Source organism: Bactrocera neohumeralis, chromosome 6 (assembly GCF_024586455.1).
Source record: "Bactrocera neohumeralis isolate Rockhampton chromosome 6, APGP_CSIRO_Bneo_wtdbg2-racon-allhic-juicebox.fasta_v2, whole genome shotgun sequence".
In the NCBI taxonomy this organism is placed as follows: Eukaryota; Metazoa; Arthropoda; class Insecta; order Diptera; family Tephritidae; genus Bactrocera; species Bactrocera neohumeralis.
The window spans coordinates 59,308,897-59,380,985 of NC_065923.1; the positions used below are offsets into that span (position 1 = coordinate 59,308,897).

The following is a 72,089-nucleotide window of genomic DNA, read 5'->3' on the forward strand; positions in this document are numbered from 1 at the left end:
TGAAAATATTAATTTTTTTTTTTGTTTTTTTAACAGTCCTGTTTCTTTTGCGACAGACCTTGTAGATTGATGATGGTATATAAGGTACATCAGTGGAACACGGAGAGCATTTAATTAGAATAAAGCATGCTAAAAGTGTGTGCACTGAGCGGAAAATACTACATAGAATTGTTAAGATTGTCTCCATGAACAGGTTTTAGGCTGAGAGGTGGACCGGACGTAAGAAATGAAAAAAATATATGTATAAAGAATTCCCTTAGGTTTTCCTCAGAAATTCTTTTATACAATTCATAATTATTTCTTCTTATTTCAAAAGGATTCATGTTCAAATAAATTATTTATACGAAATTCCTATAATTTTTATACTCTCGCAACAATGTTGCTAAGGAGAGTATTATAGTTTTGTTCACATAACGGTTGTTTGTAAGTCCTAAATCTAAAAGAGTCAGATATAGGGTTATATATACCAAAGTGATCACGGTGACGAGTAGAGTCGAAATCCGGATGTCTGTCTGTCCGTCCGTCTGTCCGTCCGTCTGTTCGTCCGTCTGTCCGTCCGTCCGTCCGTGCAAGCTGTAACTTGAGTAAAAATTGAGATATCATGATGAAACTTGGTACACGTATTTCTTGGCTCTATAAGAAAGTTAAGTTCGAAGATGGGCAAAATCGGCCCACTGCCACGCCCACAAAATGGCGGAAACCGAAAACCTATAAAGTGTCATAACTAAGCCATAAATAAAGATATTAAAGTGAAATTTGGCACAAAGAATCGCATTAAGGAGGGGCATATTTGGACGCAATTTTTTTGGAAAAGTGGGCGTGGCCCCGCCCCCTACTAAGTTTTTTGTACATATCTCGGAAACTGCTATAGCTATGTCAACCAAACTCTATAGAGTCATTTCCTTCAAGCATTTCCATATACAGTTCAAAAATGGAAGAAATCGGATAATAACCACGCCCACCTCCCATAAAGGTTACGTTGAAAATCACTAAAAGTGCGTTAAAGGACTAACCAAAAATGTCGGAAACACTAAATTTTACGGAAGAAATTGCAGAAGGAAGTTACACCCAGGCTTTTTTAAAAATTGAAAATGGGCGTGGTCTCGCCCACTTATGGACCAAAAACTATATCTCAGGAACTACTAGACCGATTTCAATGAAATTCGGTATATAATATTTTCTTAACACCCTGATGACATGTACGAAATATGGGTGAAATCGGTTCACAACCACGCCTTCTTCCAATATAACGCTATTTTGAATTCCATCTGATGCCTTTTCTGTATAATATATACATTGGGAACCAATGATGATAGCGGAATAAAACTTTACAAAAATACGGTATTTGAAAAATATGTAAATGACGTATAATGAAATCTCGATTATCGATTCGGTGACACCCGAACTTCGCCCTTCCTTACTTGTTCATAATATTTCTGTGAAAATTTGAGAAAAAAGAGAATTCTCTTTACTTTTATAAGATAAGTTTCTCTTTGCAAATATTAATAAGAAATATCTTCTTAATCACATTTTTAAAACGCAATTAGACATCTCTTTGCTAAAAAATTTTTTTGTAACTTTCATATTGTTGTATATAACGGTCACTTGCGTTTTTTCCTTTAGGTGAGGGACTAGAACAGATTTGATAGTACAGACGAATGTGTCGTTTTCTTCTTTTCTCTCTCTTACATATGCAATTAGAATAGAATTCAATATTTCAATAGTCGCTAATTATAGCGGTATTTTGCTTTTTTTTACTCCTATTCGAGCAGAAAATTAAAAGCTGCTTATTTTTTCAATTCATATACTAAGTAGTTCTAGCAGGGATAATGGGACCAACTTATTCCAGTATGACAGCGCCTCAAAATAAGCGTTTTTTATAACGTTTTCCATTATGGCCATATCGAACAAAATAAGATTACTATATAGTGGTTAATTAATACATAGAGAAAATATTTTAATTTTTGATGGTATTTTAAAACAACTGACTTTTGACTTTCAATACCCAATAAAAAGATTTAAGCTTTTTAGCTCTCAATCAATAAATGTTTTTAATAATTTTCCATTGAAAATAATACTATGTTGCTTGACATTACAAAATGTTTCATCAAATACATTTAAATTTCACAACTCCATTTAATTTTCATTGTTTTACATTTTTTATAAGTGGACTTGAACAATGCAACAAATCCCTTCGTTTGCATATTCTTTTGGTAAGATTTCAATTTAGTCATCGCTCGTTTCCAATTGCTAAACGTCAAAACCTCCTGAACTCGATCAGCTGTCAAAGTTCAGGGGTTTTGACGTTTAGCAATTGCTCTCTCACTTCCAAAGAGTTGGGCATCTCTTTATCTCTGCAGCGAGTGTGGGTGAAAGTGAAAATTATTTGTATTTATTATTTGATCGATTTTTAGTGGTTTAAAACAATGAATATGTACTAGACAAATATGGATATGGTTCTTTCAGAACCATTGTCTTTATTTAAAAAGTGGGAATTATGTGACGATGTGTGCACTCTATTAAAAATGCATGGAATCGCCATATTCCAAATTTTAAAAAATGGAAATTGAAGATGTGTTTACGCTCTTGAATAGATTTGAAAATAAGTTCTTTGGAGAAATGATAAAATTCAAGGAAGGGCTCAGAGAATGGCGAAATATTATGGTAAGTTAATACTCATATTATAAATATATTATTTTGATATACATAAGTAACATAAACTATTATGTATTACGCGTTGTATTATTTTTACGTAATGGCAGGATATGCCATTGCTCCTTGACAGGGACTCGTTAACGAATAACAGTCGGGTTATAGATTGGCTAGAGAAAATTTTATCAAATTTGAGTGTTTCCAGAGAATCTACACACTCTGCTCAGTTGCCACCTGTCGCTTCAATACACAATAATAGACTTATTGACCTATTAAAAAACACATTAAACACACACAGATGGTGTTAACGTATAGCGAAAAATATGGATATTTGGACGCAAAAAAAAGTACACTAACTCATTGCATTGTGGTCAGTTATGCTGCTAAGGCTGTGAAGATGACATACTCCGAAATGCAGAAATGGGCTAATGCTATCAGCAAAGTTTTCCCGAAAGAAAAAGCGATAAATATAATAAATTTATAATGCTTTTTATAATTTTAGACATCCACAGAGTTTTGACCCCTCATTACTCATTTTTAGAACTCTTTAATTTGAATGCAGCTCATTCCTTTACAAAAACCATCTATGTAAGTTGAAGTTTGGAACTTTGAACGAAAGTTTTAATGTTTTAATTATTTTTTTCAAAGTTTCAAACTTGAAATAGTTTTGTTAAGGAATGAAATCTGTTCTTCTATGTTATACAAATAAAATAAAATAATAAAACTTGTGATTAGAGAGAGGTCTAAAAATGTAATAATCACTATATTTTGTAAAAACGATACCTATAACAAACTTTTTCTCATACTAAAATTTTAATATTTAGGAAACATACTACTTGGCGTGAAAATACGACAAAAAGAATCCTAAAGGCAAATTATTTACACGCTGCACTATAGGTCAAATGAATGGTTTTTGAGGCAAAAAATGAATTTTTAAAGTGTACTATTTAAAAAAAAGGAGCGCGCTGGACAAACGTAAATAAAGCTGCTTTCACATCAAAACCTGTTTTAGAAGAGTTGGAGCCCATTTCATCAATTTCCTCTGGTATATACTTCAGCCAATTTTTAAAATCATATACTTAATTAACTTGGAAAGTACAGGTATTAAGATGAATATTGCGAAAGAAAGTGTTGGCTACATCACAACTGCAGCCCATGGGAACAAGTAACAATGTATTGGAAACAGACATCGCAGATGAGAATTTCGGAAATTAGGGAATTCGCTTCCTTAAGTGGCCACGGTATAATGACTACAGTGGATGTGATCTTGTAAGTATTTATTACTAATCTTTGAAATTGAGTGTTTCGTTCACTTCATTTTAGTTGAACTTTCAACCTCTGCTCGTTCATTAAAATGAACGCAAAGCAAATAAAATCATTTAATACTTCTCATGATCGGCGATTTATTCTCATGATTTTTATAAAATATTTTTTTCGTAAAGTTGATCAATTACTTTTACAAAATTCAATACATTTGTAAAGTTTTTAATATATTTTTTTTATAATGTTCAGTATTTTTAGTTAAAATTGAACTTTTTGTCTGTTATTCTGCATACAAAACTTGTTTTTTTTTCAAAAATTTTTTTTACTTTGTTTTTGATTTTTATCATTTAAGCATATATATTAATCGAAAACAGGCGTATTTTACTGTGTTAAAAGTAGTTTTTGCGTTATGAACTTCAAGAAGACGTTGTTTAAAAAAAGATCATTTTTGCTACATATGCGGAGAATATGTGTTTAAAAATTTTAGAAAAGTTATATCAGAGTCGGTGAAAAATACCTATTTTAAGTATTTTGGGGTGCTCTTGGATAACAATAATAATTCTTGGGCTCCCAATTGTGTTTGTAAATCTTGTGCGGAATATTTAAGTTTATGGAAAAAAAAATTTAATTTGAACCTTATTATTCAGTTATTTTTGTTGTTCATGCAGTTTAAGCATAGTATATTAATCGACAGTCCCAAGTACTTTTGTGTTCAAAGTTTTAGCGTTAATCAATTTCATAAAATCGAACATTGCGGAGAAAAAAAGTCACAAAAAAAGATGTCTGTTATTTTTGAACTTCGAGCTAAATGACAAAAAACTCTTCAAGTAGAGCAAGACGAAAAATCTTGATTTTGACGGTATGTTTAATGAGCCGAAACGCTTTTCCCAAAATGAGTTGAATGATCTTGTAAGAGATTTAAATCTTTCTAAACAACCATCAGAATTGTTAGCATCAAGACTAAAAGAAAAAAACTTCTATCCTGGTTACTAAAATAAGTTTTTATCGTGAAAGAGATGCAGAATTCGGCGTTGGAAGAAAACGGACGATAACTATAAATGAGTAAAAGAACATATGTAAATTTTAAAGCAATCGGAACCTATTGAATACTTGGTTTTAGTCTTGACCATGACAGTTGCAAATTTGTGTCGATTTAAAAATGATCTTTCGAGTCAAAAATGCGTTTAGAAACATGTTTTTTGGGACAGCTAAACAAGAGCATTTGTCATGGCGCCTGGTAGACAGTCGCTTATTACACGTCGGCGACTATGAGCTGCAACTTATCAAATATGTACTACGAATTTCGGTCTGAATTTTTCACAGCATGTTTTCAATAGGTTTTACTGTCAAAATATAAAAAAAATCGATTTTTCGAAGTGATTACATGAGAAAACCCCCTTAAAATGAACGCAAAGCAAATGAAAACATTTTTTCATCTAATACTTCTCATGATGTCGGCGATTTAATAGATTCTCATGATTAGGTTCATAACTTTATGTATATTGTTTGTAACTTTTTATTTTTGATCAATTACTTCAGTTAACAAATTACAAAAATATTTGTCTATGCATTTAATAAACAAAAATATTAAAGGGTGTATTAATTTACAATTAAAAAAAAAAACACCACGACAGCATGCTCTCTACCTAAAAAAAACTTCGAGCGGCTACTTCAATTGAATTTGATTGGAAAAATAGGTGATTTTTATGTGAAAAAGAAGCGGATGAAATGGAGGAAAAAAGAAAACCCAAATCGTCAAGACAACAAATCAGCTACGTAACTACTTCTGACTTCAAGAAAACGATATTAAATTTGATAAAGTGAAGAGAGAAGAATATCCAAATATCAAAAAGAAAATTGTAGGCGTGTTAGATTTCGTAGCTCAGGAAGCTAAGTATCACGCGGATTGTAATATGCGTTTAAAAAATACCGTAAAACAGACCCAGAGAGAGAAAAAAATTCATCCTGTCACAATAAAAGTAGATGCAGCAATGGAGCAGATTTCCAAATATATTGAAGAAAACGATGACTGTCAGTTTTCACTGGTAGAATTAAAAAGTGTTGTAACAATTGACTATATTCCTGACGATAACACAATAAAAATGAGGTTAACGAATCATTATAAGGATAATATTCTATTCTCCAGTAAATTTGGATCCAATACAATAATATATTTTAAAAAACAATAATACGAAAAAAAAATCGAGATCGGCCAATTTTTTTTTTTTAATTTCTTTATTTGAGGTTTTAATAATGCAGTCAAACACTTGTTATACGGATTCATTGACTGTCCCTGGGTTCCGTGGTATAAACCTTACGGCGCTCCACTATTAATTAAACGGCATAACGATACCTACCAAAGTTTATTTAAAGAATACTTAAAACCAAAATATCATAATCCGATGCATTATCCATCTATAATAAAAAAGTTAAGACCTTTAAAATATTTATGGTCATTGAGATTCGAGGCTGAACACCAACTTCACAAGTATCTATTATGCAAGAAACATTATCTCTAGAACGAATATTTCTTTGACTTGAGCTATAAAGTCCTCATTGAGATTCGCCAATTATATATTAAAAAAATATTTTTTCCAACAAGAATACACAATTAAAAGTACTGAAAATATTAAACCCGAAAATAGAGCATACTTATCTTCTTTAGTGCCAGATTTGAATTTATAACAACAACTAAAAACATTTTTCAAGGCATTACATATTGGTCATATAGTCACAGTCTCTCAAAGTGACGATATAAATATTTATGAAGGAATACATCTTTAATCAAGGATAATACTGTAAAAATCTTTGTTAAGAAATTTCATTATATAAGTTAAATAATATACATTTTTTGTAACTATGTATGAAGTATATAAAAATTTGTTAAAAAATAAACCAAAAGCGACTTTATATTTACTTATAGTAGGAAATCCATTGAAACTTTAAAGATATCTCTTTTGCAATATCATTAAGGGTATCTTCGCAATAATATACGATGTCTCTTTGGAAATTTCAATAACAACATCTTAACAGTAATACGTGACATCTCTTTGGAAATATCAAAAGGAATCTTCTATAATTTTTTAAAGACATCTGTTTAGAAATATTAAAAAGATTTTCTCTACAAATATATGAAGAACTTCTTATTGAAAAAAATTTATTGAGATATGAGCTCATTTTTGTTCCATTTTATTAGGTACTTCTCGCTCTGTGTGGTATTTGCTAAAATATATAAAATCGAATGGGGATGATTTAGTATAAATTTCACCTTGGTTGTCGTCCATTCACAAATTCGTTGTACAACAGTTGAACCTTTTCATTTTCCAATTTTCGCCAACACCCGAATTTAGCTCTACCTTACTTGTTTAATATATAGTTTTCCAACACTTGAAGGTATTTTGCTGAATTTGACCTTTTCAAGTTGCAAGAGTATGAAATGTTCGGATATACTAGAACTTAGCACTTCCTTACTTGTTAAATAATCATTTCATTCGCTTCAAATTTTCGTTATAGTCGAAAGTTTTCACCACCCAGTCTAAAAACAAGCTTACTTAATTTTTTTTTAATTTTTATGCATTTTTCATATTTCTAAAATAATTATTTTGATTCAATAAATTTTTTTGGGACTCAACTCTGCGGCACAGATTGTGCTTTTTGCTCATATACATATGTATGTGAAAAGCGTATATTAAGACTGCCACACTGATTGTAGCACCCAGAAGGAAACGTTGAAGACATTACAAAATATACATATGTATGTACATATATATATAAATAATCAGCGTGACGAGCTCAGTCGATTGAGCCAAGTCCGTCTGTCTATCTATCAGTATATACCTGAGTTATCAATCTGAAATTTTACACACGTACTTTTCTCCCTAAGGAGCGGCTCATGCGTCGAAAGCACCCATTATGTGACCACTATAGCAAATAGTGACCGATAAAAATCAATATCGTGTTCAAGTAAACCCAAAGCAATGCTGCATTCTTCAATCATATTGTTCAGATCGTTTCACTATAACATATAGCTACCATACAAACTGACCAATCAAAATCAAGAAAAAGGTACGTTTTATGCTTTAGAAATGCAAGTGTGAAAGGTTTTATAGCTTCGTACAGCCGAAGTTAACATTTTTTCTTGTTTTCTTTTCATTTGATATTTTTGTTTTATAAATTCGCCGTTTTAATTGATTTATTTAGTTGATTGGTAAGGGAGTTGTATACACATGCACTTATATATTTGTGCAGCTATCGTATATAAATATGTGTATTGCTGTCGGTCATTAATGCGAAGTGATTAAAGATATTCATTTGTTTAAGTCTCGCACTCTCGTTAAATGATCTGCGCCGCGTCCGCGTACCGCTACCGCCGCCACTAACAGTTGCGGCTGCCGTTTGTCAGCTTTGCCACTACACTTAGATTGCTTTTGTTCTTTGTGCGGTTTTTTATTTTGTTTTCTGTTATGGTTTTTTTGCTGCTTCTCTTATACTTATGTTTCCAGCAACTGCATTCAGTTGGTTCGGCCTTTCCAAGTCTGGTTATTAGCACGAAATGACTTTGTCTCTTGTCATCTCATTAGGAAATGTGAAATAAGACAAATTTGCTTTATTTTTGTTATCTTCTTCGATTTGCTGTTGTTGCTTTTGTTTTTGTTTTTGTGATTAAATTAATTGAGGTAAGGAAAAAATGCAAATCAGTAGTGACTGCCGCGGCTTAGGACTGACTTAGCTATAACTACTTAATTTGTATGCCAGCCTGGACCCAATGACTTTGGGCACAAACACACCCATACTCTCACATACATATATGATAAATATTGTATAGTTAGCTTGGTAAATTAAATTGTTGCTTTTGTCGGTGAATTTACTATTTCATTTCGGTGAGTTAATCATTTATTGTCACCGTGAATGCTTCGTTTGTGATTTTTTGTCGCCGTGGGCTATGGGTGTCTTCTCGGCGCATATTTAGTTTTAAACGCCGCTTTTGCTGTAATTTTCGTTAAAACCCCTCGGATGATGTTTCCATTAAAACAAATCCGATACAAAAGTGCGACAGGAGAGTGATCGTAAGAGTAATGAGGTGTTGATAGCGATGAAAAGTCGACTTCATTAGGTAGCCATTCTCTAACGATACGGCAGTCGCTGTCAATGTTGGATGCGCATGCTCAGAGTTACACAAACGGGTTACGAAAAAATAAGTAGATACCAAGTATTAGGTACACTTGCGTTCGTGCCGAACTGACAAAATTTTATATGGGAAAAGGAAGACAAAAAGACCAATCAGAACTGGTGTAAAATTTACATTTGAGACAACTATGTGATTATAAAAACAAATCTACATACATATAAACTATAAATATTCCTCTGGAATATGTACCTCAAATGTTTTTATCATTATACTAAATCAAATTTTTTGAGTGAATTAATCGTAGTTGACAACCTTTGGCAAATTATGTTCAGATCAAATCTTCTTCTATATTTACTGGTTTTTCTCAATACTAAATTTTTCGCGATTTTCATGAGTGATTAACATCAGCGCGCCAGTCGTTTTTGATTTGATCAGGTAGCGATTTTTTGCAGGATTAAAAAAGCAAACTGCCAGGTCCTTCTTCTAACTTGGTTTTTCAATATATGGAAATCTTACTTCCTCTGCTTCACATTGCATTGATTGTTTCGAATATTTATTTCTTTAGTGTTTTCGTCCATCCGGTATATACATATGTACATATTATTGAATTTTTTAGCCGGTCTTTTAATTCGCTGAACTATATGTTCAGTCGTAAGTTATCTATCTCGTACAGCTCATTTCGTTCCATTAAATGGCAATTCGCCTGGTCAACAAAATTAAAACCATGAAAATTCTGTTTTCAGGTTGTAAATGGTTTTTTCCATGCTTTAAAAATATATTAAATGTGAAATTCTCAACGAAGAGAGATCAAGCCTTCTTCTTCATATAGCAGGACGGGAATTATGAGTGACTTATAGAGTTTGGCTTTTGTTCGTCGAGAAATTACTTTACTTCTTAATTGCCTACTCAGTCCGAAGTAGCATCTGCTGGCAAGAGTTATCCTGCGTTGGATTTCCAGGCTGTACTGTTGGTGGTGCTTATGCTGGTTCCCAAATATACGAAACTATCTACAACTTCAAAGTTATGACTGTCAATAGTGACGTCGCGTCGCCAAGTCGCGGCGACTGTTTGTTTGATGACAGGAGATATTTCGTCTTGCCCTCGTTCACTGCCAGACCCATTTGCATTGCTTCCTTATCCAGTCTGGAGAAAACCGAACTTCGCGGGTGTTGAGGCCGATGATATTAATATACATATATATAAGTTCTGCAGCTCGAATTATTTTCTCCAGCAGCAGATTGAAGAAGGGAGTCGCCTTGTCTGAAACCTCGTTTGGTATCGAACGGCTCGGAGAGGTCCTTCCCCTTCCAGACGGAGCTTTTCGTGTTGCTCAACGTCAGTTTACACAGCCGTATTAGTTTTGCGGGGATACCAAATTCAGACATCGCGGCATAAAGGCAACTCCTTTTCGTGCTGTCGAAAGCAGCTTTGAAATCGACGAAAAGGTGGTGTGTGTCGATTTTCCTTTCACGGGTCTTTTCGAAAATTTGGCGAATGACGAATATCAATGGACCAATGGTTTCGGTAGCAGCTGTACGTATGGAGTTTGAAATGCCGTCCCACAGTTCCCTTATACCGAGTTTTTGACAAGTGCTTTCAGAGAGCAGGAGTGCAAGTCGAGTAGAAAATCGTTCCCGTTGTGATTGCAGCTTCTCGACGTCGAACCTTTCTTGTGTTTGTTGACGTGCGTTTTTTGCTGCATAGAGGCGGGGGCTGCAAGAAGATAGTGGTCCGAGTCGATTTTAGGACCTCGGAGCGTACGCACGTCTAGAACACTGGAGACGTGTCTTCCATCTACCACAACATGTTCGATCTGGTTGTTGGCCTTTCGATCAGAAGACAGCCAGGTAGCTTGATGTATTTTCTTGTGCTGGAATGTAGTACCACATATAACCATATTTCGGGCCCCGGCGAAGTCGATCAGCCTCAACCCATTTGAGGATGTTTCATCGTGGAGGCTGAATTTACCGACCATAGTGCCAAAGATACCTTCTTTGCCCACCTGGCGTTAAGATCGCCAAGGACAATTTTGACATCTGGGCGGGGGCTGTTCTCATAGCCGCGCTCCAAGCGCTCATAGAAGGCATTTTTGGTCACATCGTCCTTCTCTTCCGTCGGGGCGAGGGCGCAAATCAGTGATATGTTGATCGTTTTGATGCGGATTGTGGCTAGACGTTCATTGACCGGAGTGAATAATAGTACTCGGCGACGGAGTCTCTCTCCTACCACGAATCCCTCACCAAACTTGCGCTCCTTTATATGGTCTCTGTCCTTGTCCCGTCCATCGCATTTCTTGGACGGCGGTTATGTCAGCCTTTATTTTCACGAGGACATCAACCAGCTGGGCAGCGGCACCTTCCCAATTAAGAGACCGGCCGTTCCAGGTGCATGCCCTAATATCGTAGTCTTTATTTCGGTTGTCATGATCGTCATCAAAAGGGGGTTTCTCTTCCGAGGCTGTTGGTAATTTTTCATTGGTAGAGTTTTTTACGTGGCGGGTCCCAAACCCAAAACCAGCGCTCAACCCTATGTAGGGGATGTTTCGCCATTTCACTTTAGCTCGCCTTCAAACGGCTGTTCTTAGGATACCCAGAGGATACTTGGTCAAAGACCGGAAGTTGTGAGCTGCTTGAGCCATGTGTAAAAGAATCGTTTCTGGCATTCTGGTGAATGGCGACTCCATCCTCCAACACATGACTCCATCCTCCAATCAATTAGTTCCTGACTAATCCATCTCAGTTCCCTGAAGAAGGCCTATAAACTTAAATATTGCAAACACTGCGATTCCGATTATTATTTTATACTTCTTAATAAAAACGAATACTTTATCGATTAACTTCTACAACTACTAGAGGTATAAGAAGTGATTCAAGAGGGAAGCATTCGCATTCTAAATAAGAATTTGTCTATTTGGGGTAGAATGAATGAAAATCAGTTGTTCGAAGCCCATATTTTCTAAAGAGATCATCATTGAATAACCCTTGTTTAAACTCTGCGCTTCACTTACCGAATTTTTATAACTTTCTACTGGCTGCCACTGTATACTCCCTCATTTGTAAATCTGATTAGGTGTGTAGGCAAGCGGCGATAAATTCATGGTAATATTAAACACATCCATCATTTGATATAGACAGTAGCTCTGACCTCGTACCGTTTGACTTTTTTGTGTAGTTTTGTGAACGCTGGTGAAGATTAAGAAATCCCTCTTAAGACAATATGAATTCAAGCAATCCCCCTAAATGCAATTGAATTTCGTAGTCATTCACCGCACAGTCGGGAGCCTAGAAAGTTTATTTGCCATTGTCTCGATTTCTTTTCTTTCTTTCGTTTTTTCTTTTTGTCAACAAACTTAATTTGCATTTGATTAATTGCGGTTAATTCGTTTTGTGTTTTAATATGCCAACAGGTAAATGGTGAACAGTAATGTGTTGCGGTAGCGAGGTGTGGTGAAGTGGTGATTGCCTGGTGTCAGCAAACAAACGAATTGAGCGATCGACCGCTAACGCGTGTTAAATTAGCGGTTATTGTATTGTTCTTAATTAACTTAGCTACCGTTGGTGCAATTACTTGGCACTTGCATGCTTTCCCTTTGACACCTCACTGTTCGCATCTGTTTATTTTATTTATTAAATGATATTCTTTTTGCGAAATTATTATTTTGCAAGTTTGTACATTAACGACCTTTGTATTTTTTAGCCAAATATTATGCACAAAAATCACTAATTACTGCTTGTGAAAAATTACGTGAAATTACCTTTCAATAAATGCAAATTCATTCCTGGAAAGCGTTTGTTTGATAAATGGCAGATAGTGGTGTTCAAAAAACCGCTGCATATGTACAATTACTACACTTCTAATTTTTTTATATGTTAATTCTAGAACTACAACCTCAAAGAGCCGTGAATTCGAAATTGTTATAAAAAGTAATAAAGGTTTAAAGTCAACTGAACATTTTATACTCCTGCAACTTTCAGGAATCAAAGCCATGGAAATACCACACGATGTAAAACGTTAGTTAGAGGGTCGGAATCTAAGCAATTTTACTTGGGTACTCACAATGTGTCATAAAGCATCGTAAAATCATAAAATCATAAATTTTTATACGAGTTTAAAAAAATTGATGTTGGATTGCATTCTAAAATAAGTTTCCGCAAATACAACTCTGAACGCTATGTTTTCGGATCCTTATAACTTATAACTTTATGAGAGTATGTGAAACCCCTAACTATATTTAAATTATACACTGGCCTACATATTCGGTATAAGATTTGCTAGAAAAACCAAAGCCATTAATACCACATAATATGGTAGTTCGAGTAGTATCGACCCGATTTTAGCCATTAATTATTATCATGCCACATACTAAATGATGTTCCTTGGGTTTTATTAAGGTAACGCACATACAATAATCAACCAAAGCAGTCAGCCGTATGTTCGAAAATCCTGGTAATAATTACATGGGGCCTAGGTCAAGTTTTAGGCCAATTGTATCTATTTTAGGAGAAATGATATATTGCTATGAGTAAAACATATTCTGTAATTTTCTTTGAGATAATTCAATTATTGGCCGATGTATCAAGCATAAAGTCACCCGGAAGTTCGAAATTCTTTATAACAGGTATATGGGGGCTTATAGAAGTATTGACTCGATTCAAGCCATTTTTATACACAGAATTGTCAGGAAAGGATTCTGTCTGAATTTCTATTGTATATCTCACACACTGACCGACATTTTTGGTCAAATGTCAACTATAGATACTGGGGCCCACATTTGGACAGTTTTTGGTCAGGTTGCATACTTTAAGGGAATTATATCTTTATTTCTGTTCTGGAAAGTGAAAGAATCAAATGGAATTTTAAACTTTGTTATATGGTTGTAGTCCGATTTCGCCCATTTTCACACTGTCAATAGGAATGAACAGAACATGGAAAAATGCTACGTTCTAAATTTGGTCGAAATCGGTCGTCGGGTCCTGAGATATGTAATTTCATTTTCCACTTTTCATATCGTCTCTCATAAAGCCTTCTCATACCATCTCCGAGATAAAATTTAATGTTTCTGGCGTAATTAATTATTGATTTACGGCGCTTTTGGTAGTTTTGAACATTACAGGTTAACTTAAATTTAAAGTATTTTTGGCGTAAACTGTGTATTAAACTGTGCTCAGGGGTTTACATTTGGCTGCCTTTGCTCAAGGAGTTATGTTGAATTTATTTGAAAATGGCAGTGCTAACCCTATTTAGTTTTTTATATCATATTTTCCTTTCTTTTAGTTTTACTTGCAAGAGAGTAATTTCACATTTAGTGTTTTCAAAATTTATCGCCAATCAAGCATTTCTGGGATACATCTAGTAGTTTATGGGATACGTACCTTGAAACAAATACAACCCTGAGTCCTAACCTGGAACTGGGATCTGAGTATAAACTACAATATGGTTGGTGAATTCCATATTAAGCATAATCTTGTTACCTGTTTTTTAATCCAACATACTCGTATACATTTTTTTTATGAGACTGCACTTACAAAATTTGACTGATTTGAGTAATACGAGGTGAGTTCAGAAAATAACGGAAATTTTAAAAGTCGCAGATTTCTAGAATCCAATTGTGAAATTTTTTATTATGTCATCATATCATTTGACTTTGTTGTACGACACAATTTTCAGCTCTATATATTGCTTACTTTATTTAGAGCAGCGGCTAAATTTAAACGGGTTTGTATGAGCTCGGCGATTTTCTTTTGTTAAAAGTTCACCCTACGTTGCTTGAATTTCGTTGCGAACTTTTTTTGAAAACAAAAGACCTAAGACACGAACTTCTTTCAATAGCTAAAAAGTCTGAGATTTTGAAAGACATCCTAAAAGAATGAATTTCTAACACTTGGCCTTATTCAAGATAACGAATTTTTGAACACAGAAAACGAACTTAAGCCTTGAGGTATCGAATTATTATCCACTTAGAAAAGAATTTTCACTCACAAGATGGCTACAGAAAGTCTTAAGAAATGAACTTAATCCCTGACGTAAAACAAATTTGATAGTAAAATAGTTACGAAAAAACTCCCCATTCTTAAAACAAAAGAAACAATGAATTTTGCACTATCAAAAACATAAGCAATAAGCCTCAATGTTTGTTAGAAAAACGAAAATCATTATACTATATGCAGTATATAGAAGTTGGGTCAGTACCGACACGATTTTATATATTTTTCCCAATACCACGTACTATTAACATTTCACAAAACACTAAAAAAACTAAAAACAAATCATATAGAGTAAATTCAGCCGGATGCTCAAAACTCCTGATATAAGTTATATGGTGGGTAGGTCAAGCCTTTGTCCAATTTTATTTATTTTAGGCAGAAAAAGATACACTGTTATAAATAAAACACTCATTGTAATTTTCATTGAGATAACTCAAATATTGGCCGATATGGCAGCATAAAGTCACTTGAAAATCTTTATAGTAGGTACTTCAGACCGTTCGCGCAGCTGTCGCACTGGAATCAGCTGTTTATAAATTTGCTGAATGACAGTTCGGAGTATTGTTCACAAGTGTACATAAGCGTTTTGGCCAAAGTGAACGCAAAAAAAAAGTGATCAGCGATGGAATTCAAACGTAATAGTGTGATTGCTTTATATATTATTTAGGTGGAAAATCATAGCCAGCAATTGTTCGTGAGCTCAAACACCTTAATGTGAATAAAGTTTTTATTTATCGCATCATCACTCTTTACAATGATACTGGTATACGTAGCATCGCAAAACGCCATGAACGTGGTCATCAAAAGACTGCAACGTCCCGTGAGATGGTTCGGAAAGTGAAGAACTGAAAATATCCGACCACACAATGGCTCCCAAATTCACCAGATGCGAATCCAATAGATTATTCTCTCTGTGCCATTTTGGAGAGCAAGGTCTAAAGCAAGAAATACACCAGTCTCGAGATGCTGAAGAAAGCCATTGTCCGTGAGTGGGCCAAAATACCGGCAAGACACATTCGGGCAGCTTGCGATTCGTTTTTTGACCGTCTCATGTTAAAGCAAAAGTTAGTCAAATCGAGCAAAAGTGAATTGATGATTATTTTCACACATTTTGTACTTTAAGATAAATAAAAATAATTTTCCAAACCGAATTTATGGCTTTTTGAATTGGTTAAATTCGTGTGCCGGACCCTGTATATGTGGGCTTGACCGCGATTTTTGGTAAAAAGTCAATAGTAGGTAGTGGAATCCACACTTCTAGTATTTGGGGACGTGAACAGTTTTGGTTGAATTTGGGAAATTTTTGGTCATAAGATGGCATACTTTAAAAGAATTATTAGTGTAAATATTTATCTCGTTATATTAATTATTTCTTAATTTGAAGACTGGAAATTTGCACGCCATAATCAAATGGAATTTAAGACTATGTTATATGGGAAATAGGCGTGGTTGTAGTTCGATTTCGCACTGTGACGTTGTAATATAAGAAAAGTGTCACGTACCAAATTTAGTCGATATCGGTCGGTTGGCCGGTGTTACACCCACCGTAAATTTTTACCTCGGCTCCCATAAAGCTTCCATCTCGGAGGTAAATTTTAAGGACTCTGATGTATTCAGCTATTGATTTATAGCGCTTTTAGTAGTTTTGAACCGTACCATTATATGGGGAGCGGGGTTATCATACGATTTCATCCATTTTCACATTGTCGATAGAGGTTGTTATAATATTTGGGCTAAATGAATTTAGTTGTCGTAGCTTTAATAGTATAGGAGATATGCGCATTAACCCCGGTGGCCCTTGTTACTGCAATACCCTGTGCGAAATTACAGTTCTATATCTTAATTTAGTGCTTAGTTCTAGCGGTTTATGGGTTTTCGGTTATTGGCTTTAATAGGTTTAATGTATGTACATGATTCCAATTCTCATAAGGATTCTTACCGACAGTATGAAAATGGATGAAATCGGATAATAAAGTTATATAATCAATTCCGATCGTTTGGTTGATGTTTTTCATATCAACTCAATATATTAAATGTAGCATCTTGCGTTGAGTTTTTATCTCATTTGAGGATGATTTTAATAAGTCTTTTACTAACGGAAGTAAAATTTTGTAATATAAATAAGTTTTGCTTTGATCTTGGCAATTTGCAAGAGTATAAAATATTCGCTTTTACTCGAACTTAGCCCTTCCTTACTTGTTGTATTATAAAATAGTTATGAAAAGTTGTTCAACAGCTTTATCTGAAACTAGCAGAACCATGGCTAGGACATACGATCTAACAGTCTTAACATTACAATGTCAGTTGCTAGCTCTACAATATTTAAAAAAAAACTGCATTTTTGTAGCAAAACGAATAAAACGAGCAACAAGTTTAACCTTATTTAAGCAAATCCCTATCACGATACATATGTAAATGTGGAGCAAATAAGCAAATAATTTATGGACGCCGCACGTAATTTTACAACAACGCAGCAACTTTGATTTATACAACAACCAAAATCGAATCGTAAAAAGCTTTCGACGTATGCTTAAAATATGTACATAGATGATAACTGAAAATGCACAGCAGCGATGGGTTTGCACACATCGACAGCGTAAGCGCGCCACTTGAACAGCGGCACTAAAAAGTCAGTGGCAGTTTGTGTCAGTTGCGCTTACAGCTGCCAGCTAAAGCGGCGGCTACTTGCAACAACTTCCTTACAAGAGACATTACAGTCGGCAACAGTACCCGATGTATACTTGTCACACGTATAAATGGATCTGAGTATGCGTGAGCGTACTGCGAATATATTCGTATGAAATTAAAGGGCATTCTGCTGTCATCCGTGTTGCACATACGCGCACCAGCCAATTGTCAATGTGTCGCACGCAATGACAGTGGTGATACCTCTTCGCCACAAGTTCCAGTTCACCTTCACCGGCTGGAACACAGCATCGAATGAATCTATTACGCCGCAGTTGCGGCCCAGAAACAAATAATGCTGTAAGTGCTGGGTAAGCAGTGTGATAGAAGTATGGTAAAGATTTTTGTTCCATATTTTATGTTTTCAGCTGCCAAAGGCAGTTGGACCTTACCCTTTATAACATAATCGGGAAGCAATTACTTCCAAAAAAAAGTTTAGAAATAACATACTAAAATTTTAAATTTGGAGAGGTTTCGCCATAAAGGCTGAAGTTTCCGACTGTTGTACCAAAGATACCTTTTTCGCCTTGGAATTAAAATCGCCAAGCACAATTTTTACATCGTAGCGCTCAAGTGCGCTCATAAAAGGCATCTTTGATCATATCGTTATTCTCTTTCGTCGAGGCGTAGGGGCAAATCAGTGTTATATTGAAAAATGTTGCACTGATGCGTATTGTGGCTATACGTTCATCCCCCGTATTGAATGCCAGTACTCGACGATTGAGCCCTTCTCCCACCACGAATCCCACACCGAATTTTCGCTCCTTTATATGACCGCTGAAATAGATGTCACAAGGACCTACTCTTCTTCTTCTTTTTCCCCTCCATCGCATTTCTTGGAAGCATTCTCAGATAAATGCCCTTAAATTATAGTCCTTATTTCGTTTGCTGTGGTCGTCATCAAAAGTGGAGTCTTTCCTCCTATGCTGTTGTTTTGTTTTTCATTGGGAGTGGTTTTTACGTGGGGGATTCCAATACCTGAGCACAAACCTCGCTAAGCGAGTAACATAACTTTTGATAGACATTTACTTATATAGCAATCCTCTTGTTAGACTCAGCGGACCCTTAACCCGAATATGGAGACGCTCCGCTGAAGCAACCTCTCTTTGGTTGGTGGATCCGATAAAAAAAATTGATCGACTTCGCAGTGGCCCATAATATGCTTGTCTGTAGTACTAGATTCCACCACAAGAAAACTCATCAAGCTGCTTGGCTATTTCCGGATCGAAAATTTCGAAACCAGATCGATGATGTTGTGACGGTCTTCAGTGCGCTAACATCGACTCGGATCACTACCTTTTTGTAGAGAAGATACACGCTCGCCTCTGTACAGCAAAGCACGCCCGTCAACAAACACAGGGAAAGAACGACTCGAAAAGCTACTATCACAACCGAAAGCGAAACGGTTTTCTACACGACTTGCATTCCTGCTCTCTGAGAGCACCCATCAACAATTCGGTGTAGGGGAATTCTGGGACGGCATTTCAAGCGGCTTACGTCCAGCTACAAGGGAAACCACTGGTACGATGACGACTGTGGAGTCGCTGTGGAGAGAAAGCCGATAGTCTACTTCGCAATGTTGCGATCGACCACGTGCGTGGTTGTATAGATACCGAGAACTAAAGAGATAAGTGAGACTCATATGCAGACAAAAACAAAGAGGTGAAATGCGTGAATATGAAGAATTTGAGAAGCTGACCGACAAGGGTAAATCTGGAAATTTTTACGAAAAGATGAGGCGACTAGAAGCATACTCATACAGAACCCAAAGTGGTGAACTAGTGGCTGATGTTGAAAGCATATGGATGAACGGTAGTTAAAGTGTAAGATCTGGAGATAACGAACCCCAGTCGATGACGATTGAATAGATCTTCCATTTCCCGACTATTATGAGGTTCGAATAGCAATTATCCGCCTGAAGAACAACAAAGGGATTTATATTTACCAGACCTTATTATATCTCAACATACTATAATATATAGCTTTTATACTTATGTATGTACTTATTCATTACAACAAAGCTGCAAGGGTCTGCCACCTTCGACAGCACGAAAAGGAACTGCTTCTATGCCGCTATGTCTGAACTTGGTATGTCATACATCATGTAAATCTGTGTGCATGAAATTGGTTTAGACCTTGGTCGAAATCTCATATCCCGATAAGAGTGATCTTCTGGTTGATGTTTTTCTCATATACTAAAAACTATATTCAATTTAGTATCTTTGGTTAAATTTAAACCATATATTTATCGTTTGAGTTCATTCAGTTGATTTTAATACAAACATCTCAAACACGAAACAAATTAATAATATACCAAAAATGATAGTGGATAGTTCAGGATGACGTTACGAAAGGGTGGGACGCCAGGGTGGGCGAAGACGGCATCTTTGGCATTGCAGTCGGTAAATTCAGCCTCCACGATGAAACATCCCTAAATGGGTTGCGGCTGATCGACTTCGCCGGAGCCCGAAATATGGTTATCTGTAGTACTATATTCCAGCATAAGAAAATACATCAAGCTAGCTGGCTGTCTCCGGATCGAAACGCCACCAAACAGATCGATCATGTTGTGATAGAAGAAAGACACGCCTCCAGTGTTCTAGACGTGCGTACGCTCCGAGGTCCTAACATCGACTCGGATCACTATCTTGTTGCAGCCAAGATTCGCACCCGCCTCTGTGCAGGAAGGTTCGACGTCGAGAAGCTGCAATCACAACAGATAGCAGAACGATTTTCTACTCGACTTGCACTCCTTCTCTCTAAGAGCACTCGTCAACAACTCGGTATAAGGGAACTGTGGGACGGCATTTCAAGCTCCTTACGTACAGCTGCAACCGAAACCATTGACAAAAAAAGAGAGAGGCCGAAATGGGTCAGTACGAAGAGCTAGACAAGTTGGCCGACAGGAGTAATTCTCGAAAATTCTACGAAAAGATGCGGCGACTGACAGAAAGTTTCAAGACCGGCGGTGACTGATGCCCAGAACATACTAAAATTATAAAGGGAACACTCCTCCAGCCTACTGAATGGCAGTGAATGCATAACGCCAGGAGAAGGCGAACCCGATTCCCCAATCTATGACGATGGGGCCGACGTTCCATTGCCCCACCATGAAGGAGTTCGAATAGCAATTACCCGTCTGAAGAATAACAAAGCAGCGGGGGCCTATGGATTGCCGGCCGAGCTATTCAAATACGGCGGCGAAGAACTGATAAGGAACATATCAGCTTCTTTGTAGAATTCGGTCGGAAAAACGCATACCCAGCGCTTGGAATTTAAGTGTGCTCTGCCCAATCCACAAAAAGGGAGACCCCACAATCTGCGCCAACTACCGTGGGATACGCTTCCTCAACATCGCGTATAAGGTTCTATCAGGCGTATTGTGTGAAAGATGAAAGCCAACCGTCAACAAACGAATTGGACCTTATCAGTGTGACTTTAGACCTGGCAAATCAACAACTGACCGGATATTCACCATCCGCCAAATCTTGGAAAATACCCGTAAAAAGAGAATCGACACTCACCACCTCTTGGTCGATTTCGAAGCTGCCTTTATGCCGCGATGTCTGAATTTGGTATCCCCCCAAAACTAATATACTGTGTAAGATGACGTTGAGCAAAACCAAAAGCTCCGTCAGGATCGGAAGGACCTCTCCAAGCCGTTTGATACCAAACGAGGTTTCAGACAAGGCGAAAGTCCTGTCTCGACGAACAAACACAAAACTCTATAAGTCACTCTTTATACCCGTTCTGCTATATGATGCAGAGGCATGGACGATGACAACATCTGATGAGTCGACGTTACGAGTTTTCGAGAGAAAAGTTCTGCGAAAGATTTATGGTCCTTTGCGCGTTGGTCACGGCGAATATCGCATTCGATGGAACGATGAGCTGTATGAGATATATGACGACATTGACATAGTTCAGAGAATTAAAAGACAGCTCTGAAAGTATTCAAGGCAGTACCCGCCGGGCGAAGTAGAGGAAGAGGAAGACCTCCGCTTCGCTGGAAGGACCAGGTTTAGAAAAACCTGTCTTCGCTTGGAATTTCCAATTGGCGCCACCTTGCGAAAAGAAGAAACAACTGGCGCGCTGTTGTTAAGCATAACCGCGTATGCGGTTTCTACGTCAGTAAGAAGAAGTAGGTCAGTGAGTCTCCTGCATTCTACTCTAGGCCAGAAGGATCTCGCAGTCGCTAAGCTCACGCGAAGCTCTGCGCTAGAACGTTGCAAGACAAGAATACCCTGCTCCTCACAGAAAACTTTTCAACCCATTCATTGATCAGCTCATTGCGCCTCTTTTCCAATGTCTTCATTTGTTACTTATTCAAAAAAGTTAGCTGTAAATAACTTAGAAATTGATTAAATAAGTTTATTTAATAAAAATTTATGTTATAAACGGTTTACTATTTTGAAGTATTAATTTTTTTGATTTTATGATACCAACTCATTGTTATACACCTCATCAGCGCTTACTGCTTTATTATAATTTACCCAAGTCTCTTTTAAACTATCATAAACTGTGAACCTTTTTAATATGGTACAACTTTATTTACAATAGCAAGGAGCATCGTAACTCACTCTGGTATTTCAATTTAAATTTTGTCGCTACTTTAACTACTGCCTTCCACACAAATGAACTCACATAAACATAATTTGGAGTGTCGAATAAAATTCGTAAAATTGGCTTTCGACATAAAAATATATACGTGCTTACAATTGGAGTGTTAATAGAGACCACTAAATAAGATTTATGAACTGTCTAAAAGCCAAATCAGACGGGCGCACCAAACAAAACAGCAAAGAGAATCCGAACAAAATCAAAAAAGTATCGAAGATGGAGCAGAATAATAAATATAAAACTGTTAGACAAGAACTTATATAAGTCTACACAATAGGTTAGATAGGCAAATAAGCGCAAAGGCGAAACCACGGACAGACGGACGGACGGACGGACTGTAGATAGCGCGCTCAGCATAGCACATTTGCTACGCTTAGTTTAGGGCTTAAGCCCAAAACCAAAAATCAATTTGGTGCGCTTAGTTTTGGTCGTACGCATTCAACTACGAGCATTTAAATGTTAAGTAGACGAAAACAAAAGGTTCATGCAAATGAAAAACGGAATTAATGCGTCAACATCAACATCTAATTGACCGGACGACACCGTACTAACTTATTGGTGTATATACATACAAATGTAAGTGGGCATAACAAAGAAACAAACACACGAATTGCTGTAATTAAATTGAAAAACTGAAATAAAGAAGTCAACGCCGCCACTATTGCTCCTAAATACTTTTGGATCTGCGCAGCCTCAGCATCTCTGAAGAAGTTGTTGCATCGGCAGGCAGCCCGTGGAACTAGTCACACACACACTAACTGTATGACACACAATAAATGCGTTTCGATTTAAATATTTTCATCCCTGCATGATTTAACCATTGTTGTTGTTGATTGCCGAAGTTATTGCAATTATTGTTGTTATTATTATTATTAATAAAGCTTTTGTTGTTTGCGTTATTTTCTTGCTATTTGTTGCTGTTGTTTATGATCTTTTTTTGTTGTGGTTGGTAGTGCATTTTTTTATTTTCATATTATCTTCTTGATGTTGTTGTTTTTTTGTTGCCGCCGCCGCCGCCACCTCACCTGGTGCTGCCGACGATGTCGCTCATAATGCATACAATATGTCTCTATAGAATTTCAGTGGCTTCATTGATTCTTATCACCCCATAAAATACATTTCATTTGATTATTGACTTGTTGCTGTTTTTCTTTCATTTTATTATTATTGCTATCTGCTTTCCTTCTTCTTTTTTCGATTTTCTGTCTTGTTGGACTTATGGTCCGTGTTCCTCTAGAGCCAGCAAAGTGAGCATTTTATTTATATTTGATTTTCATTGAAGTGGTTTTGAACCGTTGTTATTCATTACTTAAAGTATATTTTGTTTATGTTATGGGCATTTCATGGATCCAAAGTATTATTCAGTTGTTAGCGTTGGTAACAAGGCACAGTGTGTTAATTTAACAGAAAAAATAGCAATTTTGAATTTTAATACTGTTATTCAAAAAGAAATTTAAACCCGAAATATAATAACTAATTTTTTATAATTTAAATTTATTCAAGTGTTATGATAATAAGGCATTATTTTCATTTCTTAGCTTAACCAATATTTGATCTACATACTATATTTAAACAAGCTTACTAGTCATCAAAAACTTTGTTAACAAACACTAATTCTTGAGCTTCCGTATTCAGTCAATACATAATTTGAAAATAAGTACTTTTCTTGTTTAACAAAACATGTCCACAATATCCCAAATTTTTTTAATTTCTTTCGGATTCTGATAACGAAAACCAATTATGTTACTTTATTTCCCCCAAAGAAACTTTGAAAATGAAAGTGTTCACAAAGATTTTAGTACCTACTCAGGGCTGTATGAGCTTCTAAATTTTTCAATCGATATACATACATATCTACATTTCCCGTTAGCGACCAAAATAATGGTTAACTGAGATTTAAGTAGTGTTGTTATTGAAGTTAGTATCTAAAATCTTTCAACACCATTCACAATCGAAAAGATACAAATACTAACAACGTTGAGTTCCCCCCCATATGTTTAAAGTTATACATTATTTGCAACATAAGTGACACTCTTCGAAGAAAATGACTTTAAGTTGCAAGTACAAAATTATATAGTTCAGCCCCCAAATATTCTGCTCTGGATCCGCCCCTGTTCCTACTTGTGCACTACTCTTTCTTCAACTACATCACACCAAGCACTCACTAACTACTAAAGTGCCCTCTTTTCGTTACTTACCTCCCTTGATTTTTTTAGACATTGAGGTACAGATATGTATGTATGTATAAACACATACATACATATATACATGAATATATCTGCTTTTATTTCTCACTATAAATGTAATTTATGTCTTTATTTAGTGAAGATTTCGTTTCCTAATTTATTGTGATAGCTTGTGTTGGGTAAAAAGGGCCACAAAGTCCGGTGCCACAACCGAAGTTGACTGAATGACCGGCCTGTCGATGACGATGTCGATCGGTGAGCGCACTTACGAACCGGCGTGTCTTGTTTTGTCGGAAATGTTGCGGTGTCCACACCTTTTTCCAGCGGATTGTGTGTGTAGTTGTTGAATATTCAACTCGATTTTTGTTGTTGTTGCAGCGAGCCCAACAGTTATTGTCACCGTCAACATGATGCTACATGGTTGTTGTTATTGTTATGATTATTAGCTTGGCCACGGCTGGTGTTGTTGCCTTTGTTGTTGTTGTCGTTTTTGTGATTATTGCCTTTGTTATATATTGTATTGTTGGTGATTGTGGGCATGCGATGCCATTTGTGCTCACCTTTTGACTAACTCACCTGTGCTGCCGAACGCTGCCGTTTCGGTTATTACTCGTATCGCGCATTCGTCGCCTTCGTCTTCACTAATGTTGTTGCTGTTGCCGTTGCCATGATCATTCCATTTCCGTTAATGCCGCCTGCCCGGTTGCAATCGTGTTGACGAACATGCGTTGTACCTTGCTGCACTCGGCACTTACCGCTGTCCGTCGTTTGCGGCATGGTGTTTGGTTGATGTCACCGATTCCCATTAAAAGCGTGAAGTTATCCGAGTTTATCTGTTATCGGCTGATAATGCTCACCGAACAAAGTGAATTAAATTGGACTTGAGAAAGACATCAGCCGAAAGGCCAACGGTTAACACCGACAATTCGTCGCATGTTGTAGGTTTGTCGCACAAATGATGTTGCTGAAGTTGTTGTTGTTAGTTGTTTCATCTTTGGTTGCTGTCGCTGTTGTCACTTGTCGATTGTCGCTTATTGTTTAATTCTTTTTTTTTTGTTTTTGGTAATGTTCTCGCAGACACGAACTCACTTCTACCCACCTGCACTTGTTGTTGCAGCCTCCACTGACTTGTATACGCGATAGGCACACACATTCGCCCATAATTTGGTAGTTTGATAAGCTAAGAAACCCTAAATTGGTGTTGCCTGTTGCGCTTCCTTAAGTTCGCGTTAAAAGAAAGATTTGGAATCACGCTAAGCCGCCAGAGCACGTCACTGGTACATTCTTTGTTTTCATTGAAATAAATTAAAATTTTTATTTTGTCTTACAAATGTATTTGAACTGGGTTCAACCTTAAATTTAAGGAAACAAAGTTCAATAATTTTTACAGCCAAGATCGACACATATGTACATTACATTACATACATTAGCCACAATATCATTTCGAATAGATTAATAACTTTATTTGGCTGAAACCAACATTTGGACTACGAGTGACCACGTACCGATAACTTCCGATAAAAATTATTGAGTTTTGTTTTATGATTTTCCAAAAACTTTCTTAAGTCTAGAAATTTAAGGGGGAGCTTTTAAACCATTAGGGAATCTTTAAACTATGTATCTTGGATTGTAAAGCTTTTCCTATATGCTACGATTTTTCTCTCTTCGTCTCCTAAAAGATAGCATGTCACTGTAAATGGCAACTGAAAAGGTAATAACCACTTTATATCTTGCCACCAGGCAAATACCAATTTAGAGGGTATAATACCCCTTCACTTTTATATTATTCCAGCGGAATTTATTGTACAACTGGCAGCACTGACTTATCTGCACCCAGTCATGTAATTTTATGAACTTGTGAAACACCTGGTGGTGTAGTACTTCTTTTAGAATTTACATTCCCCCTCGCTTGCTGTTTTTAACGCTTTTTTGATAACTATAAACTTGCATACAATTTGGCTGCAATTCCAGGACCACTCGAGCAGAGCATGCGCTCTTACACATCTTCTTCAACATCAAATATATACGCATATATAAATATTTTAAGTTATATATACATATTTATTACAGTATATGTGGGCATGCGTGCGCATAAGAACGGTTTCGAAAATAAATTGCTATGCAGATCTTATCGCTAACAGCATCGATTAGGAATGAACAATATTGGCTTGATTACTCTGTCTCAATCTTGAGCTAAATGAGCTCATAAATATTCACTTTATCTTTCATCCAACACCTAAACTAACAACAACCACACAAATTGAAGGAATGAAATATGGATGAGTGGATGTTGTTGTTGCACAGCGAATACAGATGGTTACAATGGGAATACTGCAGCAGTTACAGAGAACATTGTGAAATATTTTAAATGATATATGAACAACATTGAAGTTAAACTTTACTTATAGTGTCATTTCATGAATCTCATGTTAGATAACTAATCAGACTAAACTAGCAGATCCTGGTTTTTGCTTCCCTAAATTACATCAAGGTGCTGGCGGCGAAGGAAAACAAGACGTAATGCTTCCTATCAGGAAATAAATAATCAATTTCCTGACTCTTTAGCTTCAAACATATTTTATATCAGATTTTCAGGCTGAATAGTTTCATTCTTTTGTATCAGAAGAACCGATTTCAAACTTGGAAAAACTCACGAATCAGCTGGCGAAGCAATGGCGTGCATATTTTGTGATCCGCTTGTGACCCATAATGTCACATGAGTGAAATATAAAAAGCGCGAAGTCGCTAAATATGCTTACATTAGAAGAAGAAAACTTTGCCAAAAAATATTATTCTATGAAAGCCAGCAATAGTATAGATCAGTGATCGGCAGCCAATTTGCCCGCTTGCACTCTCTGAACGCAATCTGAATGATGTTTGTCTGACACTCAATATCGATCGTTATTATACCATAGAAACGATGACAGTGCCCTACCCAACTTTGACAGTTGACTGAATCGGGTAGATTTTGACGTTCAGCCATTGGTACAACTGGGACTTAGAAATCCTATTATAAATATATGTGAAAAAAGAGTTTTGTTGCCAACGTTCAAGATAACTAACAAAACAAGTAAAACAGTGAACGTTTTAATTGTCAATTGAAAATGATAAAAACATCCATTTACATTCTGTCAAGAAAGTATCGGGAATTCTTCATTTTCCAGCTCTCATCTCCCGCTTATATGGAAGACAGGTAAATTTTTTTCTGGGTTGGTATAACTGCTCTTAATTATGATGCCAAAAAGTAGCGCGATCTGTCTGATCAGTTGAAGGCCATCCCGGAAAGTGCCTATAACAAAAAGTTTTGACGATTGGGAGAAGTGTTGGCACATGTGCATCGCTTCAAATTTATGTTACTTTGAACGCGATAAAATAAAAATTTTCGTTTTATTTATAAATTTCCGATTCTTGACAGAATGTATTCAGAGCTAACATTTTAAATTTCCTTTATTTAGAGTTCAAAGTTCAAAGTTATTTCACTTAATATATCACAAAAAAGAAAGATTTAAATCCCTAGTAGTTTTGTTCACCTAAGGGTTGTCTGTGGCAAAAGCGTTAGGACGAGTTCGTAGATGGACGTAATCGGACAACTGTAGGACAAATTCTGAAAGAACTTCTACCGAGCGCGAATTATAATATGTAAAAATCAAACACGATTTTGTATTTATTTATGATTTTATAAATTAATTGACACTGCTTAAAACTACGTTTTTCTCTTTTCACATAACGCTAAATAAATTACAAATGACAGTACTTATTTCTAGAGATCATTTTAAAGTTATATTAAAGAAAAGTATGTAGATGAAAGGGGAGATAAAAGTTATGTACAAAAAAGTAATGTTAAAAATAATAGAGTGAACATTACAATATGTAACTTCTCCAATTGAAGATATGTATATCTTAAATTCTAATAGGATTTTCAAATTTCAATTTTCTCTTAATATCAGTGCTATGAATATTTTCCAAATTAGAATTTTTATATTTCGGTTGTTCTTTATGTCTTAACGATTTAAATTTTTTACGTATCCATTATACTTTTATTCTTTGTAAAATTCTTTCTTTTAATTTCTTTTACTACTTTCTAGACATTTATTTTTTCTTATTAAAATGTTTTCATAAATTTTTCTATTATTACAATTTCCTTGTTCAATATTTATTGGTCTTTCTTTTGTAAAGGAATGATAACAATTGTTATAATACGTACCATGGTATTCTACTAATTTTTTCTTTTATCTAAGGGATTTTTTACAATCAATAAAACTCTAATTTTTTCACAAATAGTTTTATGCAATCTTTCAATATCGGCATTGCTTCACTAAATGAAGACTTATATTTTCGGTTAATAATCTAATGAATTCATTATCGAAAATTTATTTATCAAAATGTCCCTTTTGAGATTTGTAAAGTGTATGTTTTTCTATTATAGTTTGATTGGTTCTGTCTTCAAGATATTACAAGTATAAAGAACCAGTAGATGTATTTATCATGTTAATCATGTTAGTGTCTACATTAATTCTGCTAAGGAAGTCCGCTACTAAGTTGTCTTTATCTTTAATGTAGGAAATACTTATGTTAAATTCGGTTAAACTGATTAACCAACGATGTAACCTTGGACTCATTTTCCCCTGAGATTTAATGAAAAGCCATTTTAAGGGCTGATGGTCTGATAGAATATCTCATTTAGTACCGTACAAGTATGGTCTAAAATAATTAGTAGCCTAAACAATAGCAAGCTGATCTCGTTCAGAAGCTGAATAATTTTTTTCGTGATCTTTTAACGTTCTACTCGCATAATAAATGTACGTTTGGAGAGTAGGTTGCTCTCCCATGCCATGATGCACTGCTAATTCCAATTTTTTGCTAGATTTTGTTGGCAGCATTTTACCAAATCCGGTGACTTAATTTTCTCACCCGGGCAAAGCGCTCTTATATATATTTATGTATATTTTTATACTTATATACTTATGCCACAAAACCGTACAATTGTTTTTTATTTCAATTTAACTTTGGGTAAATTATTTATTAATGTCTTTACTTCAACTTTTAACTTCAGTTAATTTACTTTCTTTTTTAAGAGAGTGCGCCAGTCCCATGTTACATTAACCCATTTAGACCTGAAACTATTTTTTTTACTTGAAGTGTTTTTTGTTGTTTTTTTAGACCTAGGGTATCACAGAACATAAAAACAATTAAAAAAAAATTACATTTCTACAGGTTAGGTAGAAAAGGCCGTATCGTAAGTGATACAGTAGGCTCATACTGAATATATCGTCAACTGAAATGCAAAATAACGTAACAACATTTTCGGAAATTTACAGTGGCATGAATTAAACACGACATAAAATGGAACATTAGTGAAACAATTTTTTAATATTGGTTAAAACTGGTTTATATCTGAGCGCAAAACCTGAAAATGTTGGACATATGTAATATTATGTTTGTAATTTGAAGTAGTGAATCATAATCAATAAGACACTCAATTTCGAATTTTTTGCATTTCAGGTGACGATATGCAATAATATGTATGTATGTATATACAACAAAAAACAATTTCTTATCAAGGGTACTTCAAAATAATTTATTACTTCTGGTGTATCGTATATGAGACGGTAGGTGTAAATGGGTTAAGAAAATGGACGTAATCAGACTACAACCATGCCTACTTCCCATCAAGCATAATTTTAAATTCCTTACACTTATTTCACTTTCCAATTCTCAAATCCAACACTAGTTAATTTGATTATATTTGGTTAAAATAGTGTCCTAGAGGTATGCCATCTCGAGTCTAAAAACTATAAAAATCAGACAATAACTGTTCAAGCCCCCAGACACCTAATATGTAGGCCCAGTGCGTATGGTTGACTATTTGCCGAAAATATCGGTCTTTCTGTGAGATATGTTATTGAAAATCAGGAAAAATTTTTCTCTGATAATAATATACCTTTGTGTCAAAAATGGGTTGGATCGGGTTAATGCTTCTCTTAGCCTCAGTATACCTAGGTAAATGAGGACCGAAGGAAGGTGCTTGGTTGCGTAAACCAAGTAGAGGACTCAGAAGAAAATACCAAACCAAGGGCTAAATGTAAGTTAACTAATCTGACTGATAGCGCTAAATTTGGAGCGACGCGTCTTGATAGAGAACTTGAAATAGATGCTCCATCTGTGATATGTTCGATTGATACACCTCCTCAGTTTGTTCTCCAAGTTTTCCAACATAGAATAATTAATAACTGGAAAAATAAGGAAACAGCAGGAAAAGCAACGATACACATCGCAGCCGTGTGCAAACTTTAATTTATAATTGGGATTTTTTGCCTATGTGATATTCTATCTCTAACTCATTCACTCAGAGTGATCCTTTAGAAAGAATCGATTGATCTGGCAAAAGCATCAAATATGATAGATACGCTGCTTGTAACGTTCCGAAATTGAGGACAAATAGCTGAGGAACATTTTCGATCCCTTTATTCAGACACGAAAAAAATAATGGCATTACTGAAAGTTGACGAGAAAAACCAAGAATCTGCGACCGGCAAACAAACCGTGAAAATTTTTGCGTGAGGACTTACGAAGAATACTACAAGGTCTCAGTATACAATCAGCCAAGATTTGATGCTGATGATGATGCGCTTTTCCAGAGAATTATTGGATAGATTTCAACTGAGTTTGCTGCTTCCAGAAAAAGTAAGTGCTTTGAAAACCAAAGAAATGGAAAATCTTATTAACTTAAAGCTCGATAGATAGGTTCAAAGGCCTTTTGGATTATGACAACGTCGTGCAAAGGTGAACTTGATAACTGGCAGTGCCATTGGGGGCAGGAGCAAAAGTCAAAAGACGATTTAGACCTATACCCCATAATTCATAGTTTTATTCCCATACTCTGCACACTTCCTGTAACGAATGCGAGCTCTAAACGCTCTTTTTCGACACTTCGCCGCATGATAACGTGGCTGAGGATGAGCATGCTTCAAGATACTTCTAGATAGATCGGCCTGACGTTGCTGAACACGCATCATGAATTTGAAGTCACTGCAATAGAAGTTCTCGAAAGATTCTAAACACTTAGCCCACATCGTTTTGTTTTGTGAAAATTTTCCATTCAATACACGAACTGACTACAGTATTATACATTTTAATAACGAATGCCACCCGTACATCCACGATTTATAATGTGTTTTTCCTATTTAGTAGGATTTTATATTAGAAGTCCGATTTGAAATTTTTCCACAATGATATGAAACTGTGTAAAGACTACTATATTTAATATATGAACTTTATGTTTCAAGTATTTGTTTATAAGTAAATTTTTATTTTTTTATCCACAATAAAATAATCATTTAACTGCCTCAAATGGTATGTTCTTTGCCAGACAATATAAAACGACAAAGCCGTCAGATTTTACAGAATAGTAAAAATTGTCTAGAAATTGCTTCACAAATGCATATGTAGTGGAAGCAGTGACGAACACATGGAATAACATTTACCAAGTAGTAATAAAGGTGTCAGGAAATACATACGTACTACCTCAAAGAATTGAAGAGTTCGAAATATTAAAAATGCAGTCCAAATAAACAAGGTTCATGATAATAACCTTTCTGTTTAGTCGGATGAATCCAAAATAAATCATTCGAGTTCGTTAATTGCGACGGCCATCACTGGATTAAGAAAAACTCGTATCCAGGGTTCTGCCTCATCATGTTTAATTAACTCTAAAGTTTGGTGATGGTTTTATAGTTGTATGGGGCTAAGTGATAGCTCAAGATGTCAAACGTCTTGGCAAAATAGAAGCATATTCTCTTTATTTTATTTTAAACACAGTTGAACGATGCCACCATGTGAGCATATGAACACTTGCTTCATTGACTATATATACAATATATACTATTTAGAACAATCCATAAACATATTTGTTTGTGTATGAACACCATTCAACAATCAGCAATTATAACATAATTAACAAATTTTTATTGAATATGCATATGACCGTTAAATGACCAAAACTAACTAGTAATCTGTCCACTGGTTATGATAAAAATCGACGTTTTAATTATAGTCAATGGAATCACAGCCGAATTAAATAATTTAGCAGTTGAAACCGCGCCCGACAAACCAAAGCACAAAGCATTTCCAATTCAATCGATTCGAATTGATTCGAGCGACGGCAACAAAAGTCGGTGTGTTCGTGTTGTTGTTGGCTGAGTGCTGCCGGTGACAGCGTCGACGAACGATTACCATTTCAAAGTGGTCAAGATGAACTCACATAAATCAATGTAAATTATGGTGTTAACAAAAGGTAGACACCGCGACCAGCCCGGTTTGGCTAAATAGAAATTAACAGCGGGACAGCAAAGTGTGGGCCAAACGCGTTCGAGCTTATAGAGAAACCACCTTTATATAAAGAGGAAGGGGACGACGTGAAACGCGGCAGAGCGGCAGTGCCGACGGTAGTGTTGAAAATAAATTGCGTTGCCAACGTGGGGGATGGTGACGCTGATAAAATGAGGTGAATCACAACACAGAGCGGGAGCGGGAATGGGAGATTTGACGCGATTGGGTAGCGAATCTGATGAAAGAAAGGCTTGTGAAGCTACTGATATACATATAAGAAAACATATAATAATTTATAAAAAAGTTATAATATATACCTATCTTCTACAAATACTTTTACTTTCTCTGTGCTTGAGTTTTTTTTCAATTAAACTTTTATCGCAATACTTAAGTACATATATTAGAAAGAGTAAGGTGTTCCGTTGTAGATAAACATTATGTAGAGAAATTTGGTATAGCAATAAGGTACCATCGAACAATTGCCTCTTTCAACAAGTAAGAAAGACTCAATTCGGGTGTAGCCGGATGTTTTCTACTCTCGCAGTTTAAAACGAAGGCGGGAAATACTTTCAAATGTTGTAAAACTTTATAATAAAACGGATTACAATAAAATTTAGTTTATTATTAACTTATATTATAGATCATAGACTCACTTAGTCAAACTAAGATCAAACTAACTAACTTAAATGAGATATATGTATATACAAAAGTAAGTCGTGTTAGTGACACTACTTATAACTCTAGAACGGCTGAACTGATTTGGCTAAGAATTGTTAAAATTAAGAACCATTTAAATGTTTTTTTACTTCAGGGGGTATTCTGGTCTAGAAATTTAAAAAAATCGAATTTTTTATATTTTCAAAGTTTAAGTATTCAAAAATATGTGTACAAGAGGATTTTTCACAATTCAATTTATTTTCGGAAATATAGGCATTTTTCTGACCCGGCATGCAAACTGGTTCGGCCGGAACTAATCGAACAAAAGACTTTAAGCGAAACTTTAAACGCGTTTTTTTCAAAACTGACTTTTTCTGAACTATACCCACGATTTCTCAGGTTTTACTGGACCGATTTACTTGAAATTTTTATAGAGTCTTCTTTATAGGCTATGGTTGGAACTTGCCCCATCCCCAAATTTTTATTTTTATTATTTTTAAAAAATTCGAAATAGTCAGAAAAAGAGATCCAAAAAAACTTTTTTTTCAGGCATTCGCCATTTTGTGAAAAAAAAATTTCCACTTTTCCGTAGTTCCGGCCATTGCGACATTATTCTAGATTAATAATCTTTTTTTTTGGTTTTCAGATAAAGGAGGGTTGAAATCATTGTTGATAAAAAAATAAACGCGTTAATGGTATCTTGATAATGGAAAAAGAGACCCCCAGTTTTATGTCAGAAAATGGTTTTATTGATTTTGAAAATAAAAATCTTCAAAATTTATACACTTTAATGCGCTTTTTTCCACCCTGATTTTTAATTTTTTTGTATCTTTCAGGCCGATAAAATTAACAAATTAACTATAAAAATGGATAGAAAAATATTCAGCTTTTTTCTTACGACAATTTTAAAAATTACCTGAAATTCGCTTTGTCAGACCAAAACCCCTTCTTAAAAAAAAATTATAACAACAAAAATTAAAACGAAAATTATCTAGATATATAAGTATATACCAGAATAACATCATGTAATCATTTGTTGAGAATTGTTTAACTTTATTATTTAGTGTAATTTCAGTCCTCCTCAATAATGCAACCTCCCGCGTTTGGTGAAATTCTATTGTAGCAACCATACTGCCAAGAATTTTTAACGGAGAAATGGTCCTTTTTCCTCCTGCAGTTTTAAATAGAATTTGACAATTTTTATAATTAAAAAACTGTAAATATTATTCGTTAAAATTAAGAATGATCTACCTCCTTCATTAAGACAAGTTTTATCAACTAATAACTTTGAAAATTAATAATTTCTTACAAGTTGAATATAAAATGAATAAAATAAAAAATCATAAAAATAATATTTTATGCTATTACTTTGTATATATAAATTCAATTTAAAGCATCAACCAAAGTATGAGAAAATCCAATTTCATTGTGGAATACTCAAAATCATTATCCTTAATATATGGGAGCTGGGAAAATTTGTGAATCGAGATCACACATTTTGACTTATCCAATACAAGTATTATACCTTTATTTAATTTTACTAAGATGAAGGAGTTTCTTTCCGAATTTCATTAGGAATTCTTACGTTAAGGAAGTATTGATACGATTTTATCCATTTTTGGCACAAGTTATTGTACAATTTCTACAATTTTTGGGTGTTAAATAAATACCATGATTTATTCAGTAAATAATCGCACTTTTAATGATCTCGAACATAACCGTTATATGGTATAATGTGTGTGAACTCTTATTTATGGTACGTACATATATAAAAGTTCGAAACAAACTAGCAACATAAAAATCCAATGCAAAGACTATATGCCTAGACTTTGGTCTAAACCGTATATCCCTAATACAGTGAATTGAGATTCTGTCGTTTTCACATCAACTCAATATATTAAATTTAACTTCTTCATTTGAGTACATTAATCTTAAGACTTGCCACACCTGTAGGTATTCTCCCTGCTTTGATCCGTACAAGTTGCAAGAGTATAGAATTTTCGGTTATACTCGAACTTAGACCTTGCTTACTTTTCTTTATACATTTAGATATCAATGAATTATCAATTGCCGACATATAATCTACCAATTTTATTGCCCACAACTGTATACATATTATGTAGCTGGAGATTTTTACCGCGAACCCAGGCCGCAAGAAAACAAATGTGTGTTTGTTGCTACGAATTCCTTTAAAACGCACGCCCAGAAAAACAAATTGAATACGATCGATCTGATATGAGGCTTGATCATGCTCACCACAAATTCAATTTGCTCTGACTTTTATGGCCGCAACGCATTCATATTTAAATTTGTCGCCGATCATTTAAATATATACAAATGGCTACAAACGAATATTGAATGAGCATTATATGTATGTATGTGTATACAATATATATTATATATATATATGAACAACTAAGTCTGCCTTTTTGCGGTTTTACTAATTTCATATAGAAGATATGAAAGTGTTGCTATGGTGAGATTGTTGACATACAAAAATATATGTAGTATTATGACACCTATTACGAAAAAATATTTTGTAAGCTATAAGGTTTTCCGGATCAAACATCTCATTATAGGTCCAAAATTATCCCGAACTCCCTAATTTGCTTTGAAGGATTTCAATTTCGATAGCCTCAACCAACTATCCACCGTTTACTTGTGAACGCAATGAAAAATTAATAACAATAAATATGACTTACATCGCTTTAAGATGCTAATTTTACTACTCATGCTGAGCGCACACGCTGCACTCACAAAACTGGCTTCAGCACACACACGCCCGAACACATACGAACGCTTTTCGAACCTTACCAATTATGACTAGCCGTTGTAAATTGCCTAGTGAAGATTTTTACAATAATTGCAAAATTAAAAATCCTTTGCCGTCATAAGAAAGCACCACTTACATCTAACAGTTGGCTGCCGTAATGGCTACTTTGTATCGTGGAAGTATGGCTCGAGGTCATGTGTTGCTTAAATTGTAGTCCTAGCTATGTAGCTGTAGCTATGGCTATTGGCAACTGAAAAAAATTGCTTGCAAATGAAAGAGAAAAAGTTGCGAGTAATTTCAGGTACAGAGTGTAGAAAGGTTAGGCCATGCACGCATTAAACAATTTAATACTTTAATAAGTCTACTAAAATGAGGCGGCTAATATCCAGAGATATTTGGCAGATTTGGTCTGAACCATCTCAACTGTTTAACGAGTTGTCCCATGTACGGATTAAAAGAAGGCAAAATGGCAAATCATACAAGTATAGTTTAGAAACAAAAGTGAAGGTGACCTAAAAGGACATCTAAGAGCATAACGTCGATGAAAGCTCCATGCTCCGTGATATGACCTCTTCTGACATAGCAATGAATAAAAGTTTTTGAAATTATCCAATTTCTTGGATTTTACACTCTGCTAAGTATTCAGAAATTCCATTTTTCCACCCGATCACATCCTCATCTTTTGATTCTTCTTCTTCTTAATTGGCGTAGACACCGCTTACGCGATTATAGCCGAGTTAACAACAGCGCGCCAGTCGTTTCTTCTTTTCGCTACGTGGCGCCAATTGGATATTCCAAGCGAAGCCAGGCCCTTCTCCACTTGGTCCTTCCAACGGAGTAGAGGTCCTCCTCTTCCTCTGCTTCCCCCGGCGGGTACTGCGTCGAATATCTTTTGATTGCATAACAGTAACTTAAAGAAGTTCATTTGGCAAAAACCTTACAAGGTATTTTTAAAAGTACTTTATTCTCAACAATAACTATATCATATTGTCTCAGTTCTTATTGTTATTCATTCAGAGGCTAAGCAGAATCATAATCGCTTAAAACTATTCAGTCTTTCAAAGGAGAAAATATTAATCAAAAAACTAAAAACTCTTATTAATTCTGTGTGGAACAAATACCTTTGTCTACCAAAAATACTGCTTTTTTGACCACATTACTTACCCATCTAGATCATAGTCAAATCAGTGATTTCTGTGAACAGATTTGAATGGCATATTTTGCGGCCTTCAAGGTGCTCATTCATTCGGATACTTATATGGTACGACTTTTCGTATTAACGAGCCGAAAGGGGCTCAAAACTTCTTTTCGTCAACAAACTCTCTTTTCGATTGCGTGTATGGCATAGAAATTTATGAATTGCATGCAATAAGCACTTAAGGCTCAGCATAAAGCTCATCACACCTGTAAACAATGAGTTGTAAGCTCTAATCCAGTCACATTCCAACGGAATACGCTTCAATTTGCTGCAAGTTGCAGTCACATTGTCTTCGCTTGTTGTAGCCTGAGGTGTAGTACTATAAGTATGTATGTATCTGTATATGTATGTTTCCGCTTATTTTTGTATATGAGTATGCGTGTATTGTGGCTGAGGTACCAATGGCGCTGACAAGCGCCATATAACTGAAAACATTTTTATGAGTTAAGAGTTTTGTGCCGTTTTAAACGCTTTTCGAATGCGAATGTAGCAACCACACTAACAAAACTCATTTACAGTACAGCAACAACGCAACTCAATTCAGCTCAGCTCGCTAAATCTTATCTTCGTAGCACTACAAACAAAATATATGAATATGTATTGAATGTAAAAGCAAAATCAACAAGCAAACATCAAGCCACACGAATGCATGTTCAGATTGCGATGCGGTCTTCAATGGCCATCGGTGAGCATAAAATTCGCAACATTGTTGATTTAGTATCCATCAGCAAAAAATATGTGAGTTTATTGTGTACGCATCCACACAAAATCAATGATCTTTTGGCCAAAGGATGGAGCGTCACACATTGTCAGCATTCTGACAGCGCCCCGCAACTGCTATAGCTCGCCAACGTCGTGCTGCACAGACCCTCTGCGCAATAGCGTCCAGTGCCGCCGCCACCACAGCCGCGCGAGCCAAAGTCAAGTGTAGACGCGCATTTTCATTTAGAAGATTAAATAGACCATAAACGCGAGAGATCGCCTTAAATGCAACGGACAATGGTCAGCAGACAGTCGACGCTTTGGTTAATGTGACAACAATGTTGCTACAAGCTGCATGCGCAGCACACACGCACATGTACACCTTGAAAGCTTGTGTATTTGTATAGCTATCGAATTGGTTATACTCGTATTTTGTGTTCTCTGTTGGAGTGGAAGGCGGTACCGCTCGTTCAGCACTCGTATATAATGGTTAGTAAAAATCATTTTAATGGTCGCATCTCGACTGAAAATGCAAATTTAAATCTTTTTCTTTCAAATTTGTAAATGCACGCGTATGTCTATTACATATAAACACACACACATATGCACATGCGCGCTTACACTTGCTGTACTTGCGCTTTGTTGAGCCAGAAGAGGGTAACGGCGATTAGTGGCGATGGTCGTTTCACTTTTTTATGCGTTCTTTGATTGATTGGAATAAACCTGTAAGAGGCGAGTGGTCTTGGTACACAAACTAACATTGCATACAAATATACATACATTGAAGCATACATACTATATTTACAGGCACAGATGCCAAGCAATAATAAGCTAAGGCATAGCCAGTGATTGTTTGCGCTTGTAAAAGGAAACTACTTGAGTTTTATTTTTTATTTTTATTCCGCTAAGTTAGCTTTATGACTTTCAAGCGTCTTGATCTTGTCGCTTTCCACAAATTATCTCTTTCAATTGCGAAACTTTGGCCATTACAGATTTCTAGTTTATTACCCAAGCATTTTCAGCTAACGGTAACAAGAGGAAACTTTACTTTATCGAAATCATTCTTACAAAGCTGCACGTACGAGGTCAGTTTGAGCACTCAGCCACGTTCCAATAATCAAAATGGTGACTTTAAATGCAACCCTACTACTTAGCTTAATATAATATATTAAAATACATATTGCAGTAATTGCCGTTATTATTTTTGTTGTTGAGCCAAAAATTAGTTGATGTACAACAATTATCTATCTTTATCAATATCAACTAACGGAAATTTCCGCAAATGAGTTATTTCGACGAGAAAGGTATATTTACTATACATATGTAAATAATACAGATTCATTACAGTTCCACAGGTACTTAAGAGTTTGTTAAAAAAAAAAGATATCGACGAACCGATGTTCCACACATACCTCAAACGAAGTACAAGTCTTTTGCATAAGTTCGGTTTCGAACTCATTGTGTTTCCACTCAGGCGGCGAATAGATTTCAATTAAGAAGCCGTTGTTGAAAAGCTAGAGATAGAAAAATTTTTTAACTATATATTCTACATGAACCTTTGCACAGGACAAGAACAAAATATTAATGAGCCGCCAAAAATGCTTTTGTTGTAAAAAATAAAAAGAGTAACAAATAATTATTATCGAAATCAGCAGGCAGTCTTTGAAAATAGATTGATCATCTCGAAACAATAGTTAACACTCTGTTAAAAGAATTTTAAGATTAGTCTTTAAAGAACAGATTTCTGCGCTATTAACTTATAATATTTGTTATAGCAGGGAATCGGAATAATATTATCGCCGAACTTGTTTCCAACTTCGAAGGAAACTGGTTTTTGAATACATCTGCGCACCTGCGTCAGGTCCCTTTTTGCTGCGAAGCAAAAGCAATTCTTGATGATCTTTTTCTAGTTTTGGCTACAAAAAAATTACTTTCTGTTGGCTGCGTTGTTTAAAGATTTTCTTGAAGCTTTCTTCAAAATATGCAAAATAAAAATTTAATAAGAAATTGCAGTAAACTAACTATGTTCATATTTATACACATCTGTATACATACAAAACATGAAAACACTTCATGACCCTTACCGCTTTTTCAAATGAAATGCTAATAATTTTTTTTTCATCTTTGATATTTATTAGTAGGACATTGTTATAATTTACCACACTCAACTACCCACTCTTGGGTCAAATATAGTATATATATATGTATATGTATATACATACATATATATAATTAATTGCATGTGCCACAAAACATTTGCACACACACACTTACACCACTAAAATTACTAGTATTGATGTACTATTTTCCATTTCTTATTAGTAAATAATTAAATAGTTACATAAGATTACTATAAAGTAGCTCATGCTTACCCATAATTAATATTTATACAATACATGTCTTTATAAACAATTTTAGTTATTTTTAGTTGATTATTGCAATTGTTTTTGTTAAATATATTGTGTTTTTTTCCTTTAAATAGCTATCTTTTTGAAAATAGCAATTCTTGCTTACACTTAGACTGGATTAAAAATATTAAATTGATTTCATATACACAAATACAGCGAATTGGTACTCTTAACTATTGCAGGTTTCAATTGGAAATAATATACATTTGTTTTAAATTACAGTTAATTATACTTTTTTGGTAGAAGAAGCTAAGTCGAAATAGATTATTTTCTCATAACTTTTTTTTTATAAATATTGCATATATGTATATGTGCATATAATTTTTTCTCCTACTACTTAAAGTAATTTTGTATATAGTGCAAAAATAGGAAATTTGTGTTAATAATGTTTTGCATATATATTTTTTAACATTTAAATAATTTTCAATTACTACTGGACTGTTTCTTTTTATTTTTAAATTTTATTGGTCACTTAAACGAAGTAGTCACACACTTAGATAGAAATATTTTTAAACTATCAACAACAACTCTGTGCATTTTCAAAGGTAGCCCAGTAACAAAAACGACGCTGGCAAAGCGAATTCTTGAACTCAGACAAAGTACCGCTAATCGTTTGATGGAATCACAGACAGACCATATAATGGATAATTACTAAGAATTAAGTAAAATTTTTAATTTATAGAGGGAGAAAACATAAATCTAACTTTCAGTAAGTACCAAAATACTTGGTTAAGTAAAAATGTTGATTAGGAAAAAACAAATCCTTGTTGCTGATGTTTGAAATAAAAATGCACAATCGAGTGAGTCGTTTGTATCATTTTTAAGGCCTACACTTTTAGGAACGTCTAAATAATTCTAAATTCTCTTAGATGAATTTGTAAAATAAAATATCGAAACGAAACTATTATAAATCAAGTTTTAAGATCACAAATCAAAAAGATAAATAATTGAAAATCGACCATGTCATCACTAGTATTTACTCAGCTTATTTACTTGTTTACAAGGAATTTTACTAATATTAGTGATATTTTAATTTTTACGCCAAAAAGGGAATTAGTCTTGACCAGGATTGCAAATAATGTATTAAAAAAATAATTGCCTATAATAAAAGTCTCCCAACATTGGGACTAAAAAATAAAAATTTAATTTTTAATTCAAAACTTTTAATTGCAGAATTTGCAGCCCTGGTCTTGACCAGTTCAAAAAAGATTAGTGTCAGTTCCAAATGGAACTGTTCCAAGATTCAGATTTTCTACTGGGTATTTGAGCAATACTGTTGTTGTTGTTATTTTGTGTTATAACCTACATTAAGTAGCACGCGTGCGCTCGTTGTATTGTTGTACGATTTAGTTAATTACTTTGGTTTCAAATTGTTTGTTGTGTTTGTTGTAATTTTTGCAAAGCGAACAAGCTCATTCAAATGCAAATCTATGTACATATTTGTTTTAGTTCTTTTATCATTTTAGTGTTTTTTCAGAGCAGCGCTTAGCACTAAGCATGCAGCTTGCGTCCGCCAAGTTTCATGTTACGCCCATAATGAGGCGAACAGCGCATGTATAGCGGGGCCTTACAATAGCCAAAGTAATTCTTACCTTCACTCACCGCCACGCCGCTGCTATTATATACCAACATTGGCGGTACCAATGTGTCAATCACAAGCGCAACTCCGAGTCAACTTTGTCAAATTTAGTTGTAATGCAATCCGTGCGCGCAACGCCCTGCTTCACGCGATTAGAATGGAGCATGTGGCGCGCGCTCAGCGATCATGCTTGGTGAGTTGCAGTGGCGCTTTGATGCTTGTCGGCGACATTTCACTCACTTTATTGTTGTTGGTAGCGCTCGTGTTTTCCTTATGTTTGTTGCTGTTGCTGTAGGCATTATTTTGATCTGCAGCACAAGTGCGAGGCGTGCGCAGTACAACTTCCAACTCATCGTCGGAGTCGTCGTGCACGTTGATCTCCTCCTCTGAGTCCTCGGAAGAGTCGTCCACTGTCACTGCCTGTTGTTGCTGGTGCTGTTGTTGTTGTTGTATCAGCTCCTCGCCCATGCTTGCGGCATTCGCTGACAATGTCGCCGCCACTGCGTACTGACGCACCAAATGCGCGAACGCCGCCGCCGAGGGTGAGCCGACCAGCGAGCGGAAAGCGCTATGCTCACCGCCCATTGATAATGGCGCTGATGCTGTGGGCGATGTGCTGATTTGCTGCTGCTGTTGCTGAGATGTCGCCAGTGTTGCCGCCAGCGTTATTGCCAACGGATGTTGTTGGTGTTGCGCGGCCGCCGAGCCTGCACTCTCTGCACTCGGTTCTGCCGCTGGGTGTTGCAATTGATCGCCCACTGCCGCTGCATAATGTGTTTTGGCAACGTACTGTTGTTGATGATGCTGGTGCTGTTGTTGTTGGCTGTAGTGATTCAACAACATTGTGGCCGCGTTGCTGTTCGGGGGATGATGCGAAGCATGGTGCGTCAAATGATGTCCGTGTGCGCGCAATTCCAATTCGCTCCCTGGCGAATTCACCGCCGTCGCCAACGATGCTTGACCCCCATGCGTGTAGTGATGGTGGTGGTGGTGCGACTGCAGTTGGTCCGCGCCCGCACATGTAGAGGTGTTGCTGTTGCTGTGGCAGCTGGACGTCGGTGAGGCGGCCACGCCCATCGTCACTGGCGGCGCGAGACTGTGATTGAGACTGTTGCTGTTGTGGTTGTTGCTGCTGTTGTAGCTGTTGTTGTTGTTGTTTCTTTCGGGCGACGGCTGTGAATGCGGAATATGTGGATGGCCGGATGGACTGGAGCGCTGCTTCAACAGATTCATCCGCTGATGGCGGCGCCATTTCGCTCTTCTGTTGGAAAACCAAACCTGAATTGATCAATGCGGAAAGGACGATGTGGTTAGTTCAAAAATAAACGCGACTATAAATGCGAAAGCAACGGATAAGAAAACAAAATTTCAAATGAGCTCTTGTATGTGTGAGTGCAAATAAAAACGGAATAACGGTTAAAAGTATTCAAGCAAGTGGAGAATGAGTGATGCGCCATCGAGTGAAGATTATGTGGGAGAATGGGTATAGATATTAATAGGGATAGATTAATGGATATGGATGTGGATCTTGGTGAATTTGTGTAAGGATAAGCCGACCTTATTGTATGAAGGTTTGGTGGGAATTCTTAAGAAAGTTTTGATTTCGATTAGGATATATGTAGGTATTAAATTCGATTTTGATATGGATCTAGATGTGGATATGTATACAGATAAGAATAACTTAAAAAAAAAGTTTTAATTTGATGATGTATGAATATGGATACAGATAAGTATATGATATGAATATACATTTGGATATATACACAGATAAGAATTTCTATTGGGCATACATTCGATATATTTATTATACTTATTCATACTTATATAAATATGAATATGGACACGGAAAGGGATATATGTTTAGTATATAAACATGTATATGTAAGGCCGCAGCTATGTAGAAGTTCTGAATAGGGACATACATACATATATCGTTAGGGAAAAGTATTCGGGCACAAAAATTTTATTGAAAATAATTAATAAGAAATTATACTCACTTGCACTCGGGCCTCACTTAACGATGTACGGCTCGATAAACGCTCGCGTGTGCTCACACACGGATAATGACTCTTATCGAACTCCTTCTCCAACTCCTCTAACTGTTCTGGACTGAAAGTAGTGCGATTGCGACGAAATTTTGGTTCATCATCATCATCCAAGTAATCCGAGTCCACATGTCGACTATCATCGGGTGACTCCAGGGTGTCCCGACTACCCGAACCAGGTGATATTGGACGATTATTTGTTGTCAACAGACCACCCGAGTTACTGCTAGCACACATATTACTATTTAAACCGCCACTATTACCAGCACCAGACGGTGGTAGCGTCGTAAGCGTTGGACCCGTCGCTTGTGTAGGCCAAAAGTGTGCAGCTGAAGGTGCATTAGCTGCAGCGGCTGCCGCTGCGGCAGAGGGATGCCAAGTAAAGCCGCCATATGGATGCGGTGGATAGAGACTGTAGGCGGCAGTGCGTGCAAATTCACTGGCCACACGCTCGGCGGCTCGATTTCGTAATATACGATTAATGGAAGAAACCGAAGGTGCGGTGGTATTGGTGCACACAGCTGGAAGAAAATATGGGTTTAAATTTTGACTTAAATATTGTTAAAATTGCCAAAAAGCAAACACATACTCTCTTGTATTGACAATAATTGGATAACTTTGCTTTGACGTAAGAATTTGGTCAAGGGAAAAAAGCGTAACCACAGCGAGGAGAAAAGTGGCGAACAGATTACCACAATGATTTAAGGGTCCAGTTATAGTTTAAAAGGGATTAGGGATCCTTCGCAATAAACACTATTTGTTTTAACCTTAGAGAAAGAGTATTTAACAATATAAACCTATCGAAATATATAGCAACTCAGTATATACATTTTATGAGAAAATAACTCTTACAGAAAATAAACTTAGCAAAATTGAACATTACTTCTGCTCAACTTGAGGCTTGATTCAAAAGATAACCACAGCTTTATATACATATGTACATATGTATGCCTATCACTATTAAAATCACTACCGCAATAATTTATGAGTTTTTAAACTACTTTGCAACAAAGACGCCTCAACTATATGAAGTCGCCTTGTCAAAGTAGAGCCGCAAAAGTGGACTTAAAGTCATCATTACCCGTGATGGACAATCAATCAAGTAGCGAGCAACGTGCAAACAAACGCCAACCGATTAAAATCGAATAGCTTGGGGTAAGCGGGAAGCACATCTATATTTATATGGATCATACGTACTATAAACTTGCTGCTTATGCGGCATTTTATAGCCTACTGTATCGTATGCATATCGGTTTTATATAGCATTTAATCAGCACGATCGTTCTAATTGGTGTTTACGATCTTGCACCCAATGCGTGGCAAACAATACAGACAGGCTAATATATGTATATATAGTTGAATGTGTTCTTTGTACATACCTTCCGAAATCAACCGTTCACGTATTTCCCAAGCGAATATTGTTGGATTTTCGCGCTTGTACTGTTCGATCTTCGAGACAACTGTTGGTGTGGCGACTTTTGGTTTAGAGCCTCCAATTAGACCAGGTGGACGCAGTGAACCTGCAAGTGGTAAAATGAGAAAGAAATTAAATTATTGTATATCTTATAAATTGCAGCGGAAGTGACACAGATGTGACGGAAATACACTCTTAAATATAGGAAAAAATGTATATATGTATATTCTCTAAAGAAAACAACACCACAGTGTCAAAAGCTTTAAGAGGTTTTGTCAGGATAGAATTCTTAAAAATTTGAAGATATTTTTTGTTACCCTGGCATATGCCCAGTTTATCACACCCAAAAGGAAACTTCGGAAACCCTTTAAAGTACTTATGTATAAGTAAATAATAAAGGTGAAAAGCTGACGAAGACTAGTACCCCAGTTTTTGGGATCTCTATCTAAAATTTTTTACACGTATAGAATATAGCTGCCAGACAAACTACCGACCAAAGACAAGATAAAGATGTAGGTGATTTTTTTTATTTAGTTTAGTTTAGGTCTTTTCCTTAACTCCAATTCCGACATCCCAAAGAGGTTGATAGCATGTGTCAACACTGACCGTTACACGCCACAGCACTCATTTAAAACTCTTGTGATTTAGCAATAATGGGTGAATTCAATTAGTATGCACTGTCAATAAATAAATGTCAAAAAGAAGCAGTTACATTCACAGCTCACAGCAAAGGTCAACGCAATTGTATATATTTTGTACCACACACATTATATGAACGTACTTTAAAGCCATCATCACCAACTGGGAACCCTTTCGTAATGCATTTGAAACATTATCAATCATCTTTCAACAACAACAACAACAAATGATTCACCTCTTTGCCGCATTCCTATCATTTTTCTTGAGTCCATGTTGTCGGGTTTGGTCAGCGTATGCGTTACCTGGCTACCGATTTGCTGCTACGATGATCGTTATCAAGCATATAAAAGTTGGTAAATGCTTATATACATACATACATGCATATGTATGTATATGAACATATATTTATATATAAATTAGTGTATGGCTGTGTATAATATAAAATAGCACTTATGTGAATATAATAGCTTTATCAACAATTTGCAATCGGCAAGGCGAGTATTTTGTACCTACAAACCGCTACTGACAGCCAAATAGACAGACAGACGGACAGGCTGCGACGGAAGCCGAGCATCAAGTGCTGCCAACTGTTTCTGTGTGTTTGTATAATATACATACATATGTGTAGTTGCACCAATAACTCATCGCATGCAAGAAATAAGCAGCGGTTACGCTGCACTTATTGTTGCAATCGCACAAATTACAGGAAATTTTTTATTCACATATGGACACAAGTAGATATGAATATATAAATATATATGTTCGTAGGTGTATCAAAAGTTTAGCAATATGGTATCAATGGTGTTGCAGATCTCAACATCTATACGAAATTTTTCTACCGATATTGCAGTGACTGGTGAAATTTGAAAAGCTATCTTACTAAGCATTTATATTTAGAACCAGACTAATTTGACACTGACAGAGGCCCTTTACCAAATAGCACAGAGATAACTTCACACGGTATCACTAGCGGTAGAGCAATCATCACTCAATCTGACTAAAGCAACACAACAACAACACAAATTAACGTAACCAAATTAAGGCAAAGTCCCAAAACTTCAATCATGTGAGATAACGCCACCGAGTTGAGGCCCTTTGCTCCAGATAGGAGTAACAAGCAATTATCCTATGACTACCATATTTATGAACTCAAAGCCAAAGTCTTTACTTTACCAAGCGAGACTGACTTTAATCTCATGACTTCACTTATGCAAGTACTGTGAGCTTACTTAACTACTTTGGATCACGAAAGGCTTCAAATACTCATAATCAATACTCATGATCAATAAACTAAATTCTACTTAAATATATGAAAGAATAAAATATTAAAATATATAAAAGTTTAATTAACTAAACATCTGCCCGTAGTGCGTATAAGTTATTTGGAATTTTCCCAACATTTCCATAGAAGATACATTGACGTAAGCAGATTTGTTTGCAAAAATTGGATATATACAGATACGAGTATAAATATACCTATTACAATTACAATTTTGACTTAAACTAGTCAAACTTCAAGCGTTAATATCTTTTAAACGGTTAGATTAATAAAGATCGTCATCGACTTTTTTTAATAGCATTCAATTTCCTAAAAAAATCACAAAACAAAATCTGTTTTCAAGTAGTTGGAAGCGAAATATGAATCTTTCTATCTGATAATAAGAAAAATATAGGAAACCATTAGGCGAAGGACATACGAAAACATACGAAAGGCACGTGTTTAAAATTTTTATATGCTCTATGTAGGATGGCAAACCATACATTAAAAAAATGTATTAACATTTCATTTTTTTTATCTGAAATATGAGATCCAACAAATCTGACTAAATATTTATACTATTGCAACATGAATTTATAGAGAGAGTTGTTCAACTAAGAACTAAAGATAGATATATTCGCCTAAATTTAATTGGGGCGACCCCTTGTCTTACTTTGACACCTGCTTCCTTAAAACATTCTTGTTCCATTCTGGATGTAAAATCTAATATCTCTGACGCATTTAGTTATTGATTTATCGCATCTTTAGTAGTTTTTAACAAAACCGTTATAAGAGGAGGGAGCGTAGTTATCATCCGATTTCAAAAATAAATTATCCTGTGCTTCAGGGGTTAGAAAGACATATACAATAATCTTATTAAGAGGCGGGTCGCGCCAAATTTTTAAAAATTTTCAATCATAAATGCTTCTCGTTATTGCGATTCTTTGTACCAAATTCTAGTTATCTTAATTTGCGGCTTAGTTATGGGAATTGGCAGTGTTCGATTAATGGCGTTTTGTATGCGTATCAATGATCCGATTACACCTATTTACTTGCTCTATATCCATCTCGATTAGTTTAGGATGATATAAACAACCGTTATTATACTCTGTATATAAAATTAAAACTTTGTATGTTAGTTCTTCGAAAACTCCGAAACGGCTAAGCTGATTTCAATCAAATCTTAGGACGTTTTTTAGGATGGCCCAGGGAATATTTCTGTAAAGTTTGGTGACGATCGAAATTTTTTAGTGTTCTTAAATGAATTATCGATGCGCTTACCTCTTTAGAGATTTTCAAACTCTCCAGCTTTCAGCAAAAACTGCTTCGTTCAGTTAAACGATCATAGACAAAGAGGGGTCAGGGAACGAAATGCATTATAATTACTTTAGCTTGTTTTTTATTAATTGATTTCATTTAAAAAATTTAAAATTAGTATACATTTATGAATATTTTTATTTTTACGTGATAATTATTATTATGCGTAAATAAGCTCTAAGATATCAGTATTTCTCAATTGAAATTAAGCATTATAATAATAGAATAAAGCTCCGCTGTCTATGGAAGCAGCGGCCACGGCCACACCAAATGAAAACTTTGCGGGCGTACATATAGTACATACGAGCGCGCATACATTTTGGGGCTGAATTGTGCGCATCATCGCTCAATCATCGATCAAGCTGACAAAATTTCTATGAAGCGCCATCTCACTACAATGTCGGCTATTTTGACACTTTATTGCATTGATTACATACCTATCCCGTAACAGAGTGCACGAGTTGTTTCAACGTTTTCAAAGTGGTCGCGATGACATAAATGACGATCAACATGTGAGCCAATCAAAATCCGTGACCATCGGAAATTCCATCGAATGATTTCGATGCACTCTGCTACGGTATAGGTAATCATTGCCATAAACTTGTTTCAGCAATTGAAACGTTTCAGTAAAAATTTTACCAATTTTAAAACAAAATTTAATGTTGGTTCTTTGTTCGAAGCTCATTTTCGCACCCATATCACAAGCATACTGACACTTAAAACGCAATAACTTCATTTCAAATGGATGAAATGTCATGAAATTCTCACTGGACAATCGATAAAGATAGCAGATTCAGATTCCTGAATTCATCAAAAATCAGCCGAAATCATCATTGAAATTCATGGAAATGGAATTGAACATCTCCAAAACATCGATTTATCGCATTTTGACCGAACATTTGGGCTTACGAAAGGTGTGCGCACGGTTTGTTCCACACAAATTGACTGACGACCAAAAATTGCTCAAAATGCAACATTCGAAGGACGCTTGTGACCGATTATTTGACCAAAAATCACATTTTAACCATTAACCACTCCCCGTATGCTCCTGGTATGGCACCGTGCGACTTCATCCTTTTCGGAAAAATGCATTTGCCCATAAAAGGAAAGCGCTATGCAGACGTAGCGGCCATTCAAAAAGCTTGCGCCGGCATACTGGCGGCCATACCGGCCAACGAGCCAACACTCGTTCGACATGCTTTTGGACCGTGCAAAAAGCTGTATTGCAGCAGGAGGCTATTTTGAATAAAATTCATTGATTTTGCCGAAAAACCCATTTGTTGTGTTTTTTTTTAAGTCCTGTTTACTTTGGAATGCTCCTTGTATAAAAACACTCAATGGAGTATGCTTAGAACGTATAGAAGTAAAAAGGAGTTCATATAAATGGCAATTTTATAAATTTTATAATGTAATATCATATACCATTGGTTTTGGGAAAATGCAAAAGAACAGCTGGTACGACGAGGAGTGGCCGTGCAATAGAAACCGTGAGTTGAAGAGGGAAGCGAGGCGCATTTGCAGACAGAAAAGGAAAAAGGCCGAAATGCGTGAGTATGAATAGCTTGACAAGCTGGCCGACAGGGGTAATGCTCGAAAATTCAGCGAAAAGATGTGGCGGCTAACAGAAAGTTTCAAGACCGGAGCATACTCTTGTAGAACCCCCAGAGGTGATCTAGTGACTGATGCCCAGAGCATACTAAAATTAGCCTGCTGAATGTCAGTGAAAGTACAATGCCAGGAGAAGGCGAAACCGATTCCGTAATCGATGATGATGGAGCAGACGTTCCATTGCCCGACCATGAAGAAGTTCAAATAGCAATTACCCATCTGAAGAACAACCGGCCGAGCTATTCAAACACGGCGGCGAAGAACTGATAGGGAGCATGCATCAGCTTCTTTGTAAAATATGTTCGGACGAAAGCATGCCCAACGATTGAAATTTAAGTGTGCTCTGCCCAATCCACAAAAAGGGAGACCCCACAATCTGCGCCAACTACCGTGGGATAAGTCTTTTCAACATCGCGTATAAGGTTCTATCGAGCGTATTGTGTGGAAGATTAAAGCCCACCGTCAACAAACTGATTGGACCTTATCAATGTGGCTTTAGACCTGGAAAATCAACAACCGACCAGATATTCACCATGCGCCAAATCTTGGAAATGACCCATGAAAAGAGAATCGACACACACTACAGCACGAAAAGGAGCTGCCTTTATGTCGCGATGTCTGAGTTTGGTATCCCCGCAAAACTAATACGTCTGTGTAAGCTGACGTTGAGCAACACCAAAAGCTCCGTCACGATCGGGAAGAATCTATCCAGAACTGAACCGAGAGGGTACAATCTTCTATAAAGATGTACAGCTGCTGGGGTATGCCGATGATATTGATATCATTGGCCTCAACACCCGCGACGTTAGTTCTGCTTTCTCCAAACTGGACAAGAAAACAAAGCAAATGGTTCTGGCAGTGAACGAGGGCAAGACGAAATATCTCCTGTCATCAAAGAAATAGTCGTCGCACTCGCGATTAGGCTCCCACGTCACTGTTGACTGTCATAACTTAGAAGGCGTAGATGGTTTCGTCTATCTTGGAACCAGTATAAACACCACCAACAATGTCAGCCTGGAAATCCAACGCAGAATAACTCTTGGTGCTACCTCGGACTGAGTAGGCAATTGAGAAGTAAAGTAATCTCTCGACGAACAAAAGCCAAACTCTATAAGTCACTCATTATTCCTGTCCTGCTATATGGTGCAGAGGCATGGACGATGACAACATCTGATGAGTCGACGTTACGAGTTTTCGAGAGAAAGGTTCTGCGAAAGATTTATGGTTCTTTGTGCATTGGCCACGGCGAATATCGCATTCGATGGAGCGATGAGCTGCACGAGATATATGACAACACTGACATAGTTCAGCGAATTAAAAGACAGCGGCTACGCTGGCTAGGTCATGTTGTCCGGATGGATGAAAACACTCCAGCTCTGAAAGTATTCGAAGCAGTTTGTTTAAAATTATCATTGTCATTGTTATATTAACCCATGTATTAAATTTCGGTCGGATATCTAAAAAACTGACGAAGAAATCTTTATAATACATATAAATTTAATTTTACCTTAAATAATCTCTGGCTCGAAACCAGGGGTCGAATCTTTACATCCGTGCACGGATCGGCAAACATACGAAAGAAAATTACGTGATACGTCAATCGTATGCGGTGATTGGTATTGTGACATACCACAATAGTTCTTAAATTCCACGTTGCTTTGGATCGTATTTTTAGGTCACAAGAGATGTCGAACTGTCAAAACTGTTGCGAAATTTTCAATAAACTAACAAAACAAATTAAATATCAAAATGGATCCAACTTTGTTTTTCCAACTTTGTTTTTTATTTGAGTTCTAGTGAAAGTGATGGAAAAATTAGTGCGGAGATAGCTAGGAGATCATAGCAATAGCGTTGGTATAAAGAAAAAACAAATTATGAATCCTCATTAACAGAATTTTCTTTGCAGATGTATCGTTGAACAAAGCTTAACTTAAAAAGACGGTGGAGAATTTTAGTATATGGCAAGAGAGGAAGGTATCACCCCACAAAAGTGGAATATTTGCTAACGTTTGTGAGGCATTACATAACATCTGCATAAAATTTATAATAAGTTACGACCCTCAAAATTGCGATTCTTATCACACCCAAGAAATGGGCACCGGGGTAGCGAACCGCCTCACCGCAACCGACCAAACGATAAGAGACCAAATAAACTTTAATAAATTTAATTCAAAAATGTACATATACATATGTCCTTTACCTTTAAATAATTTTATTTTTAATGCCAACTAAAATACAAAAATTTTTTTCAAAAATATTTTTTTTTAATTTTTAATGAGATATTCCATTCATCGGTTTCTTATTTATGTATATACATATATTAAAATTATAAAAAACATAAAATTTAAAAAAAATTTGCTCACATTTCCATAAATTTGTCTATTACGATTGGTAATTTGCATGAATGACGATTCGAACGAACGGATACGTTTATACACTCGTTCACGTATGTCATCATGCCAGATTACGATAGAAGCGTTACGATCACGCATATCTTAATACGAAATACAGGCTTTTACGTGACGAGCGATACGTTCGCGGATGTAACGATTCGGCCCCAGTTTTAGACCAAAAAAATTGTTCAGAATGATCCGTAGAACATTTTTCGCATATGCGATACCAAGCTTTATTAAGATATCTTAATTTTTACGCAAGTTATACGATTGCACTGAGGGACAGACTGATCACTCTGATCATTTAACTCCGCGCTGACATGTCCTCTGACGTATGCACAATTGTCTTACGATTCTTTCTTTTTTCGTTCCGTGCCAAATATCGTTTTAGTAACGTCTTATAGCGGGATTCTGTAACCAGTCTCTAGTCTCTATTTAAGACATTTTGTGGTAAAGTCTCAATTTGTGACTAGTTACTATTCACTAAACAGTCTCTAGCGTTAGTCTCAAAATATTGCCTTAAATTTGATACCTGATAGTTAGCAAGTCTCAAAACTAAAAAGAACTCTTGTCTGCCATTTTGAATATACTGAATAGAGATCATCATAGATATTAATCAACTGTCGTTTTTTTATTTTTGTAAGCAACTCAAACACGAAAATGTTAAAAATAAATCAATTTTACATAAATTTCGTAATTATTATGAAACAAAGTCAACATACATATATATTATTTTCATTGATAATTATGTTTTTTGACTATGTTATAGAAAATTTAATATTTGTTATCGACATATAATATTTATTTTCATTCAAGTGCAAAACATCTCTGAATAATGAAATGTAATAGATTTTGTGACTGTCACTTACAGAATAGCAAAATCGTCTCAAGTCTCGAAAATTGTCTCTAACTTAAAATCTCAAATTTAGGGACTTGAGACTGTATCACAGTACAAAATCGCACGGTTAGACTTGTTTTCTATAAACATTTATAATTGATTTTAAGTTTTAATAACTGAAATTTGCCATTTGAGATTTGCACAATATTAGAACTGGTACGAATCATGAAAAACAAAACTTGGTAGAATTGAAAAAAGCGATTACACTACTTTAGTGAGATATCAGGATGCTCATTAGTACGAATTCATCTCGATAAATTTCTTGTTGCTTTTAGCTGTAATTCTTTTGGCAAGAGAGAAATCACAAATCTCCGAATATATTGTTCAGATCGGACCACTATAGCATATAGCCGTCATTCAAACTGACCAATCCAAATCAAAATAAAAAATTATCATAAAAAATTAAAACTTATCATTTTCACCCTAAATTTTTTTTGCAATCCAAAACTGTTCTATTCAAAGCTAATCTTAAATTTTAGAAATCATTGCTGTGTACTCACCTAGTAGTTTCGAGACAGCACCCTGTTGCGACAACATATGCTGCGCTATATCGTAACCGCGTAGACCGCCGAATCGGGACAACTCGAGTAAACGCTGTTGGGACATGAGCGCATTCAAAGTGGTGGGCGATGGTGAGCCACCGGATCCGAAGATTGCAGCACCCGGTATTTGCACAGAGGGTGACAGGCCGACTGAAATGGTAAATTGAATTTTACATATTTCCGCATATTTTATATATTTTTTGTAGACGTAGATACCTAATAAAAATAGAGGTATTCTAAAAAAAATAATTTATAAATTGGAATTGTTGAGCCGTCTAACTATACCTTTGCTCGTCGGAAGTGCTATTGTGTGCTTATTCATTGACAGTGCTAATGTTTACCTACGATTGAACTAATTTCTCAATATGTAGCGAGGGCGATGCAGTTCCTCCAGCTTTGCACTCCACGTCGAATTCGTAATGGCTATTAAAACTAAAATATTATAGCCGCGCCAATTCGTATCAAACTTTATGCTTAATTACGAGTGACTAATTTGGTTTAACATGACTAACTGTGTTAAATAAATAGCGGTAAGTTTGTTTTGCAGTTAAGCAACGCAGCAAAATAATTTGAGCAAAATAACCAACGAAATGAAGCTTTCACTGCGCGGCGAGGCGGTGCGCGGTGCGACAGTGGTACATGAGCCGCCGTTTGTTGCCGTCACAACCGCACGGTATACCCTTGTCGCCTAAGCTAGTTGAAATAAATTAAGACATTTATACAGGTGTGCTACATAAGCAGATCATGACATTTATTACGGTTTAATTGTTTTCCTGCACGAGCATTTCAAGCGATTGTGTACACCTAATAATATATATACCGAAATATTTTCGTCTGTTCAATTCAACATTTACAATTATGATCTACGTACATACATATGTACATAGTATGAGCAAATACACGAGCGCACAGTGCAAACAGTGCACACAATGCGAACAATAGGCACGTTTTGCCAAACAAATATTGAATTAAATATTTAATTAACAATAACCATGGAAAAACATTTATAAAAGATAACGAAAACCGAATAACAGTAACCAAAAAAATTTAACGCAATATATAAAATGCTAAAAATAAAAATATTGTTTTATAAATATGCAAAAGAAATGTATCAAAGAGCCGCGAATTTATTCTTAAAATAAATTTTAAAAATTAAATTGCTGGAAATTCGTTAACTACCACAGCTATCAAGGCTTGATTTATAGTCCAGCGAATTCTACGGCTTTTCACGCTAACCATATTTACACACGTACATATGTATATTAAGACTGTCCTCACATATGTACATAAATCATTCTAATCAAAATTCATCAACTTTCATAGAGTTAATGAACATAACTACGCCGTTTATTATCAGCTTAGCCTTTACATAAGAGTATTCTAACATAATACTTTCATTAGAAAAAAGTTGAAAGTTTTTCAAAAATAAAATGAAAAGTAAACAAATAAATATTTTTTTCATGATTATGTTTTTATTTTACTTAATTCGCCAATTATTTGAAAATTTTGGTAGCTTTAGTAGAAATTCTAACACAGTGCTTTCATTCGAAAGGTATAAACATGAAGCTTTAGAGAGATTTTAAGCTTTTATGAAAACCTAATAGTTTCCTCGACTTTTTCTACGATTATGTGGCTTTTGTCCAATGTTCCCTAAATTATTTCAATAATTTAAAACTTTGATATGAATGTAAATGATGAATTTCATTTGTAAAATCAAAATTATATTTGTTTGTAAAATTTAATGAGAAATGAGACGTAAAATAAGAGAGGAGATAAACAAAAATAAGATTGTAAATGAATTTTCAGGAATCCTCATTAAAAATAGTAGCATGTAGACTAAAAGTAGCATAAAAGCTCTTGAGCTATATAAAATTATTGATATTGTATTTCCAAACCAACAAAACTGAAAATTAATACATTTAGGTTATAGTTCTTTAACTACAAAAAATATGAGAATATATTGAAAGTTTGAGCATATGAAATGAACTGTCTATTTCTTAACATGGTTCGATGTCTGAATAGATATATTTTTGTTTAAATAAGTGAAATTACTCAAACATCGAATCAAGTTTTACAAAAAAACTATTTTATCTCTTAAGCCAATGAAACTTTTCGCTATTTAGATTAGTTCTGAGATTAAAATTTGGAAAGAAAGTGCATTTCGGCAACATGACTAAAAAATTATTCAAACATAGAACGAAATTTAAAATAATCTTCATTTAAAACATCAAAAAAGTTTAAATTTCCAACACTGTCGTAAACGACAAAATGTTCATTTAAAATAATTTGAGAAAACATATAAAACATATATATGTATATACTATATAAGTGCTCTATTTATAAGTGAAAACCTTATAATATTTCACTGTTTAAAAAATATATTTTGCTTACACTTTCCTTAATTTTCAAATATATATAATTTAGATAACTGTTTTATTTAATAAACTATGTTCTCTATACCCACATGAATTACAGTTACGTGATGTGAAAAATCCGTTTTCAGGAGAGGAAGGAACTATACACTGATTTACTAAAAATAGTTTCTTTGTGACAGAAGATTGAAATACTATCTTAGAGTATAATATAATGCAAGCATTAACATATATTTTATCGAAAAACATTTTTAGTGCCTCTTTCTTAAAAGCAAATGGGCAAGTTTCAAAATGGCCTGGTGTTTATTCTATATGAAACGGCGCTGATAGAGAGAAAAAGTAGAAGCAAACATTCGAAATATTTTTAATTATTTTTATTTTTTGTATTATCTGTAATATCAAGATATATTTATTCTTCATAATAATAACTTATAAATTTATTTTGATTAAGTTAATAAATACTAGTAGTAATTATAACTACTTCCTTCTCTAATCAAAATGGCGAATGGCTAAAATTTTAATTACAGTTTAACTTCCTTAACTCGAAACTCTCCATAGCTCAAACTCTTGAATTGGCAAAAGAAGTCAAATTTCTTATAAATTTCCTTCCATAAATCGAACATTTAAACGGTGGTGATTCTTTAAGTCTCATTTTTCGGGGAAATCCCATTTGGTAAATAGCTGACCATGTAAAAGTCGCCGTATTTATCCCTTCAAATGTTACTATTACAGATTTTATTGAGGTGGACAATGAGATTTGCTTTATAACAGATGATATTATAGAACCGAATATTTCAGATCCAACGAATATGACTTCTAGCGCCAAGGAAAACAATGAGAATTCTAAAGAAGAAATTAGTCTACCGCCATCCAAAAATTATGTAACGCGTTCTTTTGCAATTTAAAATTCCTATTTAAATACGACTATTAACAAAACTGACGATCACTACAAAGCACTAAACAGATTAGAATCCTTTTTCACTGACCACACGTACAAAAAATACATGTATGTATGTATGTACGTTCATCAAAAAATTACAGAATACATGTTTTATGCAGAACTGCTAGCCGATTATTTCTAACGCACGCCGAACATCACAAAAGATTTTTTGACAAGAAAACGGTCCCATAGTGACTTCTTACTATGCCATTAAGAGCTCAAAACACCTAGGAACTGTATTTTTGATTGCATACGAACTTACATAAATAAGCGACGCTAAATGTAGGTACTTTTCACGAACATTGTTGGAAACTTTGGCTCACTAAATTCAAATTTTAACCAAATCAGGACGGTGGCGAAAAGCCTGCCGGAAAATTGTATATTATTCACATAGCCTTATAATTACTGCTGTTTTTCCTTAATAATTGAAAAAAGAATACATTCTGGAACTTACTATTGCACGGTGGCGGTATAGTGGGCGCACCACCTGTACCCGCTAAGGCTGGTATTCTTGGTGGTTCCATTTTCCAATGCGCTGGTATGCTCGTATTTGCGGCGGCCAATGTTCCAAATTTATGATTAATACCCGGTTCAATCAACATGACCAAGCGAGCAATGCAGTGTTGGGAGTAATTTTTTCACGATTTTTATTATAAATGCCTATTATGTTTTAGGTATTTGCTAAGGGAGTATACTTGTAGAATTAACCAAAAAGCTGCATACTAAGTTGCGATGTTTGTATGTATTTAAGTTATTACATTGGCGCACAAAAAAACAACAGAATGCGCTGTTACATATGTATGCACGTATACATATGTATGTGTTGAAGTGAATTTAAGCGAAAGTAAAAAATGTGCTTTAGCTTAACATTTTCTAATATTTGTTCTTTGTTTCTTTATATTTTTATACTACTTTCTATAAAACTTTTGTGCACTTTTGAAGTTTTGTTAAATACAGTTATTTATTTTTAATATGTATTTATTTTAATTCTTTTAATTAATTATTATTTGTTTTTTAACTTTCACAGCTTTCAATATCGTTGATATTTTTTATTAAGTAATGCACACTTTACTTATATTTAATGCATTAATTTCTACATTCACAACTTTGCTCGTTTTATTTCAACTGTCATTTTTTTATTTTACTTTATTATTGCAACTTTGATTTCACATCACACGTCTGCACTGAGCGTAATCATGAATATTTTTCATACAACGACACGATCCACACACGAAAGCCGAACTCGGCGCACTAAATTCCAAAATTCCACTTCAACCAGTTGTGACGGCTCATTCGACTCAATACCCCACCGCCAACACCACCGCGCACTGCTTCAATTAACCGACCATGCTATAGACGTTAACCTGTTCGAGATAATTTGCTGTTCCGTTTGAGTGAGTGCTTTTGTATGTTCATGCTCTCAAATGAACAACAACAAAAGCCTGTGCCAGCCGCAACACAAGCACATACAATTGCACAACATTTTATTATTTTCTTGCTTTTCTTGTTGTTGCTTTAGCCACCACCACCATCTCCAGCATTCTGCCACCGGTTTCTCGACCTCAATGCACAAGAATAATGGCGGCCCGCAATGAGCGCGAGCGTACCATTGGTGCGAAGGAGCTAGTTGCTTGCAACTCAGCTACTGTCGTGCCACTTGCTCTCTTGCAATTTTTAAAAATAGTGAGAGCTTGCTTTACATCGTGTCTTCTTTTTGCTGCGGCGTCCGCCTGGACTTGCCTGTGGCCGAGCTTGCTTACCTAAATCACATTCCGTGCATTAATTGCCGTCCGTTCACTGGCGGTTGATCACTTGTATGCCAGTAGTGGGTAGTGCCGTGCGCTCATGCTTACGTTATCCGTTACCAACAATGTCGCGTGTGCGCTCTCTCGCTTACACTGCTTTTAGTTGGCGGTGTAAAATTTCGATTGCACTGTTCTTTCCAGTTGGTTAACGCAACCCCTTTAGGTTGTTGTTGTTTTTATTTTGAATGCACACATTTTTATTGCTGACGTAAATAATATTTCCTTCTCTTTTTTGCTTCGCTTTATTGCTGCGCTTTAGTGCTTGCCACTAACCTACACTCTTAGTTTATCAATTTATTCCTTCCTCCCATTTGTTGGGTTGTGCACATAATCGCTTTGGTCTTGTGAAAATTGGGCGCGCACAGAGAGCGTAACTTGCTCATTCGATATGGAAATCGCAGTTCCACTTTTGTAAATATTTATCGTTAAATTCAGCTATTGCGTACCGCCTACAAGTTCAGCCCTTTTCGGTGCCTATTCACGGTTATATACATATTTAATATATGTATGTATATATTACATACTATTTGTAAGCATTTTGTAGTTTTCGATAATATTTAATGCTTGAGCACGAGGCTGCAGTATTTTGCAATTACAACTTAAACAATAGATACGTGTGTATATTATTAGTAATTAAATTGACTTAAAAATAGAACATACAGTTTTTTCTATAGTCAAAGAGCACTTACAGCTGAAAATAGTATGTCTGTCTGTTTTATAATAATGGGGATAACTTTTTAGTATTCAGATTGAATTTTTTTATCTAATCTTATCTTATCTTTAATATAAAAATGAAAAGCCTTTTTTGTGTGTCCGTGCGTATGTGCGAACAACTGCACGGAAAGACGTGAAAATTTTCACGGGTATTCCTTAGTCCTGGAGAAGGTCCTAACGGCGGCCTTTTTTGCAAAATTACCCTCGATTTCGCAATTTATGTCTATATTTATAACTCAAATGCAACTGTACCGATCTGGCTGAAATGAGGTAGCATGGAACCTCGGGACGGGCATAGGCTACTTTCTATCGTTTTATGTTAAAAGTCAGAACAATTCATAAAAAATATATTTCAAAACATAAGCATGTGTTCAATATTCATGTAAAAATCATTTGAACAATTTTTTCTTCAAAAACACAAAATAAAATTAGCTACTGGCAGGGTACAGTGGTTTTTGTTTAGATACATATGAATTATAGTGCTAGTTGTAACTGAATAAGAAAAGGTTGAATCATAATTTGAGATGAGTGCATAATAGCTGACAAATATTCCTGAAGCATTTCACAGAACAATGCAAAATTTAAAAGGAACGATCAAGTCTGCGTTTTCTTGCGTGTAGGGAGGATGGGGTCATGTGTAGAAGTTCACGCAAGTGAGGAAAGTTCTCTGATCGCCATTCACTTGGGAGTGGCCAGAAACGATTCTTTTACACATGGCTCAAGCAGCTCACTTCTTCCGGTCTTTGACCAAGTATCCTCTGGGTAGCCTAAGAACATCCGTTCGAAGGCGAGCTAATGTGAGAAGGCGAAACATTCCCTACATAGGGTTGTGCGCTGGGCTTGGGACCCGCCACGTAAAAAACAATACCAATGAAAAGCGACAAACAGCCTCGGATGAGAAACCCCTCTTTTGATGACGACCATGGCAAACGAAATAAGGATAACGATATCAGGGCATGCACCTGGAATGTCCGGTCCCTTAATTGGGAAGGTGCCGCTGCCCAGCTGGTTGATGTCCTCGTGAAAATAAAGGCTGACATCACCGCCGTCCAAGAAATGCGATGGACGGGACAAGGACAGAGACGAGTAGGTCCTTGTGACATTTACTACAGTGGCCATATAAAGGAGCGCAAGTTTGGTGTAGGATTCGTGGTGGGAGAGAGACTCCGTCGCCGAGTACTATCATTCACTCCGGTGAATGAACGTCTAGCCACAATCCGCATCAAAGCGAGGTTCTTCAACATATCGCTGATCTGCGCCCACGCTCCGACGGATGAGAAGGACGATGTGACCAAAGATGCCTTTTATGAGTGCTTGGAACGCACCTATGAGAGCTGTCCCCGCCACGATGTCAAAATCGTGCTTGGCGACTTTAACGCCAGGGTAGGCAAAGAAGGTATCTTTGGCACTACGGTCGGTAAATTGAGCCTCCACAACGAAACATCCCCAAATGGGTTGAAGCTGATCGACTTCGCCGGGGCCCGAAATATGTTTATCTGTAGTACTAGATTCCAGCACAAGAAAATACATCAAGCTACCTGGCTGTCTCCGGATCGAAAAACTACCAACCAGATCGATCATGTTGTGATAGACGGAAGACACGTCTCCAGTGTTTTAGATGTGCGTGCGCTCCGAGGTCCTAACATCGACTCGGACCACTATCTTGTTGCAGCCAAGATTCGCACCCGCCTCTGTGCAGCAAAAAACGCACGCCAACAAACACAAGGAAGGTTCGACGTCGAAAAGCTGCAATCACAACAGACTGCCAAACGTTTTTCTACTCGGCTTGCACTCCTGCTCTCTGAGAGCACTCATCAACAACTCGGTATAAGGGAACTGTGGGACGGCATTTCAAACTCCTTACGTACAGCTGCATCCGAAACCCTTGGTTTTCGGAAAGTGCAAAAGAACAACTGGTACGACGAGGAGTGCCGCGCCGCAGCGGAGAGAAAACAGGCTGCCTACCTCGCAACGTTACGATCGACCACAACACGTGCGGGATGGGATAGATACCGAGAATTGAAGAGGGAAGCGAGACGCATCTGCAGACAGAAAAAGAAAGAGGCCGAAATGCGTGAGTATGAAGAGCTTGATAAGCTGGCCGACAGGGGTAATGCTCGAAAATTCTACGAAAAAATGCGGCGGCTTACAGAAGGTTTCAAGACCGGAGCATACTCTTGTAGAACCCCCAAAGGTGATCTAGTGACCGATGCCCAGAGCATACTTAAATTATGGAGGGAACACTTCTCCAGCCTGCTGAATGGCAGAGAATGCACAACGCCAGGAGAAGGCGAACCCGATTCCCCAATCGATGACGATGGAGCAGACGTCCCATTGCCCGACCATGAAGAAGTTCGAATAGCAATTACCCGCCTGAAGAACAACAAAGCGGCGGGGGCCGATGGATTACCGGCCGAGCTATTCAAACACGGCGGCGAAGAACTGATAAGGAGCATGCATCAGCTTCTTTGTAAAATATGGTCGGACGAAAGCATGCCCAACGATTGGAATTTAAGTGTGCTATGCCCAATCCATAAAAAAGGAGACCCCACAATCTGCGCCAACTACCGTGGGATTAGCCTCCTCAACATCGCATATAAGGTTCTATCGAGCGTATTGTGTGAAAGATTAAAGCCCACCGTCAACAAACTGATTGGACCTTATCAGTGTGGCTTTAGACCTGGAAAATCAACAACCGACCAGATATTCACCATGCGCCAAATCTTGGAAAAGACCCGTGAAAGGAGAATCGACACACACCACCTCTTCGTCGATTTCAAAGCTGCTTTCGACAGCACGAAAAGGAACTGCCTCTATGCCGCGATGTCTGAATTTGGTATCCCCGCAAAACTAATACGGCTGTGTAAACTGACGTTGAGCAACACGAAGAGCTCCGTCAGAATCGGGAAGGACCTCTCCGAGCCGTTTGATACCAAACGAGGTTTCAGACAAGGCGATTCCCTATCGTGTGACTTTTTCAACCTGCTTCTGGAGAAAATAGTTCGAGCTGCAGAACTTAGTAGAGAAGGTACCATCTTTTATAAGAGTGTACAGCTGCTGGCGTATGCTGATGATATTGATATCATCGGCCTTAACACCCGCGCCGTTAGTTCTGCTTTCTCCAGACTAGACAAGGAAGCAAAACAAATGGGTCTGGCAGTGAACGAGGGCAAGACGAAATATCTCCTGTCATCAAACAAACAGTCGTCGCACTCGCGACTTGGCACTCACGTCACTGTTGACAGTTATAACTTTGAAGTTGTAGATAATTTCGTCTATTTAGGAACCAGTATTAACACCACCAACAATGTCAGCCTGGAAATCCAACGCAGGATTGCTCTTGCCAACAGGTGCTACTTCGGACTGAGTAGGCAATTGAAAAGTAAAGTCCTCTCTCGACGAACAAAAGCTAAACTCTATAAGTCGCTCATAATTCCCGTCCTGCTATATGGTGCAGAGGCTTGGACGATGTCAACAACTGATGAGTCGACGTTGCGAGTTTTCGAGAGAAAAGTTCTGCGAAAGATTTATGGTCCTTTGCGCGTTAGCCACGGCGAATATCGCATTCGATGGAACGATGAGCTGTACGAGATATACGACGACATTGACATAGTTCAGCGAATTAAAAGGCAGCGGCTACGCTGGCTAGGTCATGTTGTCCGAATGGACGAAAACACTCCAGCTCTGAAAGTATTCGACGCTGTACCCGTCGGGGGAAGCAGAGGAAGAGGAAGACCTCCACTCCGTTGGAAGGACCAAGTGGAGAAGGACCTGGCTACGCTTGGAATATCCAATTGGCGCCACGTAGCGAAAAGGAGAAACGACTGGCGCGCTGTTGTTAACTCGGCTATAATCGCGTAAGCGGTGTCTACGCCAATTAAGAAGAAGAAGAAGTATCAGGGTTTTAGCCATCGATTTTTCAATTACATTCGATGAATGTTGGACAAAACTATATTTAATAAAATTTCCATGGTTTCAAGTATCCAGATTACGAATTTATTCATGAAAGTATTGAATATGCTCTTATTTTTATGATATCTTCATTTCTAATTTTTTGATCAATTAAAGGCTGATTAGTAATATTTATTTTTCCAGTCATCTGCGCCCTTTTTCGTGCGCAAAAATTTCCCGTGATCCTCAGTACATGCACTTCACCGAAAATATGCGGTCGTAGAAAGCTTATTAAAAATCTAACTTGAACATATCAGAAATCGGTACAAGGTAAAGATAGCGTGAAACATCTAGACCAAAAATATTTTTTCAAAGGGAACATAGGGATTTTATACGTGATTCATTTAGGAATGACAAAGCAATTTGTCATACCATTGAATGTGGAATGATATTGTTTTAATTAAATTTGTAGAAAATGTCTGAAGCTTGAAATGAAAAAGTTGTCATCAAAGATACATATTTTATCAAAGTTATGACTATAAGTTGAAACTTGAAACAGTGTACTGTTCATAGTCGAAATTTTATAACATAACTATAAAATATTAAATTACTCTATTATAAAGTGCATGAACTAAGCATTAAACTAAGATATAGAAATGTAATTTGCCACAAGGGATCACAGTAGCAGGGGGCACCAGTGGGCTAAAAATTAAAAAAAAATGGTCATGGCACTGCCTTCTAAGAGGTTTAATGTACATATCTCCTAAACCACATAAGACAAAAATTGGTTGAAGACAAATTCTTAAGTACCGCAACTGACACTGTAGAACTATATGAAAGCGATAACCCCGCCCAAATCAAAAAACAATTAATATAAATATAAAATTTTTAACGAATAGTTCCTTTGAAGTAGGTGGTATACTACTATGACCAAAAATTGTCCAAATCGGACCAAAATTCTGCAAACCCCTAGGTAGTGAAGATGCGGTCCCCGGTACCTATTGTTGACTTTTGACAGAAAATACATATCAGTCAGTATGTGGGATATGTAATTAAAATTCAGAGAGAGATCTTTCTGATAATAGTAGGACTGGGTGTAAAAAATGGGTTGAATTGGATAAATACCTCCTTCAGCCCCCATATATCTAATATACTTTTTTTCGAACTTATGGTTGACTCTATACCGCATATATAAGAGAATTATAACTAACTCTTAATAAAATTGAGAGAACGTGTTTTACTCATAACACTGTATCTTTGTGCCTAAAGTGATAAAATTGGGCACAAACCTGACTTAGGGGGAAATAAACATTTTCTTGAAACATGAAGATTATTATAGTTCGAGAGCAAAATCCATCGAAAACTATAGTCGGGCACGGTGCAAAAATTTACCGTCAATTATCAATGTGAAAATAAACACATTTTTGGTTTAAAATGGCGTCGGCCTCGGTGAAAAACTGTACCGTCAATTATCAATGTGAAAATAAAAACATTTTTGGTTTAATTTTGACGTCCAATGAAATTACTAAGACGAAAATATTGTCCATGTGCCTTGATAAGTCTTCTTTTTCGAGTTCAAGAGGTCTAATGCAAGTATCACTACCGATCAACAGCGGATTTAAGCTCACTGCTGCCGTGCCGGATTCGCCTCCTCTTTGATCAACAATTTAACGTCTTAAACAATTTTCAAATATCTTTTTTCTGGAAAAAAATATCAACTATGTCAAAATAATCCATTTCTTGAAGTAATTGAGCTTCAATAGACAGTACTGCCAAAACATTTAACCTGTCTTGGCCCATACTTGGACGTAAATAAGTTTTACTGCTTTTCAAGGTGGAAAAAGATTTTTTTCCTGAACAATTCGTACTGGGAATATTCAAAAACATACAGGGGGTGGTTCCAGAGCAGAATTTTGGGAGGAACTATATAATTTTTTACTTGCAACTCAAACTCCTTTTCTTCACGGAGTGTCACTTCTGTTGGAAATAATATATAACTCATAACTTTTTTGTGGTTTGTGGATGACACTCCGTAATTCAGAAATTTTCAAATTTAAAATAAGGAAAAATCAAAGTCCGCTTGGATTTCAAACACGTTCAGCAGACCAACTATTCGATCTCCCAACGAGGTGTTGATATATAGTAAAAAAGTATAAAGTTCTTGCAAAGTAGAAAAAGATCAACTGCTTCGGTTACAAACTCAGCTGCTCGAATTAAAATGTCGATTTTATCGATCTAAAAAAAATAAATGTTCGTTTTAGATTCTTTCTATTTTTGCAAATATTGAATTGGAATCAACAGGATTGATTTTGAATACAAAATAACTTCTGTAAAAAATCTTTTAAATTTGTAATAAATACCAAATGTTAATGGATACTTATTTTCCTTCAACGTCGTAAGTAAAGTGAAAAAACAATAAGTAATTTCAAACCAGATTTCTAATGCTATATATGTATATATACACATATGAATAATTTCATCACGATACGAAAGAAAAAAGGTATACAGATTTCGGAAACAAGCTTCCCAGTATAGAGAAAAACAATGAACAAATAAATTATATTATAGCTCATGGTAAATTTTATGTAGGTTCACATAAAAAATTAGAAGTGAATTATAGAATAAAATTTTGGTATATTTCTTTGGCTCTAAAGTTTTAAGGTTTTAAGGTTATGAAAATAATGTGTCGCCCTAGGCCCGGACCACAATTTTGTAAATTTTTATTCCGAATTTTTTTTTAGGAAAGGTTATAATTATATTAGTATATAATAAAAATATACCCCCTTAAAACACGTCATCATTCGATTGAGATCATAAAATGAGATTGTCTGAATAATCTGAAGCCTTTTCCAACTAAAAACTATACAAATTTAAAATTGAATTGCAGGGAATAATAAAATGAGCATGAAATTCAATTTTTTAACATTTCGATTGATTTGTAAACAAAACACTCTGGATCTTTATTACTACAGCTCTAAGTTCAATGATATGTGGCGGTACCAAATAGAAAAACATATTTCTAGCTTTCTTTAAATTTGCCGTAGATATTTCTTAATAAGTAAAAAATTTCAACAACTTAAGAAATGCAATACTTAAAAAAATATAATGAGTTCTAAAATAAATCCTCTAAATATTTTAAGGGTGTAAAATTCGGAAAGTCACTTTATATTTTGGTTTCTAAAGTAGTATATCAAAATAAGTAATTATGATCAAAAAGTAGAAACATAGCTATCTAGAATACCAAATGGATATTTTCCAATTTTGAATATAAATAAGTAGTCCTCGGTTCGACACTACTCTGCCCTCTTGTCAAAAAACGTCAAGTTATATAGTCGAGTTCAATACAAGAAGAAGGTTTTTAATCTTTATCTCTTGGTATCTTCCTTCTCTTTTGCAGGAGGTTTGATTAAAGTTACTAAAGTCGACTTTAGCTTTATATAAATTCTTCGAATTCAGGATGCTCTTTAAAGTCAAAACATAATAATCGTCTTTATCTATAAAATCAGTAAATAATTATATATTGAGTAAGTATGTACTATATACATATAGTTACGAATATACATATCTATACATGGATGTGTATTCGCAATTCAAAAGTGAATTTGCCTCAATTTTGAAAGACGTAAACGAGCCCATTATACGATTCTTTCCACTCGTGCATGTAATCATGGCAATGATTGATGCGCACAGAGCAACGTCGGTTGGCCACTGCACGTTGCACGAATATATGTATGTACATAGAATTACAAATAAACGAACATGCCAACCGGCATACAAATGCAAATCCAACTGATAACTAGTTACATTAACAAAAATAAAACTCACAATAACAACAATAAATACATATAAATCAGAGAAAAAGTTTGTAAGAAAAAACGGGTGCAAGTGTAACACTGGTGCTTACACAGAAGCTTAATTTCATCAGGCACTCAAAGGAATTCAGCTATTAATCTGTCAAATGCAACTTGGCGTACAACAGCAGCAACAACACGCTGACGTTGATGCACACGCATTGCAATAAATGGATGCAAACACGCACAACGTGCTACTAAGCAGCACATACATACACGTGGTATATATGTACTACCTATGTATAAGTATATCTGCATATATGTATGTTTGTATGTATGTTTACAAGGTGTATGGAAAAATAAAAACAAAATTGCATTGCAACTAAACGTGCAGAAGTGAATCAAATAAAAATTCAAGTGAGGAAGAGCAAAGTTCGGCCGAAGCCAACTTTATACCCTCACAATTTTTAAAAATTATATTGAAAGAATTCGGGTTGTCTATAAAACATTATTATGAAAACTCGCTAAATTGGCTAAATATGGACTGATTTCGTCCATTTTTAAATCAAACTCTATTTTACTATACATATTTACATTCCTGTCTGATTGCATATGTATGTATATTGAAATTTTTCCATCTCTAAGTGCTTTATATGAGAATATAGAACTTCTGGACCGATGTCAAAAAGTATGCTCCAAAAAATATTTCCACGTATTTTATATTAAGGGGTTAGGTGAGTTTGAAAATTTCAAAAAATCGATTATTTTTTTGTTTGTCTTATTAATTTCTACAACACCTCTATATTATTTCCTTCGTTCAAAATTTTCAAGTTGATCCGAGTAATAGTTTCGGAGATACAGCCTTGAGAACTTGTACGCTCGAGACTAGCTACGCTAAGTGCGCCGTCTTCAAGCGCGTTTTTGTCGAAATTGTGTTTTTGAAGTCGGTAGACACAATTTTTGCAAAAGTTATGGCCCGAATTATTTCGAATTGTGTACACATCTTTAAAATAATATTATCTAGTTATTGAGAGAAAAATCTTTTGTTTCATTACAATTTACTTGTTTACCAATAAGAGGAAAATTTTAATATTTTTTTTTTATTTCCTTCGTTCAAAAACGAGATTTATATATTTATTAAAAATGTTTAGTTTTTAATTTTAGATGAACCAGTAATAAGTTATGCTGTCCACGCCGAGAGCTATTTTTTGTGAGACTACCAGGGAGATGAGGTCTCAACGGCTGAATTTTATATCAAAATTTCAGGAGACATTGTTCAACTATGTACCTTTGATATGCCATATTATATTTTTCAAATATATATGTAATTGCTTATATTAAAAAAAATCGTAAAAATACCTTTTCTTGGTACCTCTGAAACCCATTTAACCCCTTAAGGTAACTCACACGTTGACTAATATATTCGGCATAAGAACAATACAATGAAAATATTATATCCAGAATATGAGATCAAAGAGTGATCAATATTTTCTGTAAAAAGTCAGTCAAAAGTATGGAGGATCTTATACACATGTATGTATGTGGTAACTAAATGGAGACTATGAAGAATTGCTGACGGATTTCGACCATAAATAAAAAATAAAAAAATAAAATCGATTTTTCCTCTTTCACGCTAATGATTTATTTGTGCGTTTAAAAAATCAATTTTCAATCTTCGGCATTACCTTTTTCAAGAGAATGAAGAGGTGATTCTAAGAACGTTTTCATTCTGTTGTATTTAACTATGTAGATAAAATTGCTGTATATTTAAAGAACCACATATTAAAATTTATAATTTAAGTAGCTCGATTAAATCTTACATGTTGCATGTAATGTACCGTATGCTTCGTCGCTACAGATATATCTTTTAGGACACTAACGCAAACCCTACAATAACCTAAAGCCAAAAAATCGATTTCTTGACCACTTTGGTACGAGCGTCGACTATAGTTGAGAGCCAGGAATTTTATCTTATCTCTACAGTTGTGCAGATTTACATTACATGCCGCTTGTAATATAAAAAAAGCAGATCTATCGACGAACGAGGTTGCGCGCGAACGGTGAATGCCGGCCGTGGCTAACGTTTTGTGGCCGATAGGCGCCGTACCGAAGTAGTTAATATCCTTTGCTAAACTAACCTCTTCACGGAATTCGACTCGTATCGTCATCCTCTTCATTGGTGTATGTATAAAGTGCTGAACACATATGGCGCGACACGACATGACAGCACGACAGTAAACTGTAAATGGCGTCGTGAATCCTTCCACATGAACATTTGTAAGAAGGCAGCGACATAACAATGGCCGGCATGTACACAAGACAACAAAGAATTTGTTCAAAGTTAAATTTTTTATGCAAAAAATAAGAAAATAGCTAAATATTTTTGTTTTAAATTATCCATTGTTATTACAAATGATATAACAGAGCTATTTTATGCTTTTATTATAATTGTAAAATAACGTCAGGTTTGTTAGAGCTTTGAATAATTTTACATTTTACATATTAGTGGCATCACTCCTCTCTACTGTCAACTCTACTGTCGTTGTACTGTCGTCGGCAAATTTAAGAATATTTTCAAGTTAGCGAGAGCGACAACTAACGGCCTGCAGTCGTGTAGTCGTGCAGCTGGCCAAATAACTGTGTCCGTATGTGATCCATCCAGATGTCGCTTGCACTCTGTCGCGCTCTATGTGTTCATCACTTAACTCTGTATCTAACCCGATTAATTTAAGATGTTACAAACAACCATTAACAGAAAAAATTATTGTGCACTGCGCAATATGTTGTACGAGTATAAGCATATATTAAGCAAATCAAAACGTGTTGCTAGGAAAGAGTAATGACTAGTAGGAAAATTACAAAAGTGCCAACAAAACTTTGGCCAGACATAAATAATGAGCGCACAGCAATTGTACATGCCTTATATAATAAAAATACATACATACATATTTATAAACACAGTATGTACAGTATAAACAAATGTTCATAGTGTTAAAAGCAACGCTGAAAGGGTCTGCATTGGATAGCTGCATGCCATCACACATAAATCACTGGGGCGCTGGGCCGCTCACAAATTATACTTACACTACCTTTAGCGGTTGGCATTCGAAATATGCCCGTCAAAAACTTTTGAACGAATCGAACAGTTACTGCTTGCTGGCTTCATATTCTTACAAGTGCATACATACATACATATAGGCAATTGCCGAGCTTTCGAGTTACTTTTTTCTTTCTGCATTTTTTACTCATACATATGTACATAATCTCAGTATAATTGCTATGCGTGCGTGTGTGCGATGTCGTCGTTAAACTGCACTAGCTGCACGTCATCATCAGTGTCAATTGGCTGTGCGGCGTGTAAGCGAGCGAGTGCGTGCAGAGTAGTGAAACTGGTCGAGTGTACGCATGCGCAACAAACACACAACAGAAAGACAGGCAAAATAACATATAAAAGTGACACACACAACATTTTGTATGTAAATAGTTGAATATGTAGTGGCACATCCTTGCTAAATTCAGTAGCAGAGGCGCATGTGACAGCAAACAGGATCCAACCGACATTCATTATAATTTAATTTACCACAACGACTTTTTAATGAGATTTGATTTTATGTATTTACACAGCCGAATACACAAATAAAAATGGACAAAAATAGTACAAGTGCAATTATGTATCGTGACACACATACACATAAACATTTCTTAGCGTTATTAAGCGGAAGCTCGTGATTGGAGGCTTCTTAACGACACTTAACTGCCCGCAGTTGCACAGCCGCAAGGTGTATGCTAATTACACATGCATTCCATAAGAAAAAAAATTGATTTTATAGTCGCTAGTAATGCATGCAACTTGCAACTTCTAAGTAGACTTACAAGCAAATTTCTTCGTTATTGCCGTTATAAGAGCTGCCAATTCAATTCGTAACAATAAGACCTGTAAATAGTAAACCGAAGACTGGCATCCCTATTTAATATGTAACAGAAATGTCTCTGATTGCCAGTAGTGCTGGTGCTGTTGGGTTTTCTCACAACTCTGCCTTTATACCAAATTCTTGAAAACAAAGCATTTCTTATGCTATCGAAGACTGGACCAGTGAGTAATGGGTATTTGAGCTTTGTTAAGATCACTTCTAAGGATTAAATGTGTGATCAAGTTTTTTTCAATTCTATATAAAATATAACTCTGTTTAAGGGTCCTAAAACATTATTGCATTGATAGAATGTGAAAAAGTTTGTTTCCCTGTCCGACTTCGGAGTCTACAGATCCATCATGTTAAACTTGTTAAAACTTTAAATAAT

General features: G+C 35.9%; 1 protein-coding gene across 2 annotated transcripts; it reads right to left on the reverse strand.

The window, feature by feature from the left end:
* Nucleotides 1-40,299: 40,299 nt before the first annotated feature.
* LOC126762644 (paired box protein Pax-6-like) lies at nt 40,300-59,012 on the reverse strand. 2 transcript variants are annotated; one of them, XM_050479535.1, is made up of 5 exons: nt 58,044-58,976; nt 54,236-54,427; nt 45,588-45,728; nt 44,161-44,729; nt 40,300-43,441 (listed from the first exon to the last, which is right to left on the reverse strand). In XM_050479535.1, the coding sequence occupies exons 1-5, from the start codon at nt 58,189-58,191 to the stop codon at nt 42,341-42,343; spliced, it is 2,151 nt and encodes a 716-aa protein (XP_050335492.1). In that variant the 5' UTR covers nt 58,192-58,976; the 3' UTR covers nt 40,300-42,340. The 2 variants fall into 2 exon arrangements, with proteins under 2 accessions (XP_050335492.1, XP_050335493.1); XM_050479536.1 differs by having other exon boundaries at nt 42,637-43,424; nt 58,044-59,012.
* Nucleotides 59,013-72,089: the final 13,077 nt, after the last annotated feature.

Coding starts and splice junctions, on each gene's coding strand:
- LOC126762644 (XM_050479535.1), bottom strand. CDS start 58,191: ATGTTGATTGAACCGGGTATTAATCATAAATTTGGAACATTGGCCGCC. Junction 54,428..58,043: donor TATACCGCCACCGTGCAATA/GTAAGTTCCAGA, acceptor TTACCATTTCAG/TCGGCCTGTCACCCTCTGTG. Junction 44,730..45,587: donor TGAACGGTTGATTTCGGAAG/GTATGTACAAAG, acceptor ATTTTCTTCCAG/CTGTGTGCACCAATACCACC.